This window comes from Maniola jurtina, chromosome W, assembly GCF_905333055.1.
Source record: "Maniola jurtina chromosome W, ilManJurt1.1, whole genome shotgun sequence".
In the NCBI taxonomy this organism is placed as follows: Eukaryota; Metazoa; Arthropoda; class Insecta; order Lepidoptera; family Nymphalidae; genus Maniola; species Maniola jurtina.
The window spans coordinates 361,327-433,415 of NC_060057.1; the positions used below are offsets into that span (position 1 = coordinate 361,327).

The following is a 72,089-nucleotide window of genomic DNA, read 5'->3' on the forward strand; positions in this document are numbered from 1 at the left end:
GTTTTGAGTGATTTATTTACTGCATATAATCTTGTGAATATCGGAATTAAATTCCTGTTGGTTTATACAAGTTAATTTCTTTTATTTCTGAGTGTCGTCACATTCAGAAGCGGGATGAATAAGGCCCACAAAAATCTCACAATGAAGCGAGAAAAGCCAGAAATATCCCTGAGGTCGAAGAGAATGCGAAGGTCAGCAAGAGATTGTGAAAGTGCTGATTTTTTTCAAGACCCGTAAGTGAGTACAGATGCAAATTTAGTTGCCATTTCACAGACTTAACTGAAGGTTATGTTTGACAGACACGTTGGTAAAGCCGCTAAATTATTTTTTTTTTGAGGGTACTTCGGAAAATTATCCGAGAAAAACGTGTTAATACATAGATTTATCATGTGTTATTATGTAGAAAGCTGGATTAGCAAAATTGTTCAATTGGACGAGATCTATCAGTGGAGTGACAAAATAAAATTATTCAATTTGTAATCGAAATTGCTGGGTCAGGCATATGGTTGGAATAACCATAACCTATTAAAATCGTACAACCACACTTGGGAAAATGGAAGACGATGTTATATATATCATGACTGTGTAACGCGTGTTGCTAGAGGAGTTGATGTCCAGAAAAAAATTACTAATGAGATAATAACAAAATGTTTTCAAGAAAATGCAATGCGAGAGGTTCTTATCGGACATTAACAAATATTAGACCACGATAGAAAAGAGAACAGCATTGCTCATGCTGAGCAGTGTTCGGAGATAGCAGAGGTAAGTAAGGTAAGAGGTACGTGCAAATCTACTGCTTTATTATATTGTACCTAAATGTGTGTTCTTTGAAGACTTTGGATTTTGACATCGAGATAAGATTTTGATATAAAGTTTTTAGTTTAAGATTCTGATGTTGAGTTTAAGAGTTTGATATCCCGTTAAGATATAGAGTTGATATAGAGTTTAAGGTTTTGATATCGAATTTAAAATTTTGATGTCGAGTTAAGATGTGATATTGAGTAAAAATTTTGTTATTGAGTATATATATGATCTTGATATTGAGTTTAAGATGTAGACATTGAGTTTAGGATTTTGATATTGAATTTAAGATTTTGATATTGAGTTTACAATTTTGATATTGAGTTTATGAATTTAATATCGAGTTTAAGATTTTGATAACGAGTTTAAGATTTTGATAACGAGTTAAGATTTTGACATCGAGTTTAACATTTGATATTGAGGTAAAAATTTTGTTATTGAGTAGGTACATGATTTTGATAACGAGTTAAGATTTTGACATCGAGTTTAACATTTGATATTGAGGTACAAATTTTGTTATTGAGTAGGTACATGATTTTGATATCGAGTTTAAGATTTTGATAACAAGTTTAAGATATTGATAACGAGTTTAAGATTTTGGTAACGAGTCAAGATTTTGATAATGAGCTAAGATTTTAATAATGAGTTCAAGATTTTGATAACGAGTTCAAGATTTTGAGATTGAGTTTAAGATTTCGATATTGAAATTGATAAAGATTTGGATTTGGATTGAGTTTAAGATGTAGACATAGAGCTTGGGATTTTGATATTGAATTTAAGATTTTGATATTGAGTTTACAATTTTGACATTGAATTTAAGAATTTGATATCGAGTTTAAGATTTTGATAACGAATTCAAGGTTTTGATAACGAGTTAAGATTTTGACATCGAGTTTAACACTTGATATTGAGGTAAAAATTTTGTTATTGAGTAGGTACATGATTTTGATATTGAGTTTGAGATTTTGATATTGAATTTAAGGGTTTGTTATCGAGTTTAAGATTTTGATAACGAGTTTAAGATTTTGATAACGAGTTAAGATTTTAATAATCAGTTCGAGATTTTGATAACGAGTTTAGGATTTTAATAACAAGCTAAGCCTTTGATAATGAGTTCAAGATTTTGATAAAGAGTTTAAGATTTTGATAACGAGTTATGATTTTGATAACGAATTAAGATTTTGATGATGAGTTCAAGATTTTGATAACGAGTTCAGGATTTTGAGATTGAGTTTAAGATTTCGATATTGAAATTGATAAAAATTTGAATATGTAGTATATGATTTTGATATCGAGTTTAAGATGGAGTTTAAGCTTTGATATTGAGTTTATGATTTTGATATTGAGTTTAAGATTTTGAAATCGAGTTTAAGATTTTGATAACGAGTTTAAGATTTTGATAACGAGTTAAGATTTTGATAATCAGTTCGAGATTTTGATAACGAGTTTAGGATTTTAATAACAAGCTAAGCCTTTGATAATGAGTTCAAGATTTTGATAAAGAGTTTAAGATTTTGATAACGAGTTATGATTTTGATAACGAATTAAGATTTTGATAATGAGTTCAAGATTTTGATAACGAGTTCAGGATTTTGAGATTGAGTTTAAGATTTCGATATTGAAATTGATAAAAATTTGGATATGTAGTATATGATTTTGATATCGAGTTTAAGATGGAGTTTAAGCTTTGATATTGAGTTTATGATTTTGATATTAAGTTTAAGATTTTGAAATCGAGTTTTAGATTTCACTTTGAGTTATCATTTTGACGTTGAATTTAAGGTTTTGATATCGAGTTAAATAACGAGGTTTTGGTATCGAGTTTTATATTGAGTCTTAAGATTTTTACACTGAGTCTAAGATTTTTAGATTGATTCGAAGATATTTCCACTGAGTTCTTAAATTTTTACGTTGAGTCTTAAGATTTTTACATTGAGTCTAAGCTTTTTACATTGAGTCTAAGATTTTCACATTGAGCCTAAGTTTTCACATTGAGTTATTGGTTTAGATTAAGCAGTTAATTTAAATGGAACAGTTGATTTAGATTGAGCAGTTAGTTTAGATTGAACAGATGGTTAAGACTTTGGATTGAGCAGTTAGTTTAGATTGAGCAATTAGTTCAGATAGAGCAGTAAGTTTAGATTGAGCAGTGTGTTGAGATTGAGCAATTGGATTAGATTGAACAGTTTGTTCAGATTAAGCAATTGGAGTAGACGAGCAGTTGGTTCAAGTGAGCTGTTGGTTTAGATTGAGCAGTTAGTTTAGATTGAACAGATGGCTAAGGTTAAGCAATTAGTTTAGATAGAGCAGTTAGTTAAGATTGAGCAGGTGGTTGAGATTGAGCAGTTGGATTAGATTGAATAGTTAGTTCAGATTAAGCAGTTGGTGTAGACGAGCAGTTGGTTCAAGTTAGCAGTTGGTTTGGACTGAGCAAATGGTTTAGATGGATATTTTAGTTTAGATTGAGCAGTTGGTCATGATTGAGCAGTTAGTTTGGGTAGAGCAGTTAGTTTAGATTAAGCAGTTGGTTAAAATCGAGCAGTTAGTTTAGATTGAGTAGTTGATTTAGATAGAGCAGTGGTTATGATTGAGCTGTTAGTTTAGGTAGAGCAGTTAGTTTAGGTAGAGCAGTTAGTTTAGGTAGAGCAGTTCGTTTAGGTAGAGCAGTTAGTTTTGGTAGAGCAGTTAGTTTAGTTAGAGCAGTTAGTGTAGGTAGAGCAGTTAGTTTAGGTAGAGCAGTTAGTTTAGGTAGAGCAGTTAGTTTAGGTAGAGCAGTTAGTTTAGGTAGAGCAGTTCGTTTAGGTAGAGCAGTTAGTTTTGGTAGAGCAGTTAGTTTAGTTAGAGCAGTTAGTGTAGGTAGAGCAGTTAGTTTAGGTAGAGCAGTTAGTTTAGGTAGAGCAGTTAGTTTAGGTAGAGCAGTTAGTTTAGGTAGAGCAGTTAGTTTAGGTAGAGCAGTTAGTTTAGGTAGAGCAGTTAGTTTTGGTAGAGCAGTTAGTTTAGTTAGAGCAGTTAGTTAAGATTGAGCAGTTATTTTGGAATGAGTAGTTGATTTAGATAGAGCAGTTAGTTTAGATCGAGCCGTTGGTTGAGATTGAGCAGTTGGTTTAGATTAAACAGTTGGTCCAGATCAAGCACTTGGCTGAGATGAGCAGTTGGTTCAAGTAAGCAGTTGGCTTAGACTGAGTAGTTGGTTTAATTTGAGCAGTTTGTTTAGTTTAAGTAGTTGGTCTAGTTCAAACAGTTGATTTAAATTGAGCAGTTGTTTAAGATTGAGACTTTGATTAATAGGTTTAGATTGAGCAGTTGATTTAGATTAAGCACTTGGTTTAGTTTGAGCAGTTGGTTACATTGATCAGTTGGTTAAGATTGGGCAGTTGGTTCAGATTGAACAGTTGGTTTAATTTGAGCACTTGGTTTAAACTGGGCAACTGGTAAAGGTCAAAAATCTTAATTGAGTAAAGTTTAAAATTGTGAGATGAGGAGATTCAATTGGAGAGCTAAGGTATGTTTTTGCGCCGCGCCAATTGCGGTGCAATTGTTTCAGGACGGCCGACTGTAACGCGCGATGAGCGGCGAGAGAGAGAGAGAGAGGGAGAGAGCAGCGAGTAGTGGCGAGGCGAGGCGTGTCGAGCCGAGGCGAGGAGAGGTGAGGAGAGGTGCGGAGAGGAGAGGAGAGGAGAGGAGTGTTGGCTACGCATAAAAGCGGTTGTCGGGCCGCGTGCGTGCATTATTACGTGTAGTTTTGAGTGATTTATTTACTGCATATAATCTTGTGAATATCGGAATTAAATTCCTGTTGGTTTATACAAGTTAATTTCTTTTATTTCTGAGTGTCGTCACAATATGTTTTTATAAGTTTTTGTATACTATTTATAATTTACTATTTTTGTAATAAGAGATGTTCAACCTTTTATTCAAAATACAGGGTAACCTCTACCCCTAATAATACAGATAACCCGGATAGTAATAATGATATTCCTCTTTCTCAACCACGCTTAAGAATTGTTTAAGTTTAGTAAACTTCGCCTTTAAAACGCGTAAGTTTACACTTAACCGGGGGGCTGTTACATCCCTCAACTGTTAGCTGAGGAGCTGACCCAGCAGCTACTCTATCTTGACCAGGTGTCAGATCGGGTAGACTCGGGCAGTCCGGTCCTACAACTCGAAGAGGTTGCACGTCTTTTACAATTTCCATGTAATTCCAAGTATTTTCCTAGTGTATTAAAATCTATGATATTATTCTGTGTAAAATCAATTTTTTTAAAAACCCTTTCGGATTTTCCATTGTAACAGTACGATACGCTCCTATACTTCGATGTGTTGACTCGAGCCGGCCGGTGAGAGGCAGGCTCGCGACTACAATCAAGGTCGCACGATGCAAATTCAGCCGCTGCAAGCACGCTTGCAGATGCACCGTGCGCGTAGACGTTGTTCGAAAGGAAGCGCTGAATCGCTGAAATTGATATTACGCAACACTGTAGTCGTAACTCGTAAACAATAAAAATAAGTAGGTAGATAGGATTGAGTTTTAGGTTTTAATTTACTTATAATTGCGTTAATGTTTGCATTTGAACAACAATTTAAATAAAGAATGTATAAAATGGATCTAAGCCTTGTAAATGAGGCGTAAAACAAAATAAGTAAGTAGTTACTTAGGTATATTTTAGCAAGTTTGGGATTGAACTGTTGTTTTAAACCAAATAAAATTTAAAGATAGGTGCTTATTAGGTTCGTAAGCAAAGAAGTCCATAAATAAATTATTATTTAGGTATGAAGGCGCTTACGAAAGGCACTAGGTAGGTAGGTATAGATGTTCACAATTGGAACTTAATTGTTATTGTTAGGCTAATAAGTTTTAAAGGCAGTGCTTATTAGCTTCGTAAGCAAAGAAGTCCTAAAATAAATGTTTATTTAGGTATAGGCACTTACGAAAAGCACTAGGTTGGTAAGTATAGATTACCCACAGTTTGGATTAACTTAATTGTTATTTTAAGGCAATTAAGCTTGAAAGACAGTGCTTATTAGCTTCGTAAGCAAAGAAGTCCTAAAATAAATATTTGTTTAGGTATAGGCACTTACGAAAAGCACTAGGTTGGTAAGTATAGATTACCCACAGTTTGGATTAACTTAATTGTTATTTTAAGGCAATTAAGCTTGAAAGACAGTGCTTATTAGCTTCGTAAGCAAAGAAGTCCTAAAATAAATGTTTATTTAGGTATAGGCACTTACGAAAAGCACTAGGTAGGAAAGTATAGATTACCCACAGTTTGGATTAACTTAATTGTTATTTTAAGGCAATTAAGCTTGAAAGACAGTGCTTATTAGCTTCGTAAGCAAAGAAGTCCTAAAATAAATATTTGTTTAGGTATAGGCACTTACGAAAAGCACTAGGTAGGTAAGTATAGATTACCCACAGTTTGGATTAACTTAATTGTTATTTTAAGGCAATTAAGCAAGAAAGACAGTGCTTATTAGCTTCGTAAGCAAACAAGTCCTAAAATAAATATTTGTTTAGGTATAGGCACTTACGAAAAGCACTAGGTAGGTAAGTATAGATTACCCACAGTTTGGATTAACTTAATTGTTATTTTAAGGCAATTAAGCTTGAAAGACAGTGCTTATTAGCTTCGTAAGCAAAGAAGTCCTAAAATAAATGTTTATTTAGGTATAGGCACTTACGAAAAGCACTAGGTTGGTAAGTATAGATTACCCACAGTTTGGATTAACTTAATTGTTATTTTAAGGCAATTAAGCTTGAAAGACAGTGCTTATTAGCTTCGTAAGCAAAGAAGTCCTAAAATAAATATTTGTTTAGGTATAGGCACTTACGAAAAGCACTAGGTTGGTGAGTATAGATTACCCACAGTTTGGATTAACTTAATTGTTATTTTAAGGCAATTAAGCTTGAAAGACAGTGCTTATTAGCTTCGTAAGCAAAGAAGTCCTAAAATAAATGTTTATTTAGGTATAGGCACTTACGAAAAGCACTAGGTAGGTAAGTATAGATTACCCACAGTTTGGATTAACTTAATTGTTATTTTAAGGCAATTAAGCTTGAAAGACAGTGCTTATTAGCTTCGTAAGCAAAGAAGTCCTAAAATAAATATTTGTTTAGGTATAGGCACTTACGAAAAGCACTAGGTTGGTAAGTATAGATTACCCACAGTTTGGATTAACTTAATTGTTATTTTAAGGCAATTAAGCTTGAAAGACAGTGCTTATTAGCTTTGTAAGCAAAGAAGTCCTAAAATAAATGTTTATTTAGGTATAGGCACTAACGAAAAGCACTAGGTAGGTAAGTATAGATTACCCACAGTTTGGATTAACTTAATTGTTATTTTAAGGCAATTAAGCTTGAAAGACAGTGCTTATTAGCTTCGTAAGCAAAGAAGTCCTAAAATAAATATTTGTTTAGGTATAGGCACTTACGAAAAGCACTAGGTTGGTAAGTATAGATTACCCACAGTTTGGATTAACTTAATTGTTATTTTAAGGCAATTAAGCTTGAAAGACAGTGCTTATTAGCTTCGTAAGCAAAGAAGTCCTAAAATAAATATTTGTTTAGGTATAGGCACTTACGAAAAGCACTAGGTTGGTAAGTATAGATTACTCACAGTTTGGATTAACTTAATTGTTATTTTAAGGCAATTAAGCTTGAAAGACAGTGCTTATTAGCTTCGTAAGCAAAGAAGTCCTAAAATAAATATTTGTTTAGGTATAGGCACTTACGAAAAGCACTAGGTTGGTAAGTATAGATTACCCACAGTTTGGATTAACTTAATTGTTATTTTAAGGCAATTAAGCTTGAAAGACAGTGCTTATTAGCTTCGTAAGCAAAGAAGTCCTAAAATAAATATTTGTTTAGGTATAGTCACTTACGAAAAGCACTAGGTAGGGAAGTATAGATTACCCACAGTTTGGATTAACTTAATTGTTATTTTAAGGCAATTAAGCTTGAAAGACAGTGCTTATTAGCTTCGTAAGCAAAGAAGTCCTAAAATAAATATTTGTTTAGGTATAGGCACTTACGAAAAGCACTAGGTTGGTAAGTATAGATTACCCACAGTTTGGATTAACTTAATTGTTATTTTAAGGCAATTAAGCTTGAAAGACAGTGCTTATTAGCTTCGTAAGCAAAGAAGTCCTAAAATAAATGTTTATTTAGGTATAGGCACTTACGAAAAGCACTAGGTAGGTAAGTATAGATTACCCACAGTTTGGATTAACTTAATTGTTATTTTAAGGCAATTAAGCTTGAAAGACAGTGCTTATTAGCTTCGTAAGCAAAGAAGTCCTAAAATAAATATTTGTTTAGGTATAGGCACATACGAAAAGCACTAGGTTGGTAAGTATAGATTACCCACAGTTTGGATTAACTTAATTGTTATTTTAAGGCAATTAAGCTTGAAAGACAGTGCTTATTAGCTTCGTAAGCAAAGAAGTCCTAAAATAAATATTTGTTTAGGTATAGGCACTTACGAAAAGCACTAGGTTGGTAAGTATAGATTACCCACAGTTTGGATTAACTTAATTGTTATTTTAAGGCAATTAAGCTTGAAAGACAGTGCTTATTAGCTTCGTAAGCAAAGAAGTCCTAAAATAAATGTTTATTTAGGTATAGGCACTTACGAAAAGCACTAGGTAGGTAAGTATAGATTACCCACAGTTTGGATTAACTTAATTGTTATTTTAAGGCAATTAAGCTTGAAAGACAGTGCTTATTAGCTTCGTAAGCAAAGAAGTCCTAAAATAAATATTTGTTTAGGTATAGGCACTTACGAAAAGCACTAGGTTGGTAAGTATAGATTACCCACAGTTTGGATTAACTTAATTGTTATTTTAAGGCAATTAAGCTTGAAAGACAGTGCTTATTAGCTTCGTAAGCAAAGAAGTCCTAAAATAAATATTTGTTTAGGTATAGGCACTTACGAAAAGCACTAGGTAGGTAAGTATAGATTACCCACAGTTTGGATTAACTTAATTGTTATTTTAAGGCAATTAAGCTTGAAAGACAGTGCTTATTAGCTTCGTAAGCAAAGAAGTCCTAAAATAAATATTTGTTTAGGTATAGGCACTTACGAAAAGCACTAGGTTGGTAAGTATAGATTACCCACAGTTTGGATTAACTTAATTGTTATTTTAAGGCAATTAAGCTTGAAAGACAGTGCTTATTAGGTTCGTAAGCAAAGAAGTCCTAAAATAAATGTTTATTTAGGTATAGGCACTTACGAAAAGCACTAGGTAGGTAAGTATAGATTACCCACAGTTTGGATTAACTTAATTGTTATTTTAAGGCAATTAAGCTTGAAAGACAGTGCTTATTAGCTTCGTAAGCAAAGAAGTCCTAAAATAAATATTTGTTTAGGTATAGGCACTTACGAAAAGCACTAGGTTGGTAAGTATAGATTACCCACAGTTTGGATTAACTTAATTGTTATTTTAAGGCAATTAAGCTTGAAAGACAGTGCTTATTAGCTTCGTAAGCAAAGAAGTCCTAAAATAAATATTTGTGTAGGTATAGGCACTTACGAAAAGCACTAGTTTGGTAAGTATAGATTACCCACAGTTTGGATTAACTTAATTGTTATTTTAAGGCAATTAAGCTTGAAAGACAGTGCTTATTAGCTTCGTAAGCAAAGAAGTCCTAAAATAAATATTTGTTTAGGTATAGTCACTTACGAAAAGCACTAGGTAGGGAAGTATAGATTACCCACAGTTTGGATTAACTTAATTGTTATTTTAAGGCAATTAAGCTTGAAAGACAGTGCTTATTAGCTTCGTAAGCAAAGAAGTCCTAAAATAAATATTTGTTTAGGTATAGGCACTTACGAAAAGCACTAGGTTGGTAAGTATAGATTACCCACAGTTTGGATTAACTTAATTGTTATTTTAAGGCAATTAAGCTTGAAAGACAGTGCTTATTAGCTTCGTAAGCAAAGAAGTCCTAAAATAAATATTTGTTTAGGTATAAGCACTTACGAAAAGCACTAGGTTGGTAAGTATAGATTACCCACAGTTTGGATTAACTTAATTGTTATTTTAAGGCAATTAAGCTTGAAAGACAGTGCTTATTAGCTTCGTAAGCAAAGAAGTCCTAAAATAAATGTTTATTTAGGTATAGGCACTTACGAAAAGCACTAGGTAGGTAAGTATAGATTACCCACAGTTTGGATTAACTAAATTGTTATTTTAAGGCAATTAAGCTTGAAAGACAGTGCTTATTAGCTTCGTAAGCAAAGAAGTCCTAAAATAAATATTTGTTTAGGTATAGGCACTTACGAAAAGCACTAGGTTGGTAAGTATAGATTACCCACAGTTTGGATTAACTTAATTGTTATTTTAAGGCAATTAAGCTTGAAAGACAGTGCTTATTAGCTTCGTAAGCAAAGAAGTCCTAAAATAAATGTTTATTTAGGTATAGGCACTTACGAAAAGCACTAGGTAGGTAAGTATAGATTACCCACAGTTTGGATTAACTTAATTGTTATTTTAAGGCAATTAAGCTTGAAAGACAGTGCTTATTAGCTTCGTAAGCAAAGAAGTCCTAAAATAAATATTTGTTTAGGTATAGGCACTTACGAAAAGCACTAGGTTGGTAAGTATAGATTACCCACAGTTTGGATTAACTTAATTGTTATTTTAAGGCAATTAAGCTTGAAAGACAGTGCTTATTAGCTTCGTAAGCAAAGAAGTCCTAAAATAAATGTTTATTTAGGTATAGGCACTTACGAAAAGCACTAGGTTGGTAAGTATAGATTACCCACAGTTTGGATTAACTTAATTGTTATTTTAAGGCAATTAAGCTTGAAAGACAGTGCTTATTAGCTTCGTAAGCAAAGAAGTCCTAAAATAAATATTTATTTAGGTATAGGCACTTACGAAAAGCACTAGGTTGGTAAGTATAGATTACCCACAGTTTGGATTAACTTAATTGTTATTTTAAGGCAATTAAGCTTGAAAGACAGTGCTTATTAGCTTCGTAAGCAAAGAAGTCCTAAAATAAATGTTTATTTAGGTATAGGCACTTACGAAAAGCACTAGGTTGGTAAGTATAGATTACCCACAGTTTGGATTAACTTAATTGTTATTTTAAGGCAATTAAGCTTGAAAGACAGTGCTTATTAGCTTCGTAAGCAAAGAAGTCCTAAAATAAATATTTGTTTAGGTATAGGCACTTACGAAAAGCACTAGGTTGGTAAGTATAGATTACCCACAGTTTGGATTAACTTAATTGTTATTTTAAGGCAATTAAGCTTGAAAGACAGTGCTTATTAGCTTCGTAAGCAAAGAAGTCCTAAAATAAATGTTTATTTAGGTATAGGAACTTACGAAAAGCACTAGATAGGTAAGTATAGATTACCCACAGTTTGGATTAACTTAATTGTTATTTTAAGGCAATTAAGCTTGAAAGACAGTGCTTATTAGCTTCGTAAGCAAAGAAGTCCTAAAATAAATATTTGTTTAGGTATAGGCACTTACGAAAAGCACTAGGTTGGTAAGTATAGATTACCAACAGTTTGGATTAACTTAATTGTTATTTTAAGGCAATTAAGCTTGAAAGACAGTGCTTATTAGCTTCGTAAGCAAAGAAGTCCTAAAATAAATGTTTATTTAGGTATAGGCACTTACGAAAAGCACTAGGTAGGTAAGTATAGATTACCCACAGTTTGGATTAACTTAATTGTTATTTTAAGGCAATTAAGCTTGAAAGACAGTGCTTATTAGCTTCGTTAGCAAAGAAGTCCTAAAATAAATATTTGTTTAGGTATAGGCACATACGAAAAGCACTAGGTTGGTAAGTATAGATTACCCACAGTTTGGATTAACTTAATTGTTATTTTAAGGCAATTAAGCTTGAAAGACAGTGCTTATTAGCTTCGTAAGCAAAGAAGTCCTAAAATAAATATTTGTTTAGGTATAGGCACTTACGAAAAGCACTAGGTTGGTAAGTATAGATTACCCACAGTTTGGATTAACTTAATTGTTATTTTAAGGCAATTAAGCTTGAAAGACAGTGCTTATTAGCTTCGTAAGCAAAGAAGTCCTAAAATAAATGTTTATTTAGGTATAGGCACTTACGAAAAGCACTAGGTTGGTAAGTATAGATTACCCACAGTTTGGATTAACTTAATTGTTATTTTAAGGCAATTAAGCTTGAAAGACAGTGCTTATTAGCTTCGTAAGCAAAGAAGTCCTAAAATAAATATTTGTTTAGGTATAGGCACTTACGAAAAGCACTAGGTTGGTAAGTATAGATTACCCACAGTTTGGATTAACTTAATTGTTATTTTAAGGCAATTAAGCTTGAAAGACAGTGCTTATTAGCTTCGTAAGCAAAGAAGTCCTAAAATAAATATTTGTTTAGGTATAGGCACTTACGAAAAGCACTAGGTAGGTAAGTATAGATTACCCACAGTTTGGATTAACTTAATTGTTATTTTAAGGCAATTAAGCTTGAAAGACAGTGCTTATTAGCTTCGTAAGCAAAGAAGTCCTAAAATAAATATTTGTTTAGGTATAGGCACTTACGAAAAGCACTAGGTTGGTAAGTATAGATTACCCACAGTTTGGATTAACTTAATTGTTATTTTAAGGCAATTAAGCTTGAAAGACAGTGCTTATTAGGTTCGTAAGCAAAGAAGTCCTAAAATAAATGTTTATTTAGGTATAGGCACTTACGAAAAGCACTAGGTAGGTAAGTATAGATTACCCACAGTTTGGATTAACTTAATTGTTATTTTAAGGCAATTAAGCTTGAAAGACAGTGCTTATTAGCTTCGTAAGCAAAGAAGTCCTAAAATAAATATTTGTTTAGGTATAGGCACTTACGAAAAGCACTAGGTTGGTAAGTATAGATTACCCACAGTTTGGATTAACTTAATTGTTATTTTAAGGCAATTAAGCTTGAAAGACAGTGCTTATTAGCTTCGTAAGCAAAGAAGTCCTAAAATAAATATTTGTTTAGGTAAAGGCACTTACGAAAAGCACTAGGTTTGGTAAGTATAGATTACCCACAGTTTGGATTAACTTAATTGTTATTTTAAGGCAATTAAGCTTGAAAGACAGTGCTTATTAGCTTCGTAAGCAAAGAAGTCCTAAAATAAATATTTGTTTAGGTATAGGCACTTACGAAAAGCACTAGGTAGGTAAGTATAGATTACCCACAGTTTGGATTAACTTAATTGTTATTTTAAGGCAATTAAGCTTGAAAGACAGTGCTTATTAGCTTCGTAAGCAAAGAAGTCCTAAAATAAATATTTGTTTAGGTGCAGGCACTTACTAAAAGCACTAGGTTGGTAAGTATAGATTACCTACAGTTTGGATTAACTTAATTGTTATTTTAAGGCAATTAAGCTTGAAAGACAGTGCTTATTAGCTTCGTAAGCAAAGAAGTCCTAAAATAAATATTTGTTTAGGTATAGGCACTTACGAAAAGCACTAGGTTGGTAAGTATAGATTACCCACAGTTTGGATTAACTTAATTGTTATTTTAAGGCAATTAAGCTTGAAAGACAGTGCTTATTAGCTTCGTAAGCAAAGAAGTCCTAAAATAAATGTTTATTTAGGTATAGGCACTTACGAAAAGCACTAGGTAGGTAAGTATAGATTACCCACAGTTTGGATTAACTTAATTGTTATTTTAAGGCAATTAAGCTTGAAAGACAGTGCTTATTAGCTTCGTAAGCAAAGAAGTCCTAAAATAAATATTTGTTTAGGTATAGGCACTTACGAAAAGCACTAGGTAGGTAAGTATAGATTACCCACAGTTTGGATTAACTTAATTGTTATTTTAAGGCAATTAAGCAAGAAAGACAGTGCTTATTAGCTTCGTAAGCAAACAAGTCCTAAAATAAATATTTGTTTAGGTATAGGCACTTACGAAAAGCACTAGGTTGGTAAGTATAGATTACCCACAGTTTGGATTAACTTAATTGTTATTTTAAGGCAATTAAGCTTGAAAGACAGTGCTTATTAGCTTCGTAAGCAAAGAAGTCCTAAAATAAATGTTTATTTAGGTATAGGCACTTACGAAAAGCACTAGGTAGGTAAGTATAGATTACCCACAGTTTGGATTAACTTAATTGTTATTTTAAGGCAATTAAGCTTGAAAGACAGTGCTTATTAGCTTCGTAAGCAAAGAAGTCCTAAAATAAATATTTGTTTAGGTATAGGCACTTACGAAAAGCACTAGGTAGGTAAGTATAGATTACCCACAGTTTGGATTAACTTAATTGTTATTTTAAGGCAATTAAGCTTGAAAGACAGTGCTTATTAGCTTCGTAAGCAAAGAAGTCCTAAAATAAATATTTGTTTAGGTATAGGCACTTACGAAAAGCACTAGGTTGGTAAGTATAGATTACCCACAGTTTGGATTAACTTAATTGTTATTTTAAGGCAATTAAGCTTGAAAGACAGTGCTTATTAGCTTCGTAAGCAAAGAAGTCCTAAAATAAATATTTGTTTAGGTATAGTCACTTACGAAAAGCACTAGGTAGGGAAGTATAGATTACCCACAGTTTGGATTAACTTAATTGTTATTTTAAGGCAATTAAGCTTGAAAGACAGTGCTTATTAGCTTCGTAAGCAAAGAAGTCCTAAAATAAATATTTGTTTAGGTATAGGCACTTACGAAAAGCACTAGGTTGGTAAGTATAGATTACCCACAGTTTGGATTAACTTAATTGTTATTTTAAGGCAATTAAGCTTGAAAGACAGTGCTTATTAGCTTCGTAAGCAAAGAAGTCCTAAAATAAATGTTTATTTAGGTATAGGAACTTACGAAAAGCACTAGATAGGTAAGTATAGATTACCCACAGTTTGGATTAACTTAATTGTTATTTTAAGGCAATTAAGCTTGAAAGACAGTGCTTATTAGCTTCGTAAGCAAAGAAGTCCTAAAATAAATATTTGTTTAGGTATAGGCACTTACGAAAAGCACTAGGTTGGTAAGTATAGATTACCCACAGTTTGGATTAACTTAATTGTTATTTTAAGGCAATTAAGCTTGAAAGACAGTGCTTATTAGCTTCGTAAGCAAAGAAGTCCTAAAATAAATATTTGTTTAGGTATAGGCACTTACGAAAAGCACTAGGTTGGTAAGTATAGATTACCCACAGTTTGGATTAACTTAATTGTTATTTTAAGGCAATTAAGCTTGAAAGACAGTGCTTATTAGCTTCGTAAGCAAAGAAATCCTAAAATAAATATTTGTTTAGGTATAGGCACTTACGAAAAGCACTAGGTTGGTAAGTATAGATTACCCACAGTTTGGATTAACTTAATTGTTATTTTAAGGCAATTAAGCTTGAAAGACAGTGCTTATTAGCTTCGTAAGCAAAGAAGTCCTAAAATAAATGTTTATTTAGGTATAGGCACTTACGAAAAGCACTAGGTAGGTAAGTATAGATTACCCACAGTTTGGATTAACTTAATTGTTATTTTAAGGCAATTAAGCTTGAAAGACAGTGCTTATTAGCTTCGTAAGCAAAGAAGTCCTAAAATAAATGTTTATTTAGGTATAGGCACTTACGAAAAGCACTAGGTAGGTAAGTATAGATTACCCACAGTTTGGATTAACTTAATTGTTATTTTAAGGCAATTAAGCTTGAAAGACAGTGCTTATTAGCTTCGTAAGCAAAGAAGTCCTAAAATAAATGTTTATTTAGGTATAGGCACTTACGAAAAGCACTAGGTAGGTAAGTATAGATTACCCACAGTTTGGATTAACTTAATTGTTATTTTAAGACAATTAAGCTTGAAAGACAGTGCTTATTAGCTTCGTAAGCAAAGAAGTCCTAAAAAAAATATTTGTTTAGGTATAGGCACTTACGAAAAGCACTAGGTTGGTAAGTATAGATTACCCACAGTTTGGATTAACTTAATTGTTATTTTAAGGCAATTAAGCTTGAAAGACAGTGCTTATTAGCTTCGTAAGCAAAGAAGTCCTAAAATAAATGTTTATTTAGGTATAGGCACTTACGAAAAGCACTAGGTAGGTAAGTATAGATTACCCACAGTTTGGATTAACTTAATTGTTATTTTAAGGCAATTAAGCTTGAAAGACAGTGCTTATTAGCTTCGTAAGCAAAGAAGTCCTAAAATAAATATTTGTTTAGGTATAGGCACTTACGAAAAGCACTAGGTAGGTAAGTATAGATTACCCACAGTTTGGATTAACTTAATTGTTATTTTAAGGCAATTAAGCTTGAAAGACAGTGCTTATTAGCTTCGTAAGCAAACAAGTCCTAAAATAAATATTTGTTTAGGTATAGGCACTTACGAAAAGCACTAGGTTGGTAAGTATAGATTACCCACAGTTTGGATTAACTTAATTGTTATTTTAAGGCAATTAAGCTTGAAAGACAGTGCTTATTAGCTTCGTAAGCAAAGAAGTCCTAAAATAAATGTTTATTTAGGTATAGGAACTTACGAAAAGCACTAGATAGGTAAGTATAGATTACCCACAGTTTGGATTAACTTAATTGTTATTTTAAGGCAATTAAGCTTGAAAGACAGTGCTTATTAGCTTCGTAAGCAAAGAAGTCCTAAAATAAATATTTGTTTAGGTATAGGCACTTACGAAAAGCACTAGGTTGGTAAGTATAGATTACCCACAGTTTGGATTAACTTAATTGTTATTTTAAGGCAATTAAGCTTGAAAGACAGTGCTTATTAGCTTCGTAAGCAAAGAAGTCCTAAAATAAATATTTGTTTAGGTATAGGCACTTACGAAAAGCACTAGGTTGGTAAGTATAGATTACCCACAGTTTGGATTAACTTAATTGTTATTTTAAGGCAATTAAGCTTGAAAGACAGTGCTTATTAGCTTCGTAAGCAAAGAAATCCTAAAATAAATATTTGTTTAGGTATAGGCACTTACGAAAAGCACTAGGTTGGTAAGTATAGATTACCCACAGTTTGGATTAACTTAATTGTTATTTTAAGGCAATTAAGCTTGAAAGACAGTGCTTATTAGCTTCGTAAGCAAAGAAGTCCTAAAATAAATGTTTATTTAGGTATAGGCACTTACGAAAAGCACTAGGTAGGTAAGTATAGATTACCCACAGTTTGGATTAACTTAATTGTTATTTTAAGGCAATTAAGCTTGAAAGACAGTGCTTATTAGCTTCGTAAGCAAAGAAGTCCTAAAATAAATGTTTATTTAGGTATAGGCACTTACGAAAAGCACTAGGTAGGTAAGTATAGATTACCCACAGTTTGGATTAACTTAATTGTTATTTTAAGGCAATTAAGCTTGAAAGACAGTGCTTATTAGCTTCGTAAGCAAAGAAGTCCTAAAATAAATGTTTATTTAGGTATAGGCACTTACGAAAAGCACTAGGTAGGTAAGTATAGATTACCCACAGTTTGGATTAACTTAATTGTTATTTTAAGGCAATTAAGCTTGAAAGACAGTGCTTATTAGCTTCGTAAGCAAAGAAGTCCTAAAAAAAATATTTGTTTAGGTATAGGCACTTACGAAAAGCACTAGGTTGGTAAGTATAGATTACCCACAGTTTGGATTAACTTAATTGTTATTTTAAGGCAATTAAGCTTGAAAGACAGTGCTTATTAGCTTCGTAAGCAAAGAAGTCCTAAAATAAATGTTTATTTAGGTATAGGCACTTACGAAAAGCACTAGGTAGGTAAGTATAGATTACCCACAGTTTGGATTAACTTAATTGTTATTTTAAGGCAATTAAGCTTGAAAGACAGTGCTTATTAGCTTCGTAAGCAAAGAAGTCCTAAAATAAATATTTGTTTAGGTATAGGCACTTACGAAAAGCACTAGGTAGGTAAGTATAGATTACCCACAGTTTGGATTAACTTAATTGTTATTTTAAGGCAATTAAGCTTGAAAGACAGTGCTTATTAGCTTCGTAAGCAAACAAGTCCTAAAATAAATATTTGTTTAGGTATAGGCACTTACGAAAAGCACTAGGTTGGTAAGTATAGATTACCCACAGTTTGGATTAACTTAATTGTTATTTTAAGGCAATTAAGCTTGAAAGACAGTGCTTATTAGCTTCGTAAGCAAAGAAGTCCTAAAATAAATGTTTATTTAGGTATAGGCACTTACGAAAAGCACTAGGTAGGTAAGTATAGATTACCCACAGTTTGGATTAACTTAATTGTTATTTTAAGGCAATTAAGCTTGAAAGACAGTGCTTATTAGCTTCGTAAGCAAAGAAGTCCTAAAATAAATATTTGTTTAGGTATAGGCACTTACGAAAAGCACTAGGTTGGTAAGTATAGATTACCCACAGTTTGGATTAACTTAATTGTTATTTTAAGGCAATTAAGCTTGAAAGAGAGTGCTTATTAGCTTCGTAAGCAAAGAATTCCTAAAATAAATATTTGTTTAGGTAAAGGCACTTACGAAAAGCACTAGGTTTGGTAAGTATAGATTACCCACAGTTTGGATTAACTTAATTGTTATTTTAAGGCAATTAAGCTTGAAAGACAGTGCTTATTAGCTTCGTAAGCAAAGAAGTCCTAAAATAAATGTTTATTTAGGTATAGGCACTTACGAAAAGCACTAGGTAGGTAAGTATAGATTACCCACAGTTTGGATTAACTTAATTGTTATTTTAAGGCAATAAAGCTTGAAAGACAGTGCTTATTAGCTTCGTAAGCAAAGAAGTCCTAAAATAAATGTTTATTTAGGTATAGGCACTTACGAAAAGCACTAGGTAGGTAAGTATAGATTACCCACAGTTTGGATTAACTTAATTGTTATTTTAAGGCAATAAAGCTTGAAAGACAGTGCTTATTAGCTTCGTAAGCAAAGAAGTCCTAAAATAAATGTTTATTTAGGTATAGGCACTTACGAAAAGCACTAGGTAGGTAAGTATAGATTACCCACAGTTTGGATTAACTTAATTGTTATTTTAAGGCAATTAAGCTTGAAAGACAGTGCTTATTAGCTTCGTAAGCAAAGAAGTCCTAAAATAAATATTTGTTTAGGTATAGGCACTTACGAAAAGCACTAGGTTGGTAAGTATAGATTACCCACAGTTTGGATTAACTTAATTGTTATTTTAAGGCAATTAAGCTTGAAAGACAGTGCTTATTAGCTTCGTAAGCAAAGAAGTCCTAAAATAAATGTTTATTTAGGTATAGGCACTTACGAAAAGCACTAGGTAGGTAAGTATAGATTACCCACAGTTTGGATTAACTTAATTGTTATTTTAAGGCAATTAAGCTTGAAAGACAGTGCTTATTAGCTTCGTAAGCAAAGAAGTCCTAAAATAAATGTTTATTTAGGTATAGGCACTTACGAAAAGCACTAGGTAGGTAAGTATAGATTACTCACAGTTTGGATTAACTTAATCGTTATTTTAAGGCAATTAAGCTTGAAAGACAGTGCTTATTAGCTTCGTAAGCAAAGAAGTCCTAAAATAAATATTTGTTTAGGTATAGGCACTTACGAAAAGCACTAGGTTGGTAAGTATAGATTACCCACAGTTTGGATTAACTTAATTGTTATTTTAAGGCAATTAAGCTTGAAAGACAGTGCTTATTAGCTTCGTAAGCAAAGAAGTCCTAAAATAAATATTTGTTTAGGTATAGGCACTTACGAAAAGCACTAGGTAGGTAAGTATAGATTACCCACAGTTTGGATTAACTTAATTGTTATTTTAAGGCAATTAAGCTTGAAAGACAGTGCTTATTAGCTTCGTAAGCAAAGAAGTCCTAAAATAAATGTTTATTTAGGTATAGGCACTTACGAAAAGCACTAGGTAGGTAAGTATAGATTACCCACAGTTTGGATTAACTTAATTGTTATTTTAAGGCAATTAAGCTTGAAAGACAGTGCTTATTAGCTTCGTAAGCAAAGAAGTCCTAAAATAAATGTTTATTTAGGTATAGGCACTTACGAAAAGCACTAGGTAGGTAAGTATAGATTACTCACAGTTTGGATTAACTTAATCGTTATTTTAAGGCAATTAAGCTTGAAAGACAGTGCTTATTAGCTTCGTAAGCAAAGAAGTCCTAAAATAAATATTTGTTTAGGTATAGGCACTTACGAAAAGCACTAGGTAGGTAAGTATAGATTACCCACAGTTTGGATTAACTTAATTGTTATTTTAAGGCAATTAAGCTTGAAAGACAGTGCTTATTAGCTTCGTAAGCAAAGAAGTCCTAAAATAAATGTTTATTTAGGTATAGGCACTTACGAAAAGCACTAGGTAGGTAAGTATAGATTACCCACAGTTTGGATTAACTTAATTGTTATTTTAAGGCAATTAAGCTTGAAAGACAGTGCTTATTAGCTTCGTAAGCAAAGAAGTCCTAATATAAATATTTGTTTAGGTATAGGCACTTACGAAAAGCACTAGGTTGGTAAGTATAGATTACCCACAGTTTGGATTAACTTAATTGTTATTTTAACGCAATTAAGCTTGAAAGACAGTGCTTATTAGCTTCGTAAGCAAAGAAGTCCTAAAATAAATATTTGTTTAGGTATAGGCACTTACGAAAAGCACTAGGTTGGTAAGTATAGATTACCCACAGTTTGGATTAACTTAATTGTTATTTTAAGGCAATTAAGCTTGAAAGACAGTGCTTATTAGCTTCGTAAGCAAAGAAGTCCTAAAATAAATATTTGTTTAGGTATAGGCACTTACGAAAAGCACTAGGTTGGTAAGTATAGATTACCCACAGTTTGGATTAACTTAATTGTTATTTTAAGGCAATTAAGCTTGAAAGACAGTGCTTATTAGCTTCGTAAGCAAAGAAGTCCTAAAAAAAATGTTTATTTAGGTAAAGGCACTAACGAAAAGCACTAGGTAGGTAAGTATAGATTACCCACAGTTTGGATTAACTTAATTGTTATTTTAAGGCAATTAAGCTTGAAAGACAGTGCTTATTAGCTTCGTAAGCAAAGAAGTCCTAAAATAAATATTTGTTTAGGTATAGGCACTTACGAAAAGCACTAGGTTGGTAAGTATAGATTACCCACAGTTTGGATTAACTTAATTGTTATTTTAAGGCAATTAAGCTTGAAAGACAGTGCTTATTAGCTTCGTAAGCAAAGAAGTCCTAAAATAAATGTTTATTTAGGTATAGTGTAACATATCCAGGTCCTAGGTCTTTCAGGAACTCTAGGTGCGTTGCTAGGACCTAGACATGCTAACAGAATCAGCTCTGTACAGCCAGGGATTTATGTGGAAAAGATAATTATTAAATTGAAACCTCGAGTACCTTAGAAATAGTTATTTAATTCTTCTCTTGTTGGTTATAGATTTACAATTAAAGTTAGCTCGACTAGTTACAGAGACATGAGAGATGCTTTATACTATCTCAAGGTGCTGTCCGCATTCAACGCACCTCAACTATGATCTTAGGTTACTCGTCTTAATGATAGGTTACGATTTTAGGAACGTATAAGTCACAATCTAGTGTAAACCATCAATTAATATAAAGGTAAACCAAAATACAAAAGTAGTTGAATTAGCTTAAAATAAAAAAAGTTAATATGTTGGAGAGAATCCACCTTATAAATCCTGAAGATTTAGGAAAACACCTGTTCCGAAAATCAAGCTTCGCTCCGGACGCGCGGCTCATACAGACGGTGGCCGTGTGTCATGCGGACGAGCAAGGTGAAGGATGCAAGAGATTCCTATGGATTTGCTGGCGTTGCACGCTTCCTCAATCCAAACGTGAAGCGAGCAAAACGCGTGTTAAATCTCAAATTTCAGCGTTATTTTATAACCCAATCATGGTTTTTAAAATTATTAGGTTGTTAGGGGACCATGATGATGATTTTCTTATCAAGTTGTTTAAATTTTCTAATCTGTTTAAATTGTTGAAAACTGTTGAAATTTCTTAAATCTGTTTAAATTTCTTAAATTCGTTTGAATTTCTTAAATCCCATGTCGCCACCATGGAAAATAAAATTGCGAATTGGCGACACGTTTATTTCGGGTAGGGGAGCCTTACATCTTTCTAATTAATTTTTGAGAGTAATAATTTACTTACCACATCGTGATGAACGACCCCCACCCGCCGCGTGGCAAACTTTATCCTAAAGCTGGAACAAGGAATCATAAATTCACAACACCATCGAAGAGTGGACGAATTTATCTCGCACGAATAAACTCACACATACCATTTTTAGTAAAACTCCCAGCCTAAACTATCATTATCCTTTTTAAATTTTTGTAACTACGCCATCTCCCTGCAAGGCGAATCGAAAAGAGAAAGAGCTGTCACACCAAATTCTTTTTTTCTTTTTTTTTTTTTTTTTTTTCTGGCCCCAGATTCCTGACCACCTGTCAGTTTCCAAAATAACTCTATAATCCATGTGAAATTTTTACAAATGTATTTTATAGATCCTTTTATAAAGAAAAGGCAAATATTTAAACAAACGTAAATTTCATAAATAAATTCTTTTATGATGGCTGTTACAAGCAATCACACCAAGATGCCGAACTAGTTCCACCCGCTACGCACAGATGTCGCTAGTCGTAAGGAGATCAGTGATTTGAAGTTATATGTTTTCTTTTTAATATTTCTATACAATAAATACCACACGTTACAATAGGCACTTACGAAAAGCACTAGGTAGGTAAGTATAGATTACCCACAGTTTGGATTAACTTAATTGTTATTTTAAGGCAATTAAGCTTGAAAGACAGTGCTTATTAGCTTCGTAAGCAAAGAAGTCCTAAAATAAATGTTTATTTATGTATAGGCACTTACGAAAAGCACTAGGTAGGTAAGTATAGATTACCCACAGTTTGGATTAACTTAATTGTTATTTTAAGGCAATTAAGCTTGAAAGACAGTGCTTATTAGCTTCGTAAGCAAAGAAGTCCTAAAATAAATATTTGTTTAGGTATAGGCACTTACGAAAAGCACTAGGTTGGTAAGTATAGATTACCCACAGTTTGGATTAACTTAATTGTTATTTTAAGGCAATTAAGCTTGAAAGACAGTGCTTATTAGCTTCGTAAGCAAAGAAGTCCTAAAATAAATGTTTATTTAGGTATAGGCACTTACGAAAAGCACTAGGTAGGTAAGTATAGATTACCCACAGTTTGGATTAACTTAATTGTTATTTTAAGGCAATTAAGCTTGAAAGACAGTGCTTATTAGCTTCGTAAGCAAAGAAGTCCTAAAATAAATGTTTATTTATGTATAGGCACTTACGAAAAGCACTAGGTAGGTAAGTATAGATTACCCACAGTTTGGATTAACTTAATTGTTATTTTAAGGCAATTAAGCTTGAAAGACAGTGCTTATTAGCTTCGTAAGCAAAGAAGTCCTAAAATAAATGTTTATTTAGGTATAGGCACTTACGAAAAGCACTAGGTAGGTAAGTATAGATTACCCACAGTTTGGATTAACTTAATTGTTATTTTAAGGCAATTAAGCTTGAAAGACAGTGCTTATTAGCTTCGTAAGCAAAGAAGTCCTAAAATAAATATTTCTTTAGGTATAGGCACTTACGAAAAGCACTAGGTTGGTAAGTATAGATTACCCACAGTTTGGATTAACTTAATTGTTATTTTAAGGCAATTAAGCTTGAAAGACAGTGCTTATTAGCTTCGTAAGCAAAGAAGTCCTAAAATACATGTTTATTTAGGTATAGGCACTTACGAAAAGCACTAGGTAGGTAAGTATAGATTACCCACAGTTTGGATTAACTTAATTGTTATTTTAAGGCAATTAAGCTTGAAAGACAGTGCTTATTAGCTTCGTAAGCAAAGAAGTCCTAAAATAAATATTTGTTTATGTATAGGCACTTACGAAAAGCACTAGGTAGGTAAGTATAGATTACCCACAGTTTGGATTAACTTAATTGTTATTTTAAGGCAATTAAGCTTGAAAGACAGTGCTTATTAGCTTCGTAAGCAAAGAAGTCCTAAAATAAATGTTTATTTAGGTATAGGCACTTACGAAAAGCACTAGGTAGGTAAGTATAGATTACTCACAGTTTGGATTAACTTAATTGTTATTTTAAGGCAATTAAGCTTGAAAGACAGTGCTTATTAGCTTCGTAAGCAAAGAAGTCCTAAAATAAATATTTGTTTAGGTATAGGCACTTACGAAAAGCACTAGGTTGGTAAGTATAGATTACCCACAGTTTGATTAACTTAATTGTTATTTTAAGGCAATTAAGCTTGAAAGACAGTGCTTATTAGCTTCGTAAGCAAAGAAGTCCTAAAATACATGTTTATTTAGGTATAGGCACTTACGAAAAGCACTAGGTAGGTAAGTATAGATTACCCACAGTTTGGATTAACTTAATTGTTATTTTAAGGCAATTAAGCTTGAAAGACAGTGCTTATTAGCTTCGTAAGCAAAGAAGTCCTAAAATAAATGTTTATTTAGGTATAGGCACTTACGAAAAGCACTAGGTAGGTAAGTATAGATTACCCACAGTTTGGATTAACTTAATTGTTATTTTAAGGCAATTAAGCTTGAAAGACAGTGCTTATTAGCTTCGTAAGCAAAGAAGTCCTAAAATAAATGTTTATTTAGGTATAGGCACTTACGAAAAGCACTAGGTAGGTAAGTATAGATTACCCACAGTTTGGATTAACTTAATTGTTATTTTAAGGCAATTAAGCTTGAAAGACAGTGCTTATTAGCTTCGTAAGCAAAGAAGTCCTAAAATAAATATTTGTTTAGGTATAGGCACTTACGAAAAGCACTAGGTTGGTAAGTATAGATTACCCACAGTTTGGATTAACTTAATTGTTATTTTAAGGCAATTAAGCTTGAAAGACAGTGCTTATTAGCTTCGTAAGCAAAGAAGTCCTAAAATAAATATTTGTTTAGGTATAGGCACTTACGAAAAGCACTAGGTTGGTAAGTATAGATTACCCACAGTTTGGATTAACTTAATTGTTATTTTAAGGCAATTAAGCTTGAAAGACAGTGCTTATTAGCTTCGTAAGCAAAGAAGTCCTAAAATAAATGTTTATTTAGGTATAGGCACTTCTAAAAGCACAAGGTAGGTAAGTATAGATTACCAACAGTTTGGATTAACTTAATTGTTATTTTAAGGCAATTAAGCTTGAAAGACAGTGCTTATTAGCTTCGTAAGCAAAGAAGTCCTAAAATAAATATTTGTTTAGGTATAGGCACTTACGAAAAGCACTAGGTTGGTAAGTATAGATTACCCACAGTTTGGATTAACTTAATTGTTATTTTAAGGCAATTAAGCTTGAAAGACAGTGCTTATTAGCTTCGTAAGCAAAGAAGTCCTAAAATAAATATTTGTTTAGGTATAGGCACTTACGAAAAGCACTAGGTTGGTAAGTATAGATTACCCACAGTTTGGATTAACTTAATTGTTATTTTAAGGCAATTAAGCTTGAAAGACAGTGCTTATTAGCTTCGTAAGCAAAGAAGTCCTAAAATAAATGTTTATTTAGGTATAGGCACTTACGAAAAGCACTAGGTAGGTAAGTATAGATTACCCACAGTTTGGATTAACTTAATTGTTATTTTAAGGCAATTAAGCTTGAAAGACAGTGCTTATTAGCTTCGTAAGCAAAGAAGTCCTAAAATAAATGTTTATTTAGGTATAGGCACTTACGAAAAGCACTAGGTAGGTAAGTATAGATTACCCACAGTTTGGATTAACTTAATTGTTATTTTAAGGCAATTAAGCTTGAAAGACAGTGCTTATTAGCTTCGTAAGCAAAGAAGTCCTAAAATAAATATTTGTTTAGGTATAGGCACTTACGAAAAGCACTAGGTTGGTAAGTATAGATTACCCACAGTTTGGATTAACTTAATTGTTATTTTAAGGCAATTAAGCTTGAAAGACAGTGCTTATTAGCTTCGTAAGCAAAAAAGTCCTAAAATAAATATTTGTTTAGGTATAGGCACTTACGAAAAGCACTAGGTTGGTAAGTATAGATTACCCACAGTTTGGATTAACTTAATTGTTATTTTAAGGCAATTAAGCTTGAAAGACAGTGCTTATTAGCTTCGTAAGCAAAGAAGTCCTAAAATAAATATTTGTTTAGGTATATAGGCACTTACGAAAAGCACTAGGTTGGTAAGTATAGATTACCCACAGTTTGGATTAACTTAATTGTTATTTTAAGGCAATTAAGCTTGAAAGACAGTGCTTATTAGCTTCGTAAGCAAAGAAGTCCTAAAATACATGTTTATTTAGGTATAGGCACTTACGAAAAGCACTAGGTAGGTAAGTATAGATTACCCACAGTTTGGATTAACTTAATTGTTATTTTAAGGCAATTAAGCTTGAAAGACAGTGCTTATTAGCTTCGTAAGCAAAGAAGTCCTAAAATAAATGTTTATTTAGGTATAGGCACTTACGAAAAGCACTAGGTAGGTAAGTATAGATTACCCACAGTTTGGATTAACTTAATTGTTATTTTAAGGCAATTAAGCTTGAAAGACAGTGCTTATTAGCTTCGTAAGCAAAGAAGTCCTAAAATAAATGTTTATTTAGGTATAGGCACTTACGAAAAGCACTAGGTAGGTAAGTATAGATTACCCACAGTTTGGATTAACTTAATTGTTATTTTAAGGCAATTAAGCTTGAAAGACAGTGCTTATTAGCTTCGTAAGCAAAGAAGTCCTAAAATAAATATTTGTTTAGGTATAGGCACTTACGAAAAGCACTAGGTTGGTAAGTATAGATTACCCACAGTTTGGATTAACTTAATTGTTATTTTAAGGCAATTAAGCTTGAAAGACAGTGCTTATTAGCTTCGTAAGCAAAGAAGTCCTAAAATAAATATTTTTTTAGGTATAGGCACTTACGAAAAGCACTAGGTTGGTAAGTATAGATTACCCACAGTTTGGATTAACTTAATTGTTATTTTAAGGCAATTAAGCTTGAAAGACAGTGCTTATTAGCTTCGTAAGCAAAGAAGTCCTAAAATAAATATTTGTTTAGGTATAGGCACTTACGAAAAGCACTAGGTTGGTAAGTATAGATTACCCACAGTTTGGATTAACTTAATTGTTATTTTCAGGCAATTAAGCTTGAAAGACAGTGCTTATTAGCTTCGTAAGCAAAGAAGTCCTAAAATAAATGTTTATTTAGGTATAGGCACTTACTAAAAGCACTAGGTAGGTAAGTATAGATTACCAACAGTTTGGATTAACTTAATTGTTATTTTAAGGCAATTAAGCTTGAAAGACAGTGCTTATTAGCTTCGTAAGCAAAGAAGTCCTAAAATAAATATTTGTTTAGGTATAGGCACTTACGAAAAGCACTAGGTTGGTAAGTATAGATTACCCACAGTTTGGATTAACTTAATTGTTATTTTAAGGCAATTAAGCTTGAAAGACAGTGCTTATTAGCTTCGTAAGCAAAGAAATCCTAAAATAAATATTTGTTTAGGTATAGGCACTTACGAAAAGCACTAGGTTGGTAAGTATAGATTACCCACAGTTTGGATTAACTTAATTGTTATTTTAAGGCAATTAAGCTTGAAAGACAGTGCTCATTAGCTTCGTAAGCAAAGAAGTCCTAAAATAAATGTTTATTTAGGTATAGGCACTTACGAAAAGCACTAGGTAGGTAAGTATAGATTACCCACAGTTTGGATTAACTTAATTGTTATTTTAAGGCAATTAAGCTTGAAAGACAGTGCTTATTAGCTTCGTAAGCAAAGAAGTCCTAAAATAAATATTTGTTTAGGTATAGGCACTTACGAAAAGCACTAGGTTGGTAAGTATAGATTACCCACAGTTTGGATTAACTTAATTGTTATTTTAAGGCAATTAAGCTTGAAAGACAGTGCTTATTAGCTTCGTAAGCAAAGAAGTCCTAAAATAAATATTTGTTTAGGTATATAGGCACTTACGAAAAGCACTAGGTTGGTAAGTATAGATTACCCACAGTTTGGATTAACCTAATTGTTATTTTAAGGCAATTAAGCTTGAAAGACAGTGCTTATTAGCTTCGTAAGCAAAGAAGTCCTAAAATAAATGTTTATTTAGGTATAGGCACTTACGAAAAGCACTAGGTTGGTAAGTATAGATTACCCACAGTTTGGATTAACTTAATTGTTATTTTAAGGCAATTAAGCTTGAAAGACAGTGCTTATTAGCTTCGTAAGCAAAGAAGTCCTAAAATAAATATTTGTTTAGGTATAGGCACTTACGAAAAGCACTAGGTTGATAAGTATAGATTACCCACAGTTTGGATTAACTTAATTGTTATTTTAAGGCAATTAAGCTTGAAAGACAGTGCTTATTAGCTTCGTAAGCAAAGAAGTCCTAAAATAAATGTTTATTTAGGTATAGGCACTTCTAAAAGCACAAGGTAGGTAAGTATAGATTACCAACAGTTTGGATTAACTTAATTGTTATTTTAAGGCAATTAAGCTTGAAAGACAGTGCTTATTAGCTTCGTAAGCAAAGAAGTCCTAAAATAAATATTTGTTTAGGTATAGGCACTTACGAAAAGCACTAGGTTGGTAAGTATAGATTACCCACAGTTTGGATTAACTTAATTGTTATTTTAAGGCAATTAAGCTTGAAAGACAGTGCTTATTAGCTTCGTAAGCAAAGAAGTCCTAAAATAAATATTTGTTTAGGTATAGGCACTTACGAAAAGCACTAGGTTGGTAAGTATAGATTACCCACAGTTTGGATTAACTTAATTGTTATTTTAAGGCAATTAAGCTTGAAAGACAGTGCTTATTAGCTTCGTAAGCAAAGAAGTCCTAAAATAAATGTTTATTTAGGTATAGGCACTTACGAAAAGCACTAGGTAGGTAAGTATAGATTACCCACAGTTTGGATTAACTTAATTGTTATTTTAAGGCAATTAAGCTTGAAAGACAGTGCTTATTAGCTTCGTAAGCAAAGAAGTCCTAAAATAAATGTTTATTTAGGTATAGGCACTTACGAAAAGCGCTAGGTAGGTAAGTATAGATTACCCACAGTTTGGATTAACTTAATTGTTATTTTAAGGCAATTAAGCTTGAAAGACAGTGCTTATTAGCTTCGTAAGCAAAGAAGTCCTAAAATAAATATTTGTTTAGGTATAGGCACTTACGAAAAGCACTAGGTTGGTAAGTATAGATTACCCACAGTTTGGATTAACTTAATTGTTATTTTAAGGCAATTAAGCTTGAAAGACAGTGCTTATTAGCTTCGTAAGCAAAGAAGTCCTAAAATAAATATTTGTTTAGGTATAGGCACTTACGAAAAGCACTAGGTTGGTAAGTATAGATTACCCACAGTTTGGATTAACTTAATTGTTATTTTAAGGCAATTAAGCTTGAAAGACAGTGCTTATTAGCTTCGTAAGCAAAGAAGTCCTAAAATAAATATTTGTTTAGGTATATAGGCACTTACGAAAAGCACTAGGTTGGTAAGTATAGATTACCCACAGTTTGGATTAACCTAATTGTTATTTTAAAGCAATTAAGCTTGAAAGACAGTGCTTATTAGCTTCGTAAGCAAAGAAGTCCTAAAATAAATGTTTATTTAGGTATAGGCACTTACGAAAAGCACTAGGTTGGTAAGTATAGATTACCCACAGTTTGGATTAACTTAATTGTTATTTTAAGGCAATTAAGCTTGAAAGACAGTGCTTATTAGCTTCGTAAGCAAAGAAGTCCTAAAATAAATATTTGTTTAGGTATAGGCACTTACGAAAAGCACTAGGTTGATAAGTATAGATTACCCACAGTTTGGATTAACTTAATTGTTATTTTAAGGCAATTAAGCTTGAAAGACAGTGCTTATTAGCTTCGTAAGCAAAGAAGTCCTAAAATAAATGTTTATTTAGGTATAGGCACTTACGAAAAGCACTAGGTAGGTAAGTATAGATTACCCACAGTTTGGATTAACTTAATTGTTATTTTAAGGCAATTAAGCTTGAAAGACAGTGCTTATTAGCTTCGTAAGCAAAGAAGTCCTAAAATAAATGTTTATTTAGGTATAGGCACTTACGAAAAGCACTAGGTAGGTAAGTATAGATTACCCACAGTTTGGATTAACTTAATTGTTATTTTAAGGCAATTAAGCTTGAAAGACAGTGCTTATTAGCTTCGTAAGCAAAGAAGTCCTAAAATAAATATTTGTTTAGGTATAGGCACTTACGAAAAGCACTAGGTTGGTAAGTATAGATTACCCACAGTTTGGATTAACTTAATTGTTATTTTAAGGCAATTAAGCTTGAAAGACAGTGCTTATTAGCTTCGTAAGCAAAGAAGTCCTAAAATAAATATTTGTTTAGGTATAGGCACTTACGAAAAGCACTAGGTTGGTAAGTATAGATTACCCACAGTTTGGATTAACTTAATTGTTATTTTAAGGCAATTAAGCTTGAAAGACAGTGCTTATTAGCTTCGTAAGCAAAGAAGTCCTAAAATAAATATTTGTTTAGGTATAGGCACTTACGAAAAGCACTAGGTAGGTAAGTATAGATTACCCACAGTTTGGATTAACTTAATTGTTATTTTAAGGCAATTAAGCTTGAAAGACAGTGCTTATTAGCTTCGTAAGCAAAGAAGTCCTAAAATAAATGTTTATTTAGGTATAGGCACTTACGAAAAGCACTAGGTAGGTAAGTATAGATTACCCACAGTTTGGATTAACTTAATTGTTATTTTAAGGCAATTAAGCTTGAAAGACAGTGCTTATTAGCTTCGTAAGCAAAGAAGTCCTAAAATAAATATTTGTGTAGGTATAGGCACTTACGAAAAGCACTAGGTTGGTAAGTATAGATTACCCACAGTTTGGATTAACTTAATTGTTATTTTAAGGCAATTAAGCTTGAAAGACAGTGCTTATTAGCTTCGTAAGCAAAGAAGTCCTAAAATAAATATTTGTTTAGGTATAGGCACTTACGAAAAGCACTAGGTTGGTAAGTATAGATTACCCACAGTTTGGATTAACTTAATTGTTATTTTAAGGCAATTAAGCTTGAAAGACAGTGCTTATTAGCTTCGTAAGCAAAGAAGTCCTAAAATAAATATTTGTTTAGGTATAGGCACTTACGAAAAGCACTAGGTTGGTAAGTATAGATTACCCACAGTTTGGATTAACTTAATTGTTATTTTAAGGCAATTAAGCTTGAAAGACAGTGCTTATTAGCTTCGTAAGCAAAGAAGTCCTAAAATAAATATTTGTTTAGGTATAGGCACTTACGAAAAGCACTAGGTAGGTAAGTATAGATTACCCACAGTTTGGATTAACTTAATTGTTATTTTAAGGCAATTAAGCTTGAAAGACAGTGCTTATTAGCTTCGTAAGCAAAGAAGTCCTAAAATAAATGTTTATTTAGGTATAGGCACTTACGAAAAGCACTAGGTAGGTAAGTATAGATTACCCACAGTTTGGATTAACTTAATTGTTATTTTAAGGCAATTAAGCTTGAAAGACAGTGCTTATTAGCTTCGTAAGCAAAGAAGTCCTAAAATAAATGTTTATTTAGGTATAGGCACTTACGAAAAGCACTAGGTAGGTAAGTATAGATTACCCACAGTTTGGATTAACTTAATTGTTATTTTAAGGCAATTAAGCTTGAAAGACAGTGCTTATTAGCTTCGTAAGCAAAGAAGTCCTAAAATAAATGTTTATTTAGGTATAGGCACTTACGAAAAGCACTAGGTAGGTAAGTATAGATTACCCACAGTTTGGATTAACTTAATTGTTATTTTAAGGCAATTAAGCTTGAAAGACAGTGCTTATTAGCTTCGTAAGCAAAGAAGTCCTAAAATAAATATTTGTTTAGGTATAGGCACTTACGAAAAGCACTAGGTTGGTAAGTATAGATTACCCACAGTTTGGATTAACTTAATTGTTATTTTAAGGCAATTAAGCTTGAAAGAGAGTGCTTATTAGCTTCGTAAGCAAAGAAGTCCTAAAATAAATGTTTATTTAGGTATAGGCACTTACGAAAAGCACTAGGTAGGTAAGTATAGATTACCCACAGTTTGGATTAACTTAATTGTTATTTTAAGGCAATTAAGCTTGAAAGACAGTGCTTATTAGCTTCGTAAGCAAAGAAGTCCTAAAACAAATATTTGTTTAGGTATAGGCACTTACGAAAAGCACTAGGTAGGTAAGTATAGATTACCCACAGTTTGGATTAACTTAATTGTTATTTTAAGGCAATTAAGCTTGAAAGACAGTGCTTATTAGCTTCGTAAGCAAAGAAGTCCTAAAATAAATGTTTATTTAGGTATAGGCACTTACGAAAAGCACTAGGTAGGTAAGTATAGATTACCCACAGTTTGGATTAACTTAATTGTTATTTTAAGGCAATTAAGCTTGAAAGACAGTGCTTATTAGCTTCGTAAGCAAAGAAGTCCTAAAATAAATATTTGTTTAGGTATAGGCACTTACGAAAAGCACTAGGTTGGTAAGTATAGATTACCCACAGTTTGGATTAACTTAATTGTTATTTTAAGGCAATTAAGCTTGAAAGACAGTGCTTATTAGCTTCGTAAGCAAAGAAGTCCTAAAATAAATATTTGTTTAGGTATAGGCACTTACGAAAAGCACTAGGTAGGTAAGTATAGATTACCCACAGTTTGGATTAACTTAATTGTTATTTTAAGGCAATTAAGCTTGAAAGACAGTGCTTATTAGCTTCATAAGCAAAGAAGTCCTAAAATAAATATTTGTTTAGGTATAGGCACTTACGAAAAGCACTAGGTAGGTAAGTATAGATTACCCACAGTTTGGATTAACTTAATTGTTATTTTAAGGCAATTAAGCTTGAAAGACAGTGCTTATTAGCTTCGTAAGCAAAGAAGTCCTAAAATAAATGTTTATTTAGGTATAGGCACTTACGAAAAGCACTAGGTAGGTAAGTATAGATTACCCACAGTTTGGATTAACTTAATTGTTATTTTAAGGCAATTAAGCTTGAAAGACAGTGCTTATTAGCTTCGTAAGCAAAGAAGTCCTAAAATAAATATTTGTTTAGGTATAGGCACTTACGAAAAGCACTAGGTTGGTAAGTATAGATTACCCACAGTTTGGATTAACTTAATTGTTATTTTAAGGCAATTAAGCTTGAAAGACAGTGCTTATTAGCTTCGTAAGCAAAGAAGTCCTAAAATAAATATTTGTTTAGGTATAGGCACTTACGAAAAGCACTAGGCTGGTAAGTATAGATTACCCACAGTTTGGATTAACTTAATTGTTATTTTAAGGCAATTAAGCTTGAAAGACAGTGCTTATTAGCTTCGTAAGCAAAGAAGTCCTAAAATAAATGTTTATTTAGGTATAGGCACTTACGAAAAGCACTAGGTAGGTAAGTATAGATTACCCACAGTTTGGATTAACTTAATTGTTATTTTAAGGCAATTAAGCTTGAAAGACAGTGCTTATTAGCTTCGTAAGCAAAGAAGTCCTAAAATAAATGTTTATTTAGGTATAGGCACTTACGAAAAGCACTAGGTAGGTAAGTATAGATTACCCACAGTTTGGATTAACTTAATTGTTATTTTAAGGCAATTAAGCTTGAAAGACAGTGCTTATTAGCTTCGTAAGCAAAGAAGTCCTAAAATAAATATTTGTTTAGGTATAGGCACTTACGAAAAGCACTAGGTTGGTAAGTATAGATTACCCACAGTTTGGATTAACTTAATTGTTATTTTAAGGCAATTAAGCTTGAAAGAGAGTGCTTATTAGCTTCGTAAGCAAAGAAGTCCTAAAATAAATGTTTATTTAGGTATAGGCACTTACGAAAAGCACTAGGTAGGTAAGTATAGATTACCCACAGTTTGGATTAACTTAATTGTTATTTTAAGGCAATTAAGCTTGAAAGACAGTGCTTATTAGCTTCGTAAGCAAAGAAGTCCTAAAATAAATGTTTATTTAGGTATAGGCACTTACGAAAAGCACTAGGTAGGTAAGTATAGATTACCCACAGTTTGGATTAACTTAATTGTTATTTTAAGGCAATTAAGCTTGAAAGACAGTGCTTATTAGCTTCGTAAGCAAAGAAGTCCTAAAATAAATGTTTATTTAGGTATAGGCACTTACGAAAAGCACTAGGTAGGTAAGTATAGATTACCCACAGTTTGGAATATGTAGGAATTTAATTTACTTATTATTTTGTAAATAAAAAAGACTTTAGATTAATAATAAACTTGGAGTGTATTCACAATGAAAAATACAATTTTTAAGGTGACGCTTGACACACTAGATTTGACATTGATAGATTCACAATAGACAAGGTTGTCGTAGACAAGGTGCGTTCACTTTAGGCTCTGGCTTCCAACATCCTGTCCTGAACGCACACCCATAGCTGAGGAGCAGAATGTATGCTTGGTGAGAGGCAGCCCTTTGGTTAGTACATCAGCGACCATTGCATCAGTGCCCTTGTAGTTGATGGTAACCTCGCCACTGGACACCTTTTCCCTTATGAAGTGGTACCTCACATCAATATGCTTGCTCCTGGAGTGATTTATTTATTTATTTATTTATTTTATTTTACATCTAATTGAACGGCAGTGCCACTTACACGAACTAGATGATTATTACACAAATACAAAAAGAGAAAAAAATAAAAGGTAAAGCTAGAACAAAATATGTTACAATAAAAGATTTTAAATTTTGAATGTATGTACGCTGAGAGCACTGAATGATCCTGTTCATTCAATGCTCTCCGCGTACCTCAGTAACTCCTGAACCAACGATGTCCACCCGTCATTGAATGGATCCCATTGATCATTTATATCCGAAAGCGCGTTGAAGGAAGCCAATGAACGCGGTATCGGTGCCATAGATCGAGCAACAGTACGATGAACTGGTACCACGAAAAGTTTATTCTTTCGTGGACGAAGATTATTATTTAATTTAGGTACTCGTATACGACAGAGTTGGTCATGAAGGTCTGGAGCGTCGACATCCCCTCGCAAAATTCGGCACATGATTTTTAGTTGGTCGCTAGTCCGTCTGACCTCCAAGGAGTTAAAACCCAAGCAACCTAAAAGAAATTTGGTTGGATATAGGAAGGGGTAATATCCATAGCAACGCTTATACAAGTATCTTAGGAAGGCCTTTTGCTATTTTTCTAACATAAGTCCGTATTTTTTCTCGTACGGATGCCAGACACAGGTACTTGTTTCGAGTTTGCTTCGGACTAAGGCATAATATAGTAACCTTATTACTAAAGGGCTATGGAACTCCCGAGAGTTACGCAATACAAATCCTAATCTTCGAAATGAGTCAGCTGCCACTGTATTGATATGGTCTCGGAAGGTTAATTTGGTATCAAAAGTTACGCCTAAGTCTTTAACATTTTGTACTCTGGGAATGGGAATTCCATCCATTTTATATTCATGTATCAAGGGATACCGAACTTTACCAAAGGTCATGACTGAACATTTGTCACGGTTGAATTCCATTTTGTTCGTTTTACTCCAGTTACATACAGCTGTTAGATCGCGTTGCAACTTGAGGCAATCTTCGGCAGAAGTTATTTCTAATATAAGTTTTAGGTCATCAGCATATAATAGACATTTTGCATATTTTATACATTCTGGAAGATCGTTTATCATAATTAGGAAGAATAGGGGTCCTAAAATAGAGCCTTGGCTTACACCGGATCGCGTATGATAAGGTTTAGACTCATATATGCCATAGCGAACGAATTGCTGACGATCACGGAGATAGTCAGAAATCACGTGTAGAAGCTGAGGAGATAAACCAATAGCACTGAGTTTGCTAAGAAGAATATCGTTATTTACCCTATCAAAAGCTTTACGGTAATCAAAATAAAGGGCATCTGCTTGATGCCCTCTATCTAAGCAGGACGATATGTACTCAGCAGCTGTTAATAGGTTGGAGTTGACAGACTTTTTGGCCCTAAAACCATGCTGTTCGTCACGAAGTAAATTACCAATTTGCCGGCTTATCATTCTATGCACGATTCTTTCGAATACCTTGGCCGGCGTTGAGAGAATAGCTATAGGACGAAATTCCTGGACGGACGTCGTACCGGTTTTTTTAGGTATTGGTGTAACTCGGGTCAGCTTCCATTGAGAAGGATATTGTCCTGTTTTTAAGATCAAATTAAGTATATGACAAAGAGGGAGACAAAGATATTTTCGACACATTTTCAAAACATCTGCTGGTAAGTTATCTGGCCCAGTTGAGCAATTTAGCTTCAGTTTATCAATGCCATATTTTATGTCGGTTACTGTAAACTTTTGGATATGGCAGACAGTACTATTTAGCTTACCGTCATTAAGACATGCCTCAACTACACTCAACTTTGGCACCTCAGACAGAAACACGTTTGCAAAGAAATTCGCAAAGGCTTCAGCCGCATCTACTCCTGTGTGCATACTACCATTATATGTAACGTTAGGTTCAAATCCCCCTTTAGACCGCAGGCTACTGATGAAGTCCCAGAAATATACAGGATTGGTTTTAATGTTACTTTCAGCCCTCCTGATATAATCGTCAAACGCTTTTGGAATACGAGCCTTCAAGTTGGACCTAATTTCTGAAAACCTAATATAAGTCTCAACACATTTAGTCTTAATCCATTTAGTATGCAATTTTAATTTTAATTCTGTTTCTCGTATTATATCGCTTGTAAACCAAACTGGATAGTCAACTGAGTCAAAAACATCATACATGATATTATAGAAACAAGTTGTGGCTGACTGTACATCCGTTGTGGCTAAAAGATCTTCCCAAGAAACTGAAGACATTAGCGTTACGAGTTGGTCGTGGTCACATTTTCGAAAATTCCAGTCTCTAGAGGAGCTTATGTTGCTAGGCTCCAATCGTTCAGAGTGCTTGGCTGCACGAGTATTAATTCTGATGTTAAGAGGAGGATGATATAAATCAGGCCGAACCATTCCCTCCGTATCAGAGACTATCGCTTCAACACGCTCCTGGACAAGTACTACATCTAGAATACTCCCGTGAGAGTTTACAATGTTATTTCTTTCGGACAAACCACAGAGTGATACAAAATATGAGTAATAACGAATTATGTTTGAGGACGCACTGTTTAAGTTTAAATCTCCCAAGATTACCACTAGTCCTTTTAATTCAAGAATAAAGCTTTCTATTTTGCAGAACAAGTTCATGTAGTCTTCGTCGGAGGCACTGGGTTTTATGTAGACCACACATATAAACATAGACCGACCCTGTATGTTACAAGAAATCCATAGATCTTCACCGTTGTCGGTTTCCAACTCACGCCGTCGTTGCATAAGTATACCGGAACGAGCTACGATCAGGACGCCACCACACGGCGAGCCTCTGTCGCGGCGCAATACACTCCAGCTGCCACTGGCTATTTCTGCATCTTCAACGGTATTATCGAGAAATGACTCCGTAACAGCTACCATGTCACATGCTTGCGACAAAAGATTCATGGTCCAAGTTTTTGTTTTTGTTTTAAGGCCACGAACATTTTGGTACAAGATGTTAAAAGCAGCATAGTTTTTTGAATTATCCATGCAGCTGGTCGTTTGGGTTGCGAAAGGGCTGACGCCTGGCCTCCGGGTTGCCCGAGTTACCTGAGGATTTACGAAAATTAATCCAGGTCTTGATCCTTGCATTGATCGGCCAGACATCTTCCGAAAGGCATTTATCGTAATCAGCCACTGGAACTCCGATTTTAAATGACTTGTAATTACCTTTAGGTACTAACTCTTCCACAGTGCAGGTATTCGCAGAACAAAGTTGCTGTAGGTATTTCAATATATCTTCTGCACCCGACTCCATGTTCCAGAGGTGCAGGTATTTCCGGGGTTCTACTGCTTTTAAGAATGTCGCAGATGAGCTCGCAGTGCCACAAATCATGCTAGGCTTTCGGGGCTTTTTCCTGCGGACTTCTACCCATTGTCCTAAAGATTCAGACCCCTCCTGCTGGGTTGTAGAAGCCGGTGGCTGTGGTACACTGTTTAACATCGACGACCCAGTTATAGACCCAGAGGGTCGCGAGTGGCGCTGCCCAGCGGCTTGCCGATAGCTTCGAAGTTCGCGCGGATTCGGCACGAGATTATCGATTGGCGAGGGTAGCACGGCGGGTTGCGAAGCCACGTTCTGTATATTGACAGTCTCACCTATCACAGGTTGACTCTGTTCGTCTTTGCTGCTTGCTATGTTGTACATTTTCGACTGATCGCAACTGTCGATAACTGCCGTGACAGTATCAAGGCGCGAAAAGTAACTATCGCACTTTGCGTGGTATGATGTCAGCAGAGTCATGGCCTGACTAAGTTGGTTTTTTAAGCCAAAAATCTCTTCGCGCAGTTGTTTAATTTCCAGACGAAGGTCTTCAGTATTTTGTATTTCTTGCTCGTCCGCGTTAGAAGCTAGAACAGTCGCCTTTTTCCTGTAGGTAATATTGTTAGCGGCAGAACTGCGCTGTCTACTGGAGCCTACGGGCGTCAGGCTGTTATCACCGCCTCTCTTCGCCATACATGCACATTCGGGACAGGTCCATGTATCAGCAGTCACAGAGGCCAATTCTAAAATACCTGTACAGAGTTCGTGGTATGATTTCTTACAAGTGTTAATCATGCATTGTAGAAACGCTTCTTCGGGAACAATAAGCTTGCAACAAGCTGCACAATCCATTTTGAGCGTAATAATATTAGCCGAAAAAAAAGAAATAAAATTATTCGGCGTCTAACGACGACTGGCTTTATGCAGCGCTTGAAGCGATTGATGAGACGGCCGCTGTCGGGAGGTCAATGACCGCTGCGCGCACTCAATCAGCTGTTGCTTATTGTTAACTGCAATTCAACTTGAATTCACGACTGAGTGAGTTAATGTTTTTGTATATTAACTAGCACTTACGCGATGGATCTGGGTGAAAATACCACCATTTAAACAAGTAACAGTTCAGTTACAAAACTATACATAGTAAACTTGCAAAACTTAACTTTTGATTACATTACTTGAATTAAAATTACGGAACACGGACTGCACTGTACCTTACGATCGCAGCTCGCGACCGTCACTCATAATAGTGATAAACGTCATTACCTGAAAGTCTAATGGTGCTTTGATTATCACAATAAATTATAAGAGGTTGAATTGCTATGAAGGACCGCAATTCAGCATCCAACTGTTTGAGCCATAGGCCTTCTTGAATGGCTGAGGTCAATGACATGTATTCAGCCTCTGTCGATGACAATGCAACGGTTAGTTGTCTTTTTGAGTTCCAAGTAACCGCTGAACCCTGAAATAAGAAGACATAGCCGGTACAAGATCTTCTGTCTTCTGGGTTCGATGCCCAGTCTGCATCACAGTACCCAGTGATATAATCTTCGTTTGATTTAATGTAATTTAACTTCATGTTTATAGAGCCTTTCAAATATCGCATCACTCTTTTAAGTGCTATCCAATGTTCTTTAGTAGGCTTATTATTGAAACGACTCAGTGTGTTCACAGCATAACTTATATCTGGTCTTGTACCTTGAGATAAATACAATAAGCATCCCACTGCTTCATGATAAGGTATATTAGTGAGTATTTCACTGTCATCCTTTGCAGGTATCAATTTTGAGCTTGTATCACATGGGGTATTCACTGGTTTGCAGTCCGACATGCCAAATCTTTGTAACATTTTTTCAATGTGTAAGGACTGATCTAATTGTAATTTTTGTTTATCTCTATGAATCCTTAAACCAATGCAATGTTTAGCCTCACCTATATCCTTCATGCTGAACGTTTCAGTTAATTTACTTCTTATAAAATGTAGAGTTTCTTCACAATTATAAAAACATAGCAGGTCATCTACATATACTGCTATGTAAAATATATCATTATCTCTTTTTACCAAATAGTAAATGCAAGGATCCACTTTGCTTCTTAAAAGTCCAATATCAATCAACACATTATTCAATTTTTTGTTCCATTGCCTGCTGGCTTGCTTGAGTCCATAAATTGATTTAATTAAATGGCATACTTTGTTACCTTCTTGTTCATACAGAGGTGGCTGACACATATAAATTTCCTCTTCTACATCACCTTGCAAAAAGGCTGTAACAGCATCCATTTGGTGAATTTTTAGCTCATATTTAACAGCCAGGCTCATTAAATATCGGAGGGAGGAATAGCGAATAACCGGAGCAAATACTTCTTGATAATCAATGTTTTTCCTCTGTTTATAGCCTTTTATAACAAGCCTTGCTTTATATCTTGTTATTTCCCCATTTTCATTAGTTTTAGTTTTAAAAATCCACTTACATGGTATGGCTTTCTTTCCCACTGGAAGGTCCACAAGTACCCATGTATTATTCTTTATTAAAGATTCATATTCAACATCCATGGCATTCTTCCATTGTGCAGCCTGGTTGCTCTGCAATGCTTCTTCAGAACTTTGTGGGTCACTATCTAAAACACTCATAGCCATTTCATTATTAAAACACATAAGTGATAAGGGGCTGTCATCATTCTGCTTTTGCCTGCGAGTCCGGACTGTTACACGACTCATGGATGGGATGGGTGATATGCTACTATCAGACGTACAGTCAGTAAAGTCAGGGTTGTACTCATCATCTTTGGAGTCATCATAGCTAGTGGATAAGTTGGGCTCTGCAGCTTCTGAGGCAGTTGAAGTGGACGGTAAGTTTGGAGATTCAGATGTAAGTATGATATCAACCTTATTATAATTCTTTTCAATAGGTTTTACAGTCTCAGATACCTTAGCCAAGCTTTCAATAAACACAACATCTCTACTCATTATCACACGCTTAGCTTTAGGATTATATAACCTGTAACCTTTAGTTGTATTGCTGTAGCCGACAAAGATCATTTCACTGGATTTTGAATCCCATTTCAACCTGCGCTCCTTCGGTATATGTACCATTGCCTTGCAACCAAAGACCCGTAAATGGCTAATATCTGGCTTAAATCCTGTCCATTTTTCATAGGGAGTTATGCCTGCAAGTGCACGAGACGGAGAGCGATTTGTTATGTATGCTGCAGTTAAGATTGCTTCTGCCCAGTACTCCTTCTGTAAACATGCGTTAAACAACATACATTTAGCCCTTTCTATAAGTGTTCTATTCATTCGTTCTGCTCTCCCATTTTGCTCTGGTGTATACGGATTACTAGTTTGATGAGTAATACCAGAGTCCTTCAGAAATTTTTCAAATGAACGATTGACATATTCCCTGCCATTATCGGACCGAAGTATCTTAATAGATTTATTTAATTCATTTTCAACACTGTTTTTAAATTCTTGAAACTTTTCTAAGGCTTCGCTTTTGTTGGCTAAAGTATAAACAAACACTTTACCTGAATAATCATCGACAAAAGTTATGAAGTACCTGGCACCTCCCAGCGACAGTGTCTCCATCGGACCGCAAATGTCAGAATGGATCAGTTCTAGCAAATCATTTGCTCGGGAACCAACATGCTTGAAAGGTTGCCTGGTTTGCTTGCCTTGAAGGCACGGTGTACATAATACATCTTCTTTCTGCTTTGTCAAGTTAATACCAAGTGCACAGTCTTGTAATTTGTACAAGTCATTAAAATTCAAATGAGCCAATCTTTGATGCCAAAGAAAATTAGAATTATCTGTGACAGCAGAAAAACCTCTAGATTCACTTGTGTTGAGTTTATAAGTCCCATTAAAACAATTGGCTGTTGCAACAATTACTTCTTTGTTGTTCAAAATCCGGCAGCCATTATTAGAAAACTCAATTTTACAACCATTTTCAATTATTTTGCTCACTGATAATAAATTGGTTGCTAAATCAGGTACATAAAATACATTGTTTACCTTAATCTTGTTGGATGAACCATTAGTTCCCGGGATGGTTATAGTGGTACTTCCACACAATTCGACTTTGAGCACCTTGTCATCTGCTATACGTACATGAGATTGACTCGGCAAACATACATCTGATAGCCATTCCTTATGTTTGGTCATGTGTACCGATGCTCCGGAGTCTATGTACCAACTATGTTCATCATTGACTGAAACGGCTGAAAATGCAGCTACAAAACCACTGTTATTACTCTTATTTTCAGATTTTCTGTCCTTATTTCTACAAAATTTGCTAATATGACCAAATTTATTGCAATTATAGCACCGTGGACCCTTGGATTTGCCTTTATTACTATTGTTCTTAATATTCTGAGATTTAGAGGTATAAAATGCTGCAGATGATGATGGTTTTACATCTTGCAAAATTTTTGTTTTAACAGCATCAGCGGAGATAGCAATGCCTGAGCTTTCTAAGGCCATGAGCATAGGCTTATACGTGTCGGGTAGGCCCGCTAACAGAAGTGTGCCTAGCCATTCGTCATCGATTTTGAAATTAATGCTACGCAGCTTATGCGCAGTCGACATTATTTTATTGACATAATCTTCGATGCTGTTACTATTATCCAATGTAGTAGTTATAAGTGTTTTTAACAATCCAACTTTTCTCGTTAGGCCGGAATCACTAAAAGCTTTAGATAAATTGTCCCATACCTGCTTAGCGGACGTGCATTCTTCGATGTGCACGTAGTTTATGGGGTCGACGAGCAAAATTATTTTTGATCTTGCCTTTTTATCCTTTAATGGGTCCACTTGCTTGCCCGTGATACACTCCCAGAGTTCTTCATGTTCCAAGTAAGTTTGTACAGCGAACTTCCATGTCGAATAATTGTCTCTGCCGCTTAATTTCTCAATGCTAAATGAGTTATTACTTATCAACGACATTTCGAAAAATAATTACTTTGTGCCGTGTACAAAATCACGTTGGCAAAATTTTTTATCTTTTTTAATCTTTAGAATCTTTACACTTCGTGCTGAAAATAAAATATATATGCGCTCTGCTACCATGTAGGAATTTAATTTACTTATTATTTTGTAAATAAAAAAGACTTTAGATTAATAATAAACTTGGAGTGTATTCACAATGAAAAATACAATTTTTAAGGTGACGCTTGACACACTAGATTTGAAATTGATAGATCCACAATAGACAAGGTTGTCGTAGACAAGGTGCGTTCACTTTAGGCTCTGGCTTCCAACAGATTAACTTAATTGTTATTTTAAGGCAATTAAGCTTGAAAGACAGTGCTTATTAGCTTCGTAAGCAAAGAAGTCCTAAAATAAATATTTGTTTAGGTATAGGCACTTACGAAAAGCACTAGGTTGGTAAGTATAGATTACCCACAGTTTGGATTAACTTAATTGTTATTTTAAGGCAATTAAGCTTGAAAGACAGTGCTTATTAGCTTCGTAAGCAAAGAAGTCCTAAAATAAATGTTTATTTAGGTATAGGCACTTACTAAAAGCACTAGGTAGGTAAGTATAGATTACCAACAGTTTGGATTAACTTAATTGTTATTTTAAGGCAATTAAGCTTGAAAGACAGTGCTTATTAGCTTCGTAAGCAAAGAAGTCCTAAAATAAATATTTGTTTAGGTATAGGCACTTACGAAAAGCACTAGGTTGGTAAGTATAGATTACCCACAGTTTGGATTAACTTAATTGTTATTTTAAGGCAATTAAGCTTGAAAGACAGTGCTTATTAGCTTCGTAAGCAAAGAAGTCCTAAAATAAATATTTGTTTAGGTATAGGCACTTACGAAAAGCACTAGGTAGGTAAGTATAGATTACCCACAGTTTGGATTAACTTAATTGTTATTTTAAGGCAATTAAGCTTGAAAGACAGTGCTTATTAGCTTTGTAAGCAAAGAAGTCCTAAAATAAATGTTTATTTAGGTATAGGCACTTACGAAAAGCACTAGGTAGGTAAGTATAGATTACCCACAGTTTGGATTAACTTAATTGTTATTTTAAGGCAATTAAGCTTGAAAGACAGTGCTTATTAGCTTCGTAAGCAAAGAAGTCCTAAAATAAATATTTGTTTAGGTATAGGCACTTACGAAAAGCACTAGGTTGGTAAGTATAGATTACCCACAGTTTGGATTAACTTAATTGTTATTTTAAGGCAATTAAGCTTGAAAGACAGTGCTTATTAGCTTCGTAAGCAAAGAAGTCCTAAAATAAATATTTGTTTAGGTATAGGCACTTACGAAAAGCACTAGGTAGGTAAGTATAGATTACCCACAGTTTGGATTAACTTAATTGTTATTTTAAGGCAATTAAGCTTGAAAGACAGTGCTTATTAGCTTCGTAAGCAAAGAAGTCCTAAAATAAATGTTTATTTAGGTATAGGCACTTACGAAAAGCACTAGGTAGGTAAGTATAGATTACCCACAGTTTGGATTAACTTAATTGTTATTTTAAGGCAATTAAGCTTGAAAGACAGTGCTTATTAGCTTCGTAAGCAAAGAAGTCCTAAAATAAATGTTTGTTTAGGTATAGGCACTTACGAAAAGCACTAGGTTGGTAAGTATAGATTACCCACAGTTTGGATTAACTTAATTGTTATTTTAAGGCAATTAAGCTTGAAAGACAGTGCTTATTAGCTTCGTAAGCAAAGAAGTCCTAAAATAAATATTTGTTTAGGTATAGGCACTTACGAAAAGCACTAGGTAGGTAAGTATAGATTACCCACAGTTTGGATTAACTTAATTGTTATTTTAAGGCAATTAAGCTTGAAAGACAGTGCTTATTAGCTTCGTAAGCAAAGAAGTCCTAAAATAAATGTTTATTTAGGTATAGGCACTTACGAAAAGCACTAGGTAGGTAAGTATAGATTACCCACAGTTTGGATTAACTTAATTGTTATTTTAAGGCAATTAAGCTTGAAAGACAGTGCTTATTAGCTTCGTAAGCAAAGAAGTCCTAAAATAAATGTTTATTTAGGTATAGGCACTTACGAAAAGCACTAGGTAGGTAAGTATAGATTACCCACAGTTTGGATTAACTTAATTGTTATTTTAAGGCAATTAAGCTTGAAAGACAGTGCTTATTAGCTTCGTAAGCAAAGAAGTCCTAATGTTACGCAGGCGAAGCCAGCGGCTGATACATAGTGAGCCAGCGCAACATGCATTCCCATTCCCACGTACGAATACGACCCGTATAGCTGACGCGGCGTAATACCAGAACCCGCGCGATGTGGGAATCGTAATATTAAGTTAGAATATTCTCATCCTTAGAGATAAGCACTAGTTTTTAGTCTTTTCATTTAAATGTAACTTTGAATATAATTATTATAAGGATATTATCGCCGACTAGTTTTCTTCCATCCACCTCCTGCGAGCCTAAACATTACTGGCGCAGTCGGTAGGATAAGCTGTACCTGTAGCTGTATCGGACAACTGTGACGGAGAACAACTTATCCTGAGAACCTACCATTCGGAGGCCGCAGTGTAGTGGAGAATCTAAACTTCGATTCGTGGAAAGAAATAGATCGGCGATGCGGTAAGTACTTGAATCGTTCAAGTTCCTTTTACCTATCCTTTTCCGACTAACAAGAAAAAGAGGTATTGTGTTTAATTTTTTATTGATTTTTTTTTAATCGTACGTTTATTGTATCCTCATTTATATATATCGTCCTTATTCCTAAAATTTTATAATCTAGGTTTATACAAAATCTATAGACCTATTTAATATAATTTTACGTGAACTTTAGGGAAGTAATTTTTTTATTGAGTGCTTTTTTATAAAAGTTTTTTGAGTGTATTTTTTGTGTGTGTTAGTTTAATTTTTATTCGTCAAGATTTTTCATCCAAGGTCAGGACGTAGTTTCGTAGGGTCGGTTAATAGGTCAAGAGCCGTAGACGAATCTAGGAACTTAGAAGACATGGCATCAAACGATTTAGATACTATCTATAAATCTATTAGATTTTTACCCGAATTTGACGGAAATCCTCATGTGTTATCACGGTTTATAAATTTGTGTGACCAATTAGTGATTGCCCATTTTGACATTAGTCCGGGACATGAGTTACAAAATTCGGCATTAATTAGTGGAATATTAAATAAAGTGACAGGTTCCGCGGCTAGGTTAATTAATGCAAACGGTATCCCAGATAGTTGGAATGGCATACGAAATGCCCTTATTAATAATTTCGCAGACCATCGCGATGAGACCGCTTTATACAATGATTTGTCTCTACAGACACAAGGCTCTAGCACCCCGCAAGAATTTTACGAAAAGTGCCAAAACCTGTTTAGCACAATTATGACCTACATTTCCCTACATGAATCTGTGCCTACCACAATAGAGGCTAAACGGCAACTTTACCAAAAGTTAACCCTGCAGTGTTATTTACGTGGTCTAAAAGACCCGCTAGGCTCAAGGATACGGTGCATGCGGCCAGTGTCAGTGGAAAAAGCCCTCGAATTTGTACAAGAGGAACTTAACACCCTATATATACAACAGCGAAATGAAGGAAATTTTGGACATAAATTTTCCGTGTCAAATTACACAGGTCCTTCAAGGTCACAAGGTTTCGCTATGCCTGGGCCATCTTGGCAGCAGCCTATACATTTTAGACCACCTCAGAGTCAGCCACCTATGCATTTTAGACCTGGTTGGAAACCTAACCCTCAAATGCATCCGCGTGGTCCTAGTCGTACCCAATTAATGTTTCGCGCTCCTCCACCGAATTATAACCCGAAGAGCAACGTTTTCAAATTACCAAATCGACACCAATCGCCTAACAATTCTAATTTCCCACGTCCCATGAGCGGTGTGAGTCATTTCACCCCTAGACATTTACCACCATCGGGACATGATTGGCGTAAATTTGGTAATCCACCACCAACTAACTATATGAAATCACGCGACGTCAATTTTAATGAACTTAACTATGACTATGATTATGATTATGACTATGACTACGATTATGACTATGACAATTACGAACAATTTACGGATGAATGCTATAATTACTATGAGGAAAGCTCCTCGAACGTTGAACCAAGTCCAATAATAGAAGAAGTTGATCAGAAACAGGAAGTCAGTTCTAAGAAAGAAAATTTTCAAATAGTCAGCGAATCCGAAAAACCAAGATAGATGTTAATTTTTATGTCCAGCGGCAACTTGGTTATGTACAGATTAGTAATCCACCTCTCAGATTTCTTATCGATACCGGGGCGAATCAATCTTTTATCAGTCCTGAAGCAGTACAAATGTATTTTAGTAATATGCCACTTAACTATGAACCCTTTGAAGTAACCAACGTGCACGCAACAACTAAAAATGACTATTCCATTACATTACCTTGGTTTTCCGAATTTAACGAAGATGGTGATATTACTTTTTACGTATATCATTTTCACGAATACTTTGACGGTCTTTTAGGCCTAGATTTACTTGAAAAATTGGAGTCCACTATTAATCTTAAAGACAGAAAATTAGTAACGCGTAACGCTGAGATTCCAATAAAAATGTATGATTCGCGTAACGTTAATTTGTTCGAAGACATTATTCCTGCTCATTCTTCAAAGCTATTTGCATTGCCTATTAATTCGCAGGACGGTGATGTCTTGATTCCATCTCAAACTATATGCAACTGTATTATTTCCGATTGTATAACACGCGTTAAAAATAAGAAAGGATATGTTGAAATTACTAATGATTCCCCGAATGATATAGTTTTTTTCATAGACAAACCCATATCAGCAGAACTTTATAATTTTGAATGTGAGCAAACCAATGTCTCTTCGAATCGTGCTAAAGAAGTTTTTTCTCGTCTTCGCATTGGACATTTAAATCCAGAAGAAGCAGCTAATTTGAAAGCACTGTGTGCAAAGTATGCCGACGTGTTCTATCTTGAAGGTGAACCTTTAACGTTCAATAATAAGATTAAACATAAAATTAAGACCAGCGATGAAATTCCTGTACATACAAAAAGTTACAGATATCCTTATGTCCACCGACAAGAAATCAGAGATCAGATCAGTAAAATGCTTGAACAAAATATTATAAGACCTTCTGACTCCGCCTGGAGCTCTCCTATTTGGGTGGTTCCCAAAAAGGCAGATGCTTCTGGTCGTCGTAAATGGCGTCTTGTCGTGGACTTCAGAAAAGTAAACGAGAAAACGATTGATGATAAGTACCCTATTCCCAATATCACCGATGTTCTAGACAAATTAGGGAAGTGTCATTACTTCACTACCCTAGATTTAGCTAGTGGCTTTTACCAGGTTGAAATGGACCCCGCTGATATTCACAAGACTGCATTTAATGTAGAGAATGGGCACTATGAGTTTTTAAGGATGCCCATGGGGTTGAAAAATGCTCCATCGACTTTTCAGCGAGTCATGGATAATGTTCTCAAAGATCTACAGAACAAAGTTTGTCTAGTATATCTTGATGACATAATTTGCTTTAGCACAAGTCTTCAAGAGCACATAGTTAATTTGGAAAAGATATTTCAGAGATTGCGTGAGTCAAACCCCAAGATACAGATGGATAAGTCTGAATTCTTGAAGCTGGAAACCGAATTTTTAGGTCACATAATTTCTAAAGATGGTGTAAAACCGAACCCCAATAAAATAGCAGCCATAAGTAAATACCCATTACCAAAGACTACGACACAGATCAAACGTTTTCTCGGATTGCTAGGATATTACAGAAAATTCATCCCTGATTTTGCACGTCTAACAAAGCCCCTTTCTCAATGCCTGAAGAAAAATTCTAAAATAATAATCGATGATGAATACATAAGGTGTTTCGAGCACTGTAAGCAACTGCTTACCAATGATCCCATTTTACAGTATCCGGATTTTACTAAAGAATTTTTGCTAACAACTGATGCTTCTAATGTCGCAGTAGGTGCCGTTTTATCACAGGGCCCAGTGGGGTCTGATAAACCGATCGCATATACATCAAGAACTCTTAATTCTAGCGAATTGAACTATAGTACGATAGAAAAAGAACTCTTAGCAATCGTCTGGGCCACCAAGTATTTCAGGCCTTACCTTTTTGGACGTAAATTTAAAATTATTACAGATCATAAGCCCCTGCAATGGGTAATGAGTCTTAAGGAACCTAATTCGAGACTTACAAGATGGCGTTTAAAACTCAGCGAGTTCGATTTTACGGTGTTGTATAAGCAAGGAAAGTCTAATACCAACGCGGACGCGTTATCGCGCATTGAAGTTCATGTGGAAGAGCTAAGTTCGGTTGCTGTGAATCTATCGGACGGAGCTCCCTCTTTAGATGACTCTGGAACTCTTTCAGCTCCGGAGGCTGAAGATGGTTCTAGAACAGCAACTGTCCATACTGATGACGAAAGCCCCATCTTGGAAATCCCGATTACAGAACATCCGTTGAATAAATTTACTAGGCAAATCGTTTTTAACGTTGTAGGTGATATTAAAACCAAACCAGTCACTACAAACCCCTTTGAAAACCATAAGCGTACGACTGTTCAATTATCTGAATCAAATTTAGAAATAGATGTCATCAATGCTATTAAAGAATTTGTTCAACCTAAAATTAAAACTGGTTTATTAATCAATCCACCATTGGCTATGTATAAGATAATTCCAATAATACAGAAAACCTTTAAAAATTCGTCAATGATACTCAATTTAGCTAAAACAGAAGTAGAAAATGTTCGAGAATATTTAAGGCAGCAACAAATTATAGATAAGTACCATGATGGCAAGACAAACCACCGCGGTATCAATGAATGCTTTCTTGCTTTATCTCGAAAATTTTACTGGCCAAAAATGCGAGAGCATATTTCAAAATTTATCAACGACTGTGAAGTATGCGGACAGGCTAAGTATGACCGTAATCCAATCCGACAGCAATTTCAAGTAGTTCCACCACCCAGTAAACCTTTTGAGCTTGTGCACTTAGACCTCTTAAGTGTCGAAAGCTGTAAGTTTCTGACAATAGTCGACTTAGCATATTTCTTAGGAGACAGCACGGCAGTCAGTGTAGTTCAAGCATTACTTAAATTTAGTACGCATCATGGAAATCCTTTAACTGTAGTTACTGACAACGGTCCGGAATTTAACAATCAAGTTATATCTGAGTTCTTCAATCTTCATAAAATCCAGCATCATAAGGTCGCACCACATACTCCTAACGAAAATGGTATCGTTGAAAGATTTCACTTGACACTCTTAGAACACCTTCGTATCTTTAGAATCAGTCAAAAGGATGAATCAGTAAGGAACCTGATACCTTATGCTCTTCTAGCTTACAATAGCAGTATTCATAGTTTCACAAAATGCAGACCAATCGAAATAGTAACTGGACATTTTGACCCACGCGACCCACTCGACATAGACCTCACGACACATGTCTTACAGCAATACATACAGGATCATAAAAATAGAATGAAAATTACATATAACCTTATCCACGAATCCTGTAGTAGTCTACGCAGAGATTTAACTAATAGTCGTAATAGAACTAGAGAGCCCGAAGCAAATTATTCCCCAGAGCAACAAGTTTTTGTTAGAAACCCTGTTGCCCCTCGTCAAAAGGCAGCTCCCCGCTATACTCAGGATGTAGTTGTGGCAAATCTCCCAATCCACATTTACACTAGAAAAAAACGAGGCCCAATCGCGAAGTCAAGACTAAAGAGAGTTCCTAACACTGCCCAATTGTTGCAGGATCCTCCTTATAATCAATCTACTTCTGCAGCCAGTGGTAATGCAGGAGATCCAACTTGAAAATCTCAGCGATGGACCCGGCTTGCTACCTTTTAAATTAGGAAGTACCTTTATTATTTCCCATTACCATTCATTTGTACAATGTATTAATCTTTCGGAATTGCAAGAGAAAATCAGCTCCATAAATGTCCAACTAGATAGCGTCACTCCTGATTTAAATAATAAAACAAAGAACTTATTTGAACCTCATTTAAACTATTTAAAGAAAAAACTCCTGAGTGTGCTTGAGCAGCTTCAGAGTTTCGAAACAACTCGAGTAAAAAGAGGACTCATAGATGGTCTCGGATCTGTCGTTAAAAGTATTACTGGTAACCTCGATTATACTGATGCCTTACATTATGATAGCATTATAAAATCATTGGAAGAAAATGACAATAAATTAGTGGCCGAATATAATAGTCATGTTAGTATATCCAAAGACTGGATGACGCAGTATGCAAAGGTCGTAGATAGTATTGTAGAAAATCAAAATCGATTAACAGCCTTAGTAAGTCGAATAAGTCAGAGCAATTCAGAAAGAGATTCTGATTTAATAAAATATGCACATTTAGCACAAGTTCTTCTCATTCTTAGTGACAATGTAGATTCAATTTCTCAAGAAGTTGTGAAATTACAAAATGTATTAGGTTTTATCAAGGTTTCGGTTGCACATCATTCAGTTATAAGCTTAAGTACAATTAAATATTTAGTTAGTAGGTTAACCAGTCTTTATGGTACTGGTAAAATTATATCTTTAGATGATAGAGAGTATTATGATATTATAGGATTAGGTTCGTATTATGTAAGAAACGAAATATTCATAGTTTATAAATTTCCTATAATTCTAACCCAAGTATATGATATGTATAAATTATCCATTGTACCCAACAAGAATCATGAGATCCTAATTCCTTATCATCCATTCCTGGCAATAAGCTTGAACGAGTACAGGTACATAGAGGCTGAATGCCCGAAGACCAGCAAGGGTTATCTATGTGCCGATATTAGAAGCTTACAGCGTGAACCTTCAAATCAACCAGATTGTATCCAACAACTTATAACCGCCCAAAATAGAAGCAGGTTTTGCCATCCAGTGAAAGTAACTTTGGAAAAACCAGCGTTCGAGCAACTTGACGAACGTCACTATACAATGAGTTTTCCGCTGCCCACGAAAGTTCACCTATCGTGTGGCCACGACCTGTACCGGACACTTCGAGGCAGCTACTTAGCAGTAATTCCACAAAATTGCTTTTTGAAAACGCCAGAGTTTATGATTCTCAATAGAAACGATCGCATAAAAGGCCAAGCAATTCAAGTTATGGATTTACCTAAAGAAGAACCCTATGACTCAAGACCATCTCCGCATTATGAATTGAAGTCCACAAAACTGGATCACCTACATCATGCAAGTGCAAAGGATTCATCTCAAACACCTATCACTTTACCTCCGAGTTCGGACCACGGAAGTATTTACCACACAACCATACCCATATACACCATATTGGTTGGAACCTGCGGACTGAGTATAATCATCATAGTTTATCGTAAAATACAGCGCACGAAGACATTGCAGATAAGAAGCACAGCCGAAATTCAGAGTTCTTCATCCGATGACCTCCCGGCGCAATTCACAGCCAAGGTGTTCCATAAGCGCCGATCTGATGGGGGAGGTGTTACGCAGGCGAAGCCAGCGGCTGATACATAGTGAGCCAGCGCAACATGCATTCCCATTCCCACGTACGAATACGACCCGTATAGCTGACGCGGCGTAATACCAGAACCCGCGCGATGTGGGAATCGTAATATTAAGTTAGAATATTCTCATCCTTAGAGATAAGCACTAGTTTTTAGTCTTTTCATTTAAATGTAACTTTGAATATAATTATTATAAGGATATTATCGCCGACTAGTTTTCTTCCATCCACCTCCTGCGAGCCTAAACATTACTCTAAAATAAATATTTGTTTAGGTATAGGCACTGGGGGGGGTAAGGGGGTGCACTAACATCTTAGCACCCCAATTGTCAACCTCACCTGCACGTGGTGCCCCCTGCGAATCAGCAAACGAGGCAATGACAACCGAAGAATGGCGGGATATCCATTCCAAATTGCTGGGCTCTAAAATAGCACTGACCAGAGACGGGCAGCAGCGTCACTGGTGCGAAGCAGCCTAAAGCCCTGCGCTGACCAACCCGCCTGCCCAGCGTGGTCAGTATGGGCACTACTTCCAATGAGCAGCGCCAACAGACAAAGGCCCCCAGTTCCCGGCAGCCCTGCTATTCCCGACTACGGTAGCGGTCGCGGTCACGGCAGGGCAGGGGGTGCTAAGAATCACCGGGCTACGGATGGCTACCATACCAAACGACTCTATTTGGCAACATATAACACCAGGACACTGAGATCGGATGAAAGCCTAGCCGAACTTGAGGTAGAGTTGGAAAAAATCAAGTGGCATATTCTAGGATTGTCAGAAGTCCGTAGAGAGGGCGAGGATACTCTGACACTAGAATCGGGTCACGTACTCTATTATCGACAAGGCGAGCAGGCATCCCAAGGCGGAGTGGGGTTTCTGATCAACAAAGTCCTCGCAAATAACATCGTGGAGATCAGTAGTGTGTCGACGAGGGTAGCATATGTTATAGTTAAATTAAACCACCGATATTCCCTGAAAATAGTGCAGGTCTATGCGCCCACGTCGACATACTCTGATGAAGAAGTAGAGGCCGTATATGAGGACATCATCGAGGCTATGGACAAGAGTACCAAATCCTACTTCACGGTGGTTATGGGGGACTTCAACGCAAAGGTGGGAGTACAAGAACGCAACGAATCGAGGATTGGACCCTATGGAGTTGGTGACAGGAATCACAGGGGGCAAATGCTGGTCAACTTCCTAGAAAGGCGAGGTTTGTTCTTAATGAATACATTTTTCAAGAAAAGTGCTCGTAGGAAGTGGACTTGGCAGAGCCCCGATAACGTGACCAAAAATGAGATTGACTTTATCGTGTCTGATCGTAGGGATATATTCAGAGATGTCTCCGTGATTAACAGGTTTAATACTGGAAGCGATCACCGACTTGTAAGAGGCTCTCTTAATATAAACCTTCAGCTCCAGAGACGACGTCTGATGAGGTCAACTCTTCGCCCTATATCATGCCAACCCATAGATGCAACAGAATAGTTCCAAATAGAACTTAGGAACCGATTCGAATTGCTGGAAACCACCGACGAAGTTGATCAGAAATATGGCGATCTTGTGGATGTCGTTCGGGAAGTGGGGGGTAAGTTTTGTCGAAAAGAAGGCAAAACCTTTCCATCCAAGATCTCTAGCGAGACCCTGGATTTGATGCAGCAGAGACGGGAAATGTCCTCAACTTCGCCAGAGTGGCGGTCTCTAAACAAGCTCATTAAAAAGCGAATACGTTTCGATATCCGTGCTGCCAACACCCGCAGTATAAAAGATGCGATCGAACGCAATAAGAGGGCTAAAGTATTCGCTAAGAGTCTTGGGAGGAGCCATCTGACGAAGTTGAGAGCATCGGATGGCCGAACTGTTGCTTCAAAACCAGAGGTGCTAGCTGAGATCGAGCAGTTCTACGGGCAGCTCTACTCTGCCCATGCTCCAAAACCTGCACCCACCCAAACCGCGAACGACAAACGTGCGAGACTTGTGCGCCACTATACCGATGACCTCCCGGATATCGACGTAGGCGAGATTAGTATAGCTCTCGGGCAGCTGAAGAATAACAAAGCCCCAGGTGATGACGGTATTACAGCGGAGCTCCTGCGCGCAGGAGGAAAGCCAATTCTCAACAAGCTTAAAGACCTCTTTAATACCGTCATCAAAACTGGCATAACACCTGAAAAATGGAGTAGAAGTGTTACTGTGCTCTTTTTCAAAAAAGGAGATAAAAGTCTGCTCAAGAACTACAGACCAATCTCACTTCTAAGCCATATTTATAAGCTGTTCTCGAGGGTGATTACGAATCGTCTCGCCCGAAGACTTGACGAATTTCAGCCTCCGGAGCAGGCGGGGTTTCGACAGGGCTACAGTACCGTAGACCACATCCACACGCTACGGCAGATTATACAAAAGACTCAAGAGTATAATCTACCCCTCTGTCTAGCGTTTGTGGACTACGAGAAAGCCTTCGATTCCATCGAGACCTGGGCTGTTCTGGATTCATTGCAGCGATGCCAAGTCGACTGGCATTATATCCAAGTGTTGAGATGTTTGTATGACTCCGCCACCATGTCCGTCCAAGTCCAAGACCAACAAACCAATCCAATCCCTATACAAAGAGGTGTGAGGCAGGGAGATGTAATATCCCCAAAACTTTTCACCTGTGCCTTAGAAGACGTATTTAAGGAATTGGACTGGGAAGGTCGAGGCATAAACGTGAATGGCGAAAATATCTCACACTTGCGATTTGCGGACGACATAGTTCTATTGGCTGAATCGCTGCAGGACCTTGAGGAAATGCTGATCGAGCTTAGCTGTTCTTCCAGACGAGTAGGTCTTGAGATGAACATAGACAAAACGAAAATAATGTTTAACGAGCACGCTATCTCAAGACCCGTCACCGTCGGGAATGTTAGCATCGAAGTTGTTCAAGAATATAACTACCTCGGCCAGATTATACAACTTGGCAGGAACAACTTCGACAAGGAGGCTGACAGAAGAATTCAGCTGGGCTGGGCAGCATTTTCAAAGCTACGTCAGGTCTTCGAATCGTCGATACCGCAAAGCCTTAAGACTAAGGTCTTCAATCAGTGCGTCCTACCTGTGATGACGTATGGAGCAGAAACGTGGACACTGACAGTTGGCCTCGTCCACAAACTAAAGGTCGCTCAGCGCGCTATGGAGCGAGCTATGTTGGGTATTACTCTCAGGGATAAAATCCGGAACGAGGAAATTCGCAGAAGAACAAAAGCGACCGACATAGCTCAAAGGATTAGCAAGCTGAAGTGGCAATGGGCAGGTCATGTCTGTCGCAGAACCGACGGCCGTTGGGGCAGACGTGTTCTGGAGTGGAGACCGCGTACCGGTAAGCGCAGTGTGGGACGACCTCCTGCCCGCTGGACCGATGACCTGAAGAAGGTGGCGGGGAGCGGGTGGATGAGGAAGGCTGAGGACCGTGTTTGGTGGCGCGCTCTTGGAAAGGCCTATGTCCAGCAGTGGACGCATACAGGCTGATGGAATGGAAAAAAAAAAATAGGCACTTACGAAAAGCACTAGGTTGGTAAGTATAGATTACCCACAGTTTGGATTAACTTAATTGTTATTTTAAGGCAATTAAGCTTGAAAGACAGTGCTTATTAGCTTCGTAAGCAAAGAAGTCCTAAAATAAATGTTTATTTAGGTATAGGCACTTACGAAAAGCACTAGGTAGGTAAGTATAGATTACCCACAGTTTGGATTAACTTAATTGTTATTTTAAGGCAATTAAGCTTGAAAGACAGTGCTTATTAGCTTCGTAAGCAAAGAAGTCCTAAAATAAATGTTTATTTAGGTATAGGCACTTACGAAAAGCACTAGGTAGGTAAGTATAGATTACCCACAGTTTGGATTAACTTAATTGTTATTTTAAGGCAATTAAGCTTGAAAGACAGTGCTTATTAGCTTCGTAAGCAAAGAAGTCCTAAAATAAATATTTGTTTAGGTATAGGCACTTACGAAAAGCACTAGGTTGGTAAGTATAGATTACCAACAGTTTGGATTAACTTAATTGTTATTTTAAGGCAATTAAGCTTGAAAGACAGTGCTTATTAGCTTCGTAAGCAAAGAAGTCCTAAAATAAATATTTGTTTAGGTATAGGCACTTACGAAAAGCACTAGGTTGGTAAGTATAGATTACCCACAGTTTGGATTAACTTAATTGTTATTTTAAGGCAATTAAGGTTGAAAGACAGTGCTTATTAGCTTCGTAAGCAAAGAAGTCCTAAAATAAATATTTGTTTAGGTATAGGCACTTACGAAAAGCACTAGGTTGGTAAGTATAGATTACCCACAGTTTGGATTAACTTAATTGTTATTTTAAGGCAATTAAGCTTGAAAGACAGTGCTTATTAGCTTCGTAAGCAAAGAAGTCCTAAAATAAATGTTTATTTAGGTATAGGCACTTACGAAAAGCACTAGGTAGGTAAGTATAGATTACCAACAGTTTGGATTAACTTAATTGTTATTTTAAGGCAATTAAGCTTGAAAGACAGTGCTTATTAGCTTCGTAAGCAAAGAAGTCCTAAAATAAATATTTGTTTAGGTATAGGCACTTACGAAAAGCACTAGGTTGGTAAGTATAGATTACCCACAGTTTGGATTAACTTAATTGTTATTTTAAGGCAATTAAGCTTGAAAGACAGTGCTTATTAGCTTCGTAAGCAAAGAAGTCCTAAAATAAATATAACGGAGGCCGAGGGTGTTATCAGGCTATCGTGGGCATATTTTCACTTTTTTTATTACTTAGTTGTGGGTAGGCGAACATACAACGCGAGAAACTGATTACGAGATTTATCGCACACACGAATACACTTTGTAGAGTAACTAACGCACAGTAATTGACACGGTTAACACTTTTTCCCTTTTCAAACCCATTGTAATAACTAGGCGCACAATGCACACACCACTCTGCGAACTGATGGGTTTGGTGCGACGCGGTGATGATAGTTTACTGACTATGCTCTACGGAGCCTCGATGAGAACTGTCCTGTTGTCCTTAGGACAGCACTTGAACGAACCGTCGAATGATAACCTGCCCCCCCGTCGCACCAACCCCACCCAGGTTTACCGACCATTGAACGATCGAATGAACTAAACCTGAGTCCGCAAACAGATGTCGCTCTACAATTCAGTATAGTACAACCATTTCATAACAGATGGTGCTTTAAATAATGGCCACTTTAATGTTAGTCTCCGATACGGCCAGAACTGACATGTCACACGTCCCTGTGTGATGCTCGTGTAAAAGAGAAAACTTGCTATAATCAAAGGCTCGGCTTTTCCTGATTAACTTTTAGTGAAAGAGTTCATTACATAACAAAGTACAACGCTAGTGCTAAACAACAAGTTCATTGTTGACATCATACTGCTACAGCTACAATACGATTTTTTTTTTTAATTCTCTACAGCATGGTTGGATAAGAAATCAACTCTATGTCATTAGTGAAGACCATCCCAATAGTGAATAGTATCACGTGTCTTAGTCAGCAAAACTATCACCTAAATCGAGCACTAGTAGGTAATTCATGCCACCTACATCGAGTGATGATAAACTTGTCGTTACTATCACCTAAATCGAGTGACGATAAACTAGTCGTTACTATCACCTAAATCGAGCAATAGTAACTCATGCCACCTAAATCGGGTGACGATAAACTTGTCGTTACTATCACCTAAATCGAGCAATAGTAACTCATGCCACCTAAATCGAGTGACGATAAACTTGTCGTTACTATCACCTAAATCGAGCAATAGTAACTCATGCCACCTAAATCGGGTGACGATAAACTTGTCGTTACTATCACCTAAATCGAGCAATAGTAACTCATGCCACCTAAATCGAGTGACGATAAACTTGTCGTTACTATCACCTAAATCGAGCAATAGTAACTCATGCCACCTAAATCGAGTGACGATAAACTTGTCGTTACTATCACCTAAATCGAGCAATAGTAACTCATGCCACCTAAATCGAGTGACGATAAACTTGTCGTTACTATCACCTAAATCGAGCAATAGTAACTCATGCCACCTCCATCGAGTGACGGTAGTCGTTACTAGAAGTAGTAACTCATGCCACCTCCATCGAGTGACGGTAGTCGTTACTAGAAGTAGTAACTCATGCCACCTCCATCGAGTGACGGTAGTCATTACCAGAAGTAATAACTCATGCTACCTCCATCGAGTGACGGTAATCATGCCACCTATATCGAGTGACGATAGTCGTTACTAGAAGTAGTAACTCATGCCACCTCCATCGAGTGACGATAAACATGCTACACTACACTGCGCATTGCCACAACGGATCGCTACGCTACGCCACGCATGCACACATGAGATTGCCATATTACACTGCGTTTCGCCATAAGGGATCTCTACACTACGCCACGCGTCCACACAAGAGATCGCCATACTACACTGCGCATCGCCGTAACGGATCTCTATACTACGCCACGCGTCCACAAAAGAGATCGCCATACTCTACTAGAATCATCTACCACAGTCATATTCCACTGTCGATCACAACATTTCATTAATTTTCTCACGAATTTAATTGTCGTTCATCAAGTGAAAGGCGACAGAGACCACGTTAAACCGTTTTACTAGGATCTACTAAATGAAACTTAAGTTTTCGGTCGTCCTTAAACGCGGTAATCCTTTGACAAAAGCATCTGATTATTCATCAAGCAATGGAAATAATCGCGATCTATACTCAGTTATCCGTGTCCAAATTCTTGAAATCAATATTCGAATTAGAAATACTACATTCACCAACAATCTTGCATTTTAAAATAAAAAAAGTAGGTACCCGCAGTTATCGTAATTGAAAAACTACGTACGTAAAATATCACGACCTTTCATGATATTAAAATGTCAAAACTAATTGTATCAGATGAGTTCATGAAACCAAATTTCTAAACTAACTCCATCAATCGTAACCTTACTTTAAATTTGCAATTTACTATCATCACTTGAATTTCTAATAACTAACCGGTAATATTGACCACTATTATAACGCCAGGTTTGCGTTATTGTAATCCATTTGCAATCCTTTCTTGATAATAGAACACTTGGTATCAGAATCATAACAAAATGAAAACGACCAACCTGATTCATCGCCCGGTAACCAGGCGAATCTTACGTGCATCCATGCGTCACCGCTCTGACGCCCCGACACCGCTGTCGCAACCTGCAGCACCATAGCACGGCAGCCATGTGCGCGTTTACCATGCGCGCTGTTGCCATGCGCATTGTTACCATGCGAGCTTTTGCCATACGCGCTGTCGCTACCATTGCCCGCACTACACCGCCAATCGATGACGAACACTGACTCGATATGCGATATTTCGCATTAACACATCACAATTACATCACATCACAAAACAGAGTCACTGATTTACTTGATTGAAAACTCTCGTCTAAATTAAGTCGAAAAACTTTCCACGTTGTAGAATTAAATCGGTTATTACCACAAAACGACGGTGGTTCGATATTGCTTTGTTTACGTTTCAAAATAGAAAACCACCTTCAATTCCTGTTGCAACATGTTCCGCGAGGTAATATCGGTAGTAAGAGCCAGTTTTTGCAAGCGATAACCAAATCATTTTAAAATAAACAAGCACGTAAGACACACCGCTGTCTTCTCATTATTATTTTCAATGCAGAGGGTACTTTTAATTACCTCGATTAAATTCTTTTAGCTTTTTAAGACTAGTGACTCACTAAATTAATCATCAGGCTTCTCTGGGGCCCTAGGGCATCCCACTTCTGATAACGGAGGCCGAGGGTGTTATCAGGCTATCGTGGGCATATTTTCACTTTTTTTATTACTTAGTTGTGGGTAGGCGAACATACAACGCGAGAAACTGATTACGAGATTTATCGCACACACGAATACACTTTGTAGAGTAACTAACGCACAGTAATTGACACGGTTAACACTTTTTCCCTTTTCAAACCCATTGTAATAACTAGGCGCACAATGCACACACCACTCTGCGAACTGATGGGTTTGGTGCGACGCGGTGATGATAGTTTACTGACTATGCTCTACGGAGCCTCGATGAGAACTGTCCTGTTGTCCTTAGGACAACGCTTAACGAACCGTCCAATGATAACCTGCCCCCCCGTCGCACCAACCCCACCCAGGTTTACCGACCATTGAACGATCGAATGAACTAAACCTGAGTCCGCAAACAGATGTCGCTCTACAATTCAGTATAGTACAACCATTTCATAACAGATGGTGCTTTAAATAATGGCCACTTTAATGTTAGTCTCCGATAAATATTTGTTTAGGTATAGGCACTTACGAAAAGCACTAGGTTGGTAAGTATAGATTACCCACAGTTTGGATTAACTTAATTGTTATTTTAAGGCAATTAAGCTTGAAAGACAGTGCTTATTAGCTTCGTAAGCAAAGAAGTCCTAAAATAAATGTTTATTTAGGTATAGGCACTTACGAAAAGCACTAGGTAGGTAAGTATAGATTACCCACAGTTTGGATTAACTTAATTGTTATTTTAAGGCAATTAAGCTTGAAAGACAGTGCTTATTAGCTTCGTAAGCAAAGAAGTCCTAAAATAAATATTTGTTTAGGTATAGGCACTTACGAAAAGCACTAGGTAGGTAAGTATAGATTACCCACAGTTTGGATTAACTTAATTGTTATTTTAAGGCAATTAAGCTTGAAAGACAGTGCTTATTAGCTTCGTAAGCAAAGAAGTCCTAAAATAAATGTTTATTTAGGTATAGGCACTTACGAAAAGCACTAGGTAGGTAAGTATAGATTACCCACAGTTTGGATTAACTTAATTGTTATTTTAAGGCAATTAAGCTTGAAAGACAGTGCTTATTAGCTTCGTAAGCAAAGAAGTCCTAAAATAAATATTTGTTTAGGTATAGGCACTTACGAAAAGCACTAGGTTGGTAAGTATAGATTACCCACAGTTTGGATTAACTTAATTGTTATTTTAAGGCAATTAAGCTTGAAAGACAGTGCTTATTAGCTTCGTTAGCAAAGAAGTCTTAAAATAAATGTTTATTTAGGTATAGGCACTTACGAAAAGCACTAGGTAGGTAAGTATAGATTACCCACAGTTTGGATTAACTTAATTGTTATTTTAAGGCAATTAAGCTTGAAAGACAGTGCTTATTAGCTTCGTAAGCAAAGAAATCCTAAAATAAATATTTGTTTAGGTATAGGCACTTACGAAAAGCACTAGGTTGGTAAGTATAGATTACCCACAGTTTGGATTAACTTAATTGTTATTTTAAGGCAATTAAGCTTGAAAGACAGTGCTTATTAGCTTCGTAAGCAAAGAAGTCCTAAAATAAATATTTGTTTAGGTATAGGCACTTACGAAAAGCACTAGGTTGGTAAGTATAGATTACCAACAGTTTGGATTAACTTAATTGTTATTTTAAGGCAATTAAGCTTGAAAGACAGTGCTTATTAGCTTCGTAAGCAAAGAAGTCCTAAAATAAATATTTGTTTAGGTATAGGCACTTACGAAAAGCACTAGGTTGGTAAGTATAGATTACCCACAGTTTGGATTAACTTAATTGTTATTTTAAGGCAATTAAGCTTGAAAGACAGTGCTTATTAGCTTCGTAAGCAAAGAAGTCCTAAAATAAATGTTTATTTAGGTATAGGCACTTACGAAAAGCACTAGGTAGGTAAGTATAGATTACCCACAGTTTGGATTAACTTAATTGTTATTTTAAGGCAATTAAGCTTGAAAGACAGTGCTTATTAGCTTCGTAAGCAAAGAAGTCCTAAAATAAATATTTGTTTAGGTATAGGCACTTACGAAAAGCACTAGGTTGGTAAGTATAGATTACCCACAGTTTGGATTAACTTAATTGTTATTTTAAGGCAATTAAGCTTGAAAGACAGTGCTTATTAGCTTCGTAAGCAAAGAAGTCCTAAAATAAATGTTTATTTAGGTATAGGCACTTACGAAAAGCACTAGGTAGGTAAGTATAGATTACCAACAGTTTGGATTAACTTAATTGTTATTTTAAGGCAATTAAGCTTGAAAGACAGTGCTTATTAGCTTCGTAAGCAAAGAAGTCCTAAAATAAATATTTGTTTAGGTATAGGCACTTACGAAAAGCACTAGGTTGGTAAGTATAGATTACCCACAGTTTGGATTAACTTAATTGTTATTTTAAGGCAATTAAGCTTGAAAGACAGTGCTTATTAGCTTCGTAAGCAAAGAAGTCCTAAAATAAATATTTGTTTAGGTATAGGCACTTACGAAAAGCACTAGGTTGGTAAGTATAGATTACCCACAGTTTGGATTAACTTAATTGTTATTTGAAGGCAATTAAGCTTGAAAGACAGTGCTTATTAGCTTCGTAAGCAAAGAAGTCCTAAAATAAATGTTTATTTAGGTATAGGCACTTACGAAAAGCACTAGGTAGGTAAGTATAGATTACCCACAGTTTGGATTAACTTAATTGTTATTTTAAGGCAATTAAGCTTGAAAGAGAGTGCTTATTAGCTTCGTAAGCAAAGAAGTCCTAAAATAAATGTTTATTTAGGTATAGGCACTTACGAAAAGCACTAGGTAGGTAAGTATAGATTACCCACAGTTTGGATTAACTTAATTGTTATTTTAAGGCAATTAAGCTTGAAAGACAGTGCTTATTAGCTTCGTAAGCAAAGAAGTCCTAAAATAAATGTTTATTTAGGTATAGGCACTTACGAAAAGCACTAGGTTGGTAAGTATAGATTACCCACAGTTTGGATTAACTTAATTGTTATTTTAAGGCAATTAAGCTTGAAAGACAGTGCTTATTAGCTTCGTAAGCAAAGAAGTCCTAAAATAAATATTTGTTTAAATATAGGCACTTACGAAAAGCACTAGGTTGGTAAGTATAGATTACCCACAGTTTGGATTAACTTAATTGTCATTTTAAGGCAATTAAGCTTGAAAGACAGTGCTTATTAGCTTCGTAAGCAAAGAAGTCCTAAAATAAATATTTGTTTAGGTATAGGCACTTACGAAAAGCACTAGGTTGGTAAGTATAGATTACCCACAGTTTGGATTAACTTAATTGTTATTTTAAGGCAATTAAGCTTGAAAGACAGTGCTTATTAGCTTCGTAAGCAAAGAAGTCCTAAAATAAATATTTGTTTAGGTATAGGCACTTACGAAAAGCACTAGGTTGGTAAGTATAGATTACCCACAGTTTGGATTAACTTAATTGTTATTTTAAGGCAATTAAGCTTGAAAGACAGTGCTTATTAGCTTCGTAAGCAAAGAAATCCTAAAATAAATATTTGTTTAGGTATAGGCACTTACGAAAAGCACTAGGTTGGTAAGTATAGATTACCCACAGTTTGGATTAACTTAATTGTTATTTTAAGGCAATTAAGCTTGAAAGACAGTGCTTATTAGCTTCGTAAGCAAAGAAGTCCTAAAATAAATATTTGTTTAGGTATAGGCACTTACGAAAAGCACTAGGTTGGTAAGTATAGATTACCAACAGTTTGGATTAACTTAATTGTTATTTTAAGGCAATTAAGCTTGAAAGACAGTGCTTATTAGCTTCGTAAGCAAAGAAGTCCTAAAATAAATATTTGTTTAGGTATAGGCACTTACGAAAAGCACTAGGCTGGTAAGTATAGATTACCCACAGTTTGGATTAACTTAATTGTTATTTTAAGGCAATTAAGCTTGAAAGACAGTGCTTATTAGCTTCGTAAGCAAAGAAGTCCTAAAATAAATGTTTATTTAGGTATAGGCACTTACGAAAAGCACTAGGTAGGTAAGTATAGATTACCCACAGTTTGGATTAACTTAATTGTTATTTTAAGGCAATTAAGCTTGAAAGACAGTGCTTATTAGCTTCGTAAGCAAAGAAGTCCTAAAATAAATATTTGTTTAGGTATAGGCACTTACGAAAAGCACTAGGTTGGTAAGTATAGATTACCCACAGTTTGGATTAACTTAATTGTTATTTTAAGGCAATTAAGCTTGAAAGACAGTGCTTATTAGCTTCGTAAGCAAAGAAGTCCTAAAATAAATATTTGTTTAGGTATAGGCACTTACGAAAAGCACTAGGTTGGTAAGTATAGATTACCCACAGTTTGGATTAACTTAATTGTTATTTTAAGGCAATTAAGCTTGAAAGACAGTGCTTATTAGCTTCGTAAGCAAAGAAGTCCTAAAATAAATGTTTATTTAGGTATAGGCACTTACGAAAAGCACTAGGTAGGTAAGTATAGATTACCCACAGTTTGGATTAACTTAATTGTTATTTTAAGGCAATTAAGCTTGAAAGACAGTGCTTATTAGCTTCGTAAGCAAAGAAGTCCTAAAATAAATGTTTGTTTAGGTATAGGCACTTACGAAAAGCACTAGGTAGGTAAGTATAGATTACCCACAGTTTGGATTAACTTAATTGTTATTTTAAGGCAATTAAGCTTGAAAGACAGTGCTTATTAGCTTCGTAAGCAAAGAAGTCCTAAAATAAATATTTGTTTAGGTATAGGCACTTACGAAAAGCACTAGGTTGGTAAGTATAGATTACCCACAGTTTGGATTAACTTAATTGTTATTTTAAGGCAATTAAGCTTGAAAGACAGTGCTTATTAGCTTCGTAAGCAAAGAAGTCCTAAAATAAATATTTGTTTAGGTATAGGCACTTACGAAAAGCACTAGGTTGGTAAGTATAGATTACCCACAGTTTGGATTAACTTAATTGTTATTTTAAGGCAATTAAGCTTGAAAGACAGTGCTTATTAGCTTCGTAAGCAAAGAAGTCCTAAAATAAATATTTGTTTAGGTATAGGCACTTACGAAAAGCACTAGGTTGGTAAGTATAGATTACCCACAGTTTGGATTAACTTAATTGTTATTTTAAGGCAATTAAGCTTGAAAGACAGTGCTTATTAGCTTCGTAAGCAAAGAAGTCCTAAAATAAATGTTTATTTAGGTATAGGCTTTTACGAAAAGCACTAGGTAGGTAAGTATAGATTACCCACAGTTTGGATTAACTTAATTGTTATTTTAAGGCAATTAAGCTTGAAAGAGAGTGCTTATTAGCTTCGTAAGCAAAGAAGTCCTAAAATTTTTTATTTATTTATTTATTTATTTAGTAATAGACTTAATTTAAAGAGAAACATTTTTCACCATTTTTTATAGACCAAAGCACTAGATAAAAAACAGACTGGTGTTTGGAATTTTGCAGCCCAAATAGACCGTAGTCTGTGCTAGGGCTGACAAAAAAGAAAAAAAAGATTAATTTATTTTATGATTTTACTCCTATATTTCCATTTTTTACAAACAAAAGAATATAAAAAAAAGAAAAGAATAAAAAAAAAAAAAAAAAAATTAATTTTTTGTGCAACAGTGTTTATATAATAATATTTCAAAAAAAATATAAAGATAGGATAGGATAAAGTTTAGATTATAGCATTGAGTTTCAACAGATCTTGTCATAAAGGCATTTAAAACTTTCAAAACCGGATTCTAGCAAAAATTTCTTTATATAGATTTTTAGTTTTCTCTTTAAGGAATTACGCTGGGCATATAAAAGCAGTTTGGATATCTCCAAAGGAAGATTATTAAACAGTTTTGGCGCCGCAGCTGTAAAATGTCTACTCGTAAATCCAGATGTTCGTCGGGGAACTGAACATCTTTGTTGCCTTTGCCTGAGGTGACTGGGAGTTTGCTCAAACGTAAAGTCGTCTATATATTTTGCCATATACATTGTTAGTTGCCATATGTATATTTTTCTTGGTGTTAGTACTTTACTCAGCTTAAATAGTTCTTCTGTAGGGAATCGTCGATTTTTTCTTAAAATAATTTTGAGATTGAGTTTTTGAGCCTTATTGAGTTTGTCTAATAAAGTTGATCCACATGAACCCCATGCTATGATGCCATACAATATTAACGACTGAGTTAACGAGCAATACACTGTTAAGAGTAGTTTGACACTCATAATATTTCTTAGATCATTGTATATATAGCTCAAACTTCGGACTTTATTAGTCAGCATGTCTACGTGCGCGTCCCATCTTAGATGTTGATCAACAATAATACCGAGATAAGTTGTGCTATTGGTACATGATAATGTTTTGCAGTTTACACAGTCAGACTTATTCAAGCAAGAGTGCACTTTAATTTTCGGAGTCTCGGTCGGAAGACCGGCACTTGTCGGAGAGAAACACATGCATACAGTTTTTTCATCATTTAACGTTAGCAGATTATTGTCATACCACCCTTTAGCCAGGCGAAGGCCATATTCGGCTTTTTGGATGGTACTATCCCACGTGGAGGCTGTAAATAATAAAACAGTGTCATCTGCAAAACATAGCGACTTAGAGTCCGTCTGTCTGTCTGTCAGTAGTGAACAAAAGTCATTAAGATATATATTAAATAGAATAGGGCCTAATACGCTTCCCTGAGGGACACCAAATGCTATTTCTGAACTGTTTTCAGCGCTAATGTGATTTTCAACTCGCACAAATTGTTTCCGGTTCTTAAGATAGCTACTGAACCAGTTAAGAGCATTTCGAGTAAAACCGTATCTCTCTAATTTTTTTAGTAATAATTGATGTGAAATGGTGTCAAAAGCTTTGGCTAGATCTATAAAAACAGCAATTGTTTTATTTTTATTTTCATGATTTACAACAATCTGCTTTGTTAATTCAGCTATTGCATCATTGGTCCCTGTTCCCTCTCTAAACCCGTATTGATTATTATATAGAATATCGGAAGTATACTTGACAATCCTGGTTTTCATTATTTTTTCAACAATTTTTGAAGTAGTGGGCAAAAGTGAAATAGGACGATAGTTCGACATTAGGTTTGTTGGCCCTTTCTTATGTAGTGGCATAATTATAGCAGTTTTTAAGGTCTGTGGAAATATTCCTGTTTTAAAGCTTAAATTGATTATAGATGAGAGTGGAGCAGCTATTTCACGATTCATTAGTTTTAATATTTTAGAGGTAATGCCGTCGTGTCCACAGGATTCCGTATTATTTAGAGAGTTAATAAATTTACTTACTTCAGATGGATTTGTAGGTTTTAAATAAAAAGTTTTATCTGCATGGGAGAAATTAATTTTGTTGCATAGGTATTGCTCTGTAACCCCTATATTGTGTAGATGCTTTTTAGCAAGGTCATGTCCTACTGAACAGTAAAAACTATTAAGAGCATTTGTTATGTTATTTGGGTCAGACGAAAAATTTACCATTTTGTTGTTTATTAACATTTCCTTAATTGGCAACTTTTGTTTAGTTTTTCGATTAGAAGCTTCATTCAGAATTTCCCATATTTTTTTAGAGTCCCCTGAGTGTTTGTAAATTTTTTTCCTAAAGTATTTTTCTCTTGTTTCTTTTATTATTCTATTACAAATGTTTCTATACTTTAAATAATTGGCTTTAACAATAGATTCACTAGGAAATTTTTTGTGCATTCTATGAAGTCTGTTCCTTTTTTGAATACACTTAAGAAGTCCATCCGTAATCCAAGGTTTCAATTTAACTTTAGAGTGAGGTATTGTTTTGAATGTAGTGTTATTGCTTATATGTGTACTAAGAATATCGTGAAATAGTTGAAAGGCTTTGTCAACATCTGTTTCTTTACAAACTTCGCTCCACGATTGACTACTTATATCTTTGAGGAGCTGTTCATAGTCGATACATCTTTTCTGGAAAGGAAGCTTTCGTTGTTCAGGGTTAGAATATTTTTGTTCTGAGGTCACACTACAAAAAGTAAGATAGTGATCAGTAATATCAGTTTTTAACACAGCAAATTTAGCTGTTTTATCTCTTTTTAATCTAACCATGCAGTGATCAAGACAACTATTATCCCTGGTAGGTACATCGATGCCAACGTCTATATTATGAAGGGCTAAGAGTGCTAGATAATCGTTTGACTGAGGGTGTACATTGCCAATAATATTGATATTCGTGTCACCCATTAATATTATATTTCTCGACCGACCTATTTGCTTAAGTTTATGATCCAGGGAGTCGAGGAAAATTTCGATGTTACTGCAAGAAGGCGATCTGTACAGGGCAATGAGAGTGAGCTCATCATTTAAATCAATTTGTAAGCAATTGGACCCAAAAACCACTAGTTCTGTATAGTTATAGACAATAGTATCTCTAATAAAAACAATGACACCATCATTTTGAACTGGATTTATCTTGGTGGACACCGACTTATAACCGGGTAGGTTGTGATTGGACGTATGATGCTTAATCCTACATTCGGTAAGAATTAATATGTCAAATGCTATTTTAAGAAGTTCTAGGGAAACTAACAATTGGTTAAAGTTTTTATGAATGCTTCTAATATTTAATGATATTATTTTAAGTGAATTTTTCACATTAATATACTTACTACATTCAGTAAAGTTGTCTGTGCTAATGCAAAGGTCTGAATTCTGGCACTCATCCAGTTCAGTTGAGAATTGTTGCAAGGTATTGAATTTGAATACTAAAAGTATGCCACCATTTTGTGTTTGCAATGCTAGACTTATAAAAAGTAACAAGATCGTTGGTTAATGCATAGCTAATATTATTATTATTATTATAGTAATATAATATTTTCAATAAAACACTGTCGCACAGATAAAAACGTAGGTACGCACTTAGACTGAAATAATTTATCAAGGTAGGTATGTTTAAAAACCTTAAAACACAGTAATTAATGTAGGTATTACTTACCCATACTCGCAAAATAAATGTTTATTTAGGTATAGGCACTTACGAAAAGCACTAGGTAGGTAAGTATAGATTACCCACAGTTTGGATTAACTTAATTGTTATTTTAAGGCAATTAAGCTTGAAAGACAGTGCTTATTAGCTTCGTAAGCAAAGAAGTCCTAAAATAAATGTTTATTTAGGTATAGGCACTTACGAAAAGCACTAGGTTGGTAAGTATAGATTACCCACAGTTTGGATTAACTTAATTGTTATTTTAAGGCAATTAAGCTTGAAAGACAGTGCTTATTAGCTTCGTAAGCAAAGAAGTCCTAAAATAAATATTTGTTTAAATATAGGCACTTACGAAAAGCACTAGGTTGGTAAGTATAGATTACCCACAGTTTGGATTAACTTAATTGTTATTTTAAGGCAATTAAGCTTGAAAGACAGTGCTTATTAGCTTCGTAAGCAAAGAAGTCCTAAAATAAATATTTGTTTAGGTATAGGCACTTACGAAAAGCACTAGGTAGGTAAGTATAGATTACCCACAGTTTGGATTAACTTAATTGTTATTTTAAGGCAATTAAGCTTGAAAGACAGTGCTTATTAGCTTCGTAAGCAAAGAAGTCCTAAAATAAATATTTGTTTAGGTATAGGCACTTACGAAAAGCACTAGGTAGGTAAGTATAGATTACCCACAGTTTGGATTAACTTAATTGTTATTTTAAGGCAATTAAGCTTGAAAGACAGTGCTTATTAGCTTCGTAAGCAAAGAAGTCCTAAAATAAATGTTTATTTAGGTATAGGCACTTACGAAAAGCACTAGGTAGGTAAGTATAGATTACCCACAGTTTGGATTAACTTAATTGTTATTTTAAGGCAATTAAGCTTGAAAGACAGTGCTTATTAGCTTCGTAAGCAAAGAAGTCCTAAAATAAATATTTGTTTAGGTATAGGCACTTACGAAAAGCACTAGGTTGGTAAGTATAGATTACCCACAGTTTGGATTAACTTAATTGTTATTTTAAGGCAATTAAGCTTGAAAGACAGTGCTTATTAGCTTCGTAAGCAAATAAGTCCTAAAATAAATATTTGTTTAGGTATAGGCACTTACGAAAAGCACTAGGTTGGTAAGTATAGATTACCCACAGTTTGGATTAACTTAATTGTTATTTTAAGGCAATTAAGCTTGAAAGACAGTGCTTATTAGCTTCGTAAGCAAAGAAGTCCTAAAATAAATGTTTATTTAGGTATAGGCACTTACGAAAAGCACTAGGTAGGTAAGTATAGATTACCCACAGTTTGGATTAACTTAATTGTTATTTTAAGGCAATTAAGCTTGAAAGACAGTGCTTATTAGCTTCGTAAGCAAAGAAGTCCTAAAATAAATATTTGTTTAGGTATAGGCACTTACGAAAAGCACTAGGTTGGTAAGTATAGATTACCCACAGTTTGGATTAACTTAATTGTTATTTTAAGGCAATTAAGCTTGAAAGACAGTGCTTATTAGCTTCGTAAGCAAAGAAGTCCTAAAATAAATATTTGTTTAGGTATAGGCACTTACGAAAAGCACTAGGTTGGTAAGTATAGATTACCCACAGTTTGGATTAACTTAATTGTTATTTTAAGGCAATTAAGCTTGAAAGACAGTGCTTATTAGCTTCGTAAGCAAAGAAGTCCTAAATAAATGTTTATTTAGGTAAAGGCACTTACGAAAAGCACTATACAATAGATTATGCACAGCCATAAAATAGATGGGTAATCTTAATGATTTTAAAGATTCTGTATGCAATTAGACTAGATGTAGGCTTAATATTCACTATTACATTGATTTATGCACATAATAGAAAATATTTTATGCCTTTAGGGTCTAAATTCATTGCCTGCACAGACTGAAGGGGACAAATTAGGGACAAAGAAAAGGAACTGGCTCACTCGATTTAACAGGCCACGTCCATTGCTTGATGCTCCTTGCCGGTTCTCGATCTTCCAAACTGCTGTAGACCTCGTTGGCTGAACAGGTAGACACATCACAAGATCCAAGTCTTCGATCGAAGTCGGCTCGAAGATCGTAGTCTCGTTATGAGGCGGCGTGGCACTTTAGATGCGAGTGGATTTCTTCGCCAAAACTTCGTTGTCCGAAATTGCAGGTCCTGTCACGGTCGCCATTTCTTGTTCAGGATAGGTGTCGAACAAGCTCGAATAACAAGTAATAATGTTTAAAGCACTTTATTGCTACTGTACAGAATTGAGAATAAGTAACATAGTGGACGCACAGGCGGCGCGTAGCTGTCTTTCTGGCTGCATTTCGAATGTCGGGGTTCTCATTTTAACACTTTATACGCGTCACGTCACTCGACACATATATCTAGGTATACACACATCCTAGCGGCGCGAACACCATGTCAAATCTGTGTCCGTGAAAAAAAAGGGAAACGTTATCACCCTGAGGAAAATTGCTGGTTTAAAGGGAAAAACAAAAATGCAGTTGTAAAAACTGTAAATAACTCAGAATTGGAAATTGAACTGAACGAGGAAAATCCAAAAAACTAGAGGTGCCACCATTAATAAAAGTCAAGTAACTATTAAATGATACTTTAAATGTTTCTGGAATTTATGACTCAGGTTCAAATGTATCATTAATAAATGCAAGATTATTAAAGATATATCCAAACGAAAATACAAGTAATATACAAAAAGTAAACTTGAAGACTATTAATGGGGAGAAGAAAACAAAAGGGATGGTAACACTAAAAATAAAAATCTACAATATTGAAAGAAATATGGATGTTTTTGTAGTCGATAATGAAAATTTTAACTATGATTTTCTAATTGGTTTGGATTGCATAAAAAATTTCAATTTAACACAAAATGAAAAATTAGAGATTATACAATGTAACAATCCAAAAGAAAAGAATGTAACCTCAATTGAAAAGGATACGAAAAACGATAACTACTCAAAAACTGATACTTCAAAGATAACAAATGTCAAAATTCCTGATGTACTAGGTGACAAAAATGAAGGTTTGTTTTTGCACTCTGATGTATTAAAGCAAGAAACTAGACACACAAATAAATGTGAAATAAATTTCAATGAACATATAAACTCTGATGGATTTGAAATCTTAGTAAACCATCTAGATTTATACCAACAATCAGAAATTGATAAGTTGATAGAAAAATACAAATTGGTTTTTGCTAAAGATAAATATGATATAGGTACTGTACGAGATTATGAAGCTCATATTGACTTAATGGTAGATAAATATTGCTGCAAACGCCCATACAGATGCACACCTGAAGATAGAAGAGAAATAGAAAATCAAATAGCAAAACTATTAAAAAAAAATTTGATTGAGGATTCGTATAGCCCATTTGCTGCTCCAGTTACTCTGGCATATAAAAAAGAAGATGAAAAAAGAACAAGATTGTGTATAGATTTCAGAGAACTGAACAAAATTG

General features: G+C 35.0%; 1 protein-coding gene across 1 annotated transcript; it reads left to right on the plus strand.

Annotated features, from left to right (window-relative positions):
- The first annotated feature begins 44,614 nt into the window (after positions 1–44,614).
- On the plus strand, positions 44,615–51,642 carry LOC123879879. The gene is made up of 3 exons (XM_045927765.1): positions 44,615–45,034; positions 50,198–51,316; positions 51,538–51,642. Exons 1-3 carry the CDS (start codon positions 45,030–45,032, stop codon positions 51,566–51,568), a joined length of 1,155 nt encoding a protein of 384 aa, XP_045783721.1. The 5' UTR covers positions 44,615–45,029; the 3' UTR covers positions 51,569–51,642.
- Positions 51,643–72,089: the final 20,447 nt, after the last annotated feature.

Coding starts and splice junctions, on each gene's coding strand:
- LOC123879879 (XM_045927765.1), top strand. Junction 51,317..51,537: donor ACCGCCCAAAATAGAAGCAG/GTTTTGCCATCC, acceptor ATCGCATAAAAG/GCCAAGCAATTCAAGTTATG.